The sequence below is a fragment of the Pinus tabuliformis genome, chromosome 6 (assembly GCF_031772625.1).
Source record: "Pinus tabuliformis cultivar Carrire ecotype Pingquan chromosome 6, CPIR1, whole genome shotgun sequence".
Taxonomy (NCBI): Eukaryota; Viridiplantae; Streptophyta; class Pinopsida; order Pinales; family Pinaceae; genus Pinus; species Pinus tabuliformis.
Genome location: NC_142292.1, coordinates 519527186 through 519599274, shown reverse-complemented (window position 1 = coordinate 519599274; position 72089 = coordinate 519527186). Strand labels below are relative to the sequence as shown.

At 38.2% G+C, this 72089-nt stretch overlaps 1 pseudogene; it reads left to right on the top strand.

Annotated features, from left to right (window-relative positions):
• Nucleotides 1–51103: 51103 nt before the first annotated feature.
• On the top strand, nucleotides 51104–52561 carry LOC149259588 (cysteine proteinase COT44 pseudogene; annotated as a pseudogene).
• The last annotated feature ends 19528 nt before the right edge of the window (nucleotides 52562–72089 follow it).

Below are 72089 nucleotides of genomic sequence, written 5' to 3'. Positions count from 1 at the left end.
ATGATTGACTTTTTTGGTTGGCTTTCGAGCTTTGAACTTACCAGGAGTACACTAATATGCAGGTGAGGACTTTGACCAAAGGATAATGGAATATTTCATCAAATTGATCAAGAAAAAGCACGGATAGGATATTAGTAAGGATAGCAGAAATGAAATAAGACATTCAATGTGTTCCTTGTAATATAGATATAAACAAAACATCTAAAGAAAAGTAATTGCACAATGATCCAGTGCAAGAAAACAAGGTTTTCCACAAATCAATTAACTCTTCTAGAAAAATTCAAAAATTCCAATTAAATAATCCTATCGACCTCTCTTTGTACCTTTTGGGACAAATGCTAGTAATAATTAACTTTGGTTGTATCTGGTCCACACCGTAATGGACATCATAAACGAAAGTGGGCCACTAATAGTCTCCCCAGTCACCTTGCAAGGCGTGGTCTTGGTGTGCTGAGATGTGGCCTCATAATTAACTTTGGATGTATCCCAGTGACTTTATTTGAGAGGGTAAATCTTCAATCGTCGTTGATCAATCTTATCCACACCTTTACTATGTTCTTCTATACATTTTCTACTTTGTGAGGACTTTTTCAAATGTTCTATATTCAGTCTTGTTTTACACCTTTACTATGTTCTGTACAACTTCTCTATGTCCAATGGAACCCCACTCAGTGAACGGTTGGATATTTGAAGGGGTTACATCAAGCACGTTTTTGGTCAGAGATTCTTTGTGCCATTTCGCACTTAAATAAGTGGAGTCATGTCTTGCAATTGTCATATCGTGAACAAAGTCAAGTCTTTCTTAAAGTCCCGCGAGGAAGAACAAGCTCAGACGCATCGTTAATATACAAGTAATGCTGAGCAGAGAAAAATAAAATGGTCACGCGTCAGGCCGCTGAGATCAACACAGATGTATGTTAAATGACTTAACCATCAGGTCTTGAAAACTAATCAAGGTTATGTCGACGTTCTCTATTTTGTTTTCTTGTGAAAGGAATTTTTATGGACATTTTCGCCATTTTTCCTTTATCATTATAAACAGTGAGCATGTACGTAAGCATTACTATTTTCCATACGTATGTAAAGGTGAGTTCGAAATTCACTATTTTGTTTTCTTGTCAAGAAATCTCTATGCACTTTTTCGCCAGTTTCCATTTATCATTATGAGCATGTTTAATACACGACAGCGAAAACACTTTGAATGTTTGTCTTAAAATTATATAAATTATACTGGCAACTAATATTGAGCATGTTATATTATAGGTTAACTATTTGATTTTACCAAATCAAAATCAAACAATAAGCATATACAGCCGGCGCACCATTAATACCCTATGACATGTTATTTATTTTCAGCCAACCATACGTAAAAAGAGATTGACGTTGAAAATTATGAGATTGAAATGTAATAATTTAATAAGAAAAAAGAATTTAGCCATCCAAGCTAATAGTTTTAACGTACCTTTCGCTAATCTGGATGTATCATTAACTTCGGATGTATATGGTCCTCACTATACTGGACATCACAAACGAAAGTGGGCGAGTAATAGTCTCCTCCAATCATCTTCCGAGGCGTGGTCTTGGCGTGCGGAGAAGTGACATTATAATAATTAATTTTGAATGTATCTCGGTGACTTAAGTTGAGAGGGTCAATGTTCAATAGTCGTTGATCAATCATATCCACACTTTTACTATGTTCTTCTATACATTTTCTCCTTTTTGAGGACTTTTCAAATGTCCATGTTCAATCTTGCTTTACGCCTTTACTATGTTCTATATATTTTCTCCTTTGTCACGACTTTTTCAAATGTCCATGTTCAAACTTCCTTTAGTATTTGAACACGCTTTTTTATTTTATTTTGTTATTACATTTTTTTAGAATTAAATAAATATAACTTCAAGTTCAAGTTGATTTAAATATTTTGAATTTTAAATTTATATCTAATTAAACTTAATTAAATCATAGCCAATACGTGAATCTTTTCTTAAATGAATGTGCTAGCAAGCCTCTCCATGCTCGTGCATTTGTTGCAGTAAATTTCAACGCGCACATTTCTTACTGGGTGCTCTCTACTTAATTTTTCGAAGATGGGGAATATCGGTTAAGTGGGTGTGCTTGCATCATTATACTTTTTCTGTTACTCTCAATGGATGTTTGCAGGACGATTCAGAGAAAAAAATGTCGGGTTCCAGGAGGATTTCTGGTTCTCAGCACTCTTTCTCTCCCATTCATAAGTTATGTTGATTATTCGACCAGCAATGGAATTTCAGATATAGGAAGATAAGGATGTGGTAAAGTGCCCGACAATTCAGCTAGTAATTGATAGCAGAAGACTTGTTGTAAGATTTTTTAGATACACAGATCTAGATCTGCAAAACAATAAACAAGCTTGCAAGAGAAGGAAGGAAGCTAGCAAGAATTGAGAAAAGAATAATAATTGATTCTACAATATTAGTTTTAGAATAAATACATAAAAGCAACTAAGTTAAGCTTAGTTGTACATGCAATAACTAAAGCTAAGTGTGCTTTATCTTATGTTAATGTGTACATGTGCCACATGCAAGCAATAAGTTAATTGGAGCTAATCTAGGTGCATGTACACCAACACAGCTAGTCTAAGTGCATGTACACCAACAACTGGAGCTAATCTAGGTGCATGTACACCAACACCCCCCCTTAAGCATAACTTAGGTGAGTGTGATGCAAAATGAATGAGTCCCGGCAACACGGCCATTTTAGGTACCCATATACAATGCATAAAAAGGAGGAAAGAGGGAAAACCCAGTGGGAAGAAAACCCCCCTCAAAATATAATGCAAAAGTAGAGAAAAGACAACTGCTAGGCAGTCGTGTCCTTCACCCCGAGACGATCTCCCAGGAATCGAAACTTCTACTCAGTGAAAGTCTTGGTGAAGACGTCAGCACTCTGCTTGGAACTAGGACAGTACTGAAGATCGATGATCCCATCATGAATGAGTTCTCTAATGAAGTGCATGTGGATCTCGATGTGTTTGGTACGCTGCCGCTGCACTGGATCTCTGCAAAACTTTAGCGTGCTTTGATTATTGCACCAGATGACAGTTGGATGATGGACACTAATCCCAAGCTCAAATAGGAAATGTTGTAGCCAAATTGCCTGAATAGTGGCATTGACTGCTCCTCTATACTCGACCTCTACTGATGATAAAGCAATGGCAGCCTGCTTCTTACTTGACCAAAAAATTGGGCCGGATCCCAAACTAAGTACATAACCGGAAGTAGACTTGCGATCAATGGTGTCGCCAGCCCAGTTTGAATCTGTGAACCCGATGAGATTCAAAGAACAATTGGCTGCATAATGAATCCCATAGGTGATTGTTCCCTGGACATATCGAAGGATGCACTTTGCAGCATTCCAGTGTAACTCATGTGGCTCCTTCATGTATCTGGAAACTGCTCCGACAGCATAGGAGAGATCAAGACAGGAGTCAGTGAGATAAAGAAGACTTCCCACAAGCTGCCGATACAATGTGCAATCAACCAATGGTGTGTCTTTGCTATTCTCAAGATTTATCCCTGATAAGAAAGGTGTGGCTGCTGGCTTGCAATCACTCATGTGAAATCGTGCCAAAAGATCTCTGGCATATTTTGGTTGAGAAATGGTAATGCTAGAATCACGCTGATGGATCTCTAGTCTAAGGAAGAAATTTAGCAAGCCCATGTCTGTCATAGAAAACCGCTTATGCAATGCAGTTTTGATGTTAGTAATGACAGAAGCTGAACTACCCGTTATCAAAAGATCATCTACGTAGAGTACTATGATCAACAAGGAGTCAATTTTCTTCAGAAAATAAACATTGGAATCAGATTTGCAGCATACAAAATTTTGAGATAACAAATAAGAATCCATCTTTGCATACCATGCTCTAGGTGCCTGCTTGAGGCCATAGAGAGACTTCTTTAGTTTGCATACTAGAGATGAATTCTGCATGTATCTCGGTGGCTGCTCCATGTAGATTTCCTCCTCGAGATCACCATGAAGAAAGGCATTCTTCACATCCATATGATGCACCTCCCATCCTCTTGCTGCTGCAATGGAGAGAGCTAGCCAAATGGAATCCATTTTTGCCACTGGAGCAAAAGTCTCATCATAGTCAACACCATGTACTTGCTGAAAACCTTTTGCTACCAATCGTGCCTTATATCGACTAACTTGGCCATTTGATGCTTTCTTGGTCTGGTAAACCCACTTGCATCTCACAAGTTTGCGATTTGAAGGTAGCGGAACCAAATCCCAAGTCTGGTTCTCAATGAGAGAGTTATATTCCTCATCCATGGCGACTTCCCATTCAGGATGCCCATTTACTTCTGCATAAGTTTTTGGATCAGATCCATGCATCATATAAGCATGCATGGGCATGGATGGCTCCATAGCTAAGAGTGCTTGCGGATCTTCCTCAAACAGAGGGATAGAGGCAGGATCATCAAGGATATCACTCATGTTGCGCCATTTTTGTGTTGAAGGTGGTCGAGAATCTTCCGAACTACATGCAGAAGTATGATCTCGATGTTCAACAACTGGTGGTCTAACAGGGGTCACAGGAAAAGACTCATCTTCATCAGAATGCTGGTCTGAAGTTTCATCTGCATAAATTTGGTAACAAGTTCATCTACTGGTGCATGCGAAATATTTTCGTCAAACTTTACACTCCTTTCCATAAAGAGCTCTTCAGTGTGGATATTAAGCAATCTGTACCCTTTGACTTCATCAGAATATCCAACAAACATGCATGCTTTGCTTTGAGGCTCCAAAGCCTTTCTCTTCTCTGGAGGAATGCGGGCCCATGCTCGAGATCCAAAAATGCGGAAATGACTAACTTTAGGTTGCATGCCAGTCCAAGCCTCAAAAGGTGTTTTTCCAGTAACAGATTTATGAGGAGATCTATTCTGGATGTATGAGGCACAATTAATAGCTTCGGCCCACAATTTCGACGGAAGAGATCTTGCATGCAACATGCAATTAGCCATCTCTTTCAAAGATCGATTTTTCCTTTCAGCCACGCCATTTTGCTGTGGAGTGTAAGGAACTGTATGCCTGCTTCATCACAAAGATTCTTGATATCTTTGTTGACATATTCCGTCCCATTATCTATGCGGAGTATTTTGATGCGTTTTCCAGACTGATTTTCCGCATGCGCTTTGAAAATCTTTAGATGTTGAAAAACTTCAGACTTGAGTTTCAAGAAGTAAACCCAAGTGAATCTCGTGTAATCATCCATAAATGACAACACATATCTTGCTTTGCTCATTGAAAGCACCGGAAATGGACCCATGAGATCACTGTGTACAAGTTCCAAAGGTGAAGAGGCTCTCCATGCATGCCCCTTCTCGAATTTTTCTTGTGGATGCTTTCTAAGAGCACATCCATTACAAACACCATCTGAAAATTCAATGGTTGGCAATCCTTTGACCATCCCTTGCTTACTAAGTTGTTGCATATATCTGAAATTTAAGTGCCCAAATCTCTCGTGCCAAATCCTACTTTCTTCATTTGCATGCGTAAGTAGCAAAATAGAATCTGATTGAGGAACAAAATCAGAAAATGTATACAGATGAGATTGATCATTTACCTTGCCAGATGCAATCTTCAAATTGGTTTGCATGTCATAAATGCTCACGGAATCTGGGGTAAATTCCACTTTCCTTCCGCTGCCTGTGTGTGTCATCTGATACACTGAGAGAAGATTCACAGAAAGCCTTGGAATATGCAAGACATTTTCAAAACTTCCATCTTCGAATTGCACTCTTCCTTGTCCAGTTGCTGCAACTGCAGAATTATCCCCCGTGAGAATGGGAGGACCTGAGTATGCATGTAGAGAAGAAAAGGATTCCTTTGAAGAAGCCATATGATGTGAAGCTCCTGAATCGATGATCCATTCTTGTGGTGCAGAATGAAGAGCAATCAAAGCATGCCGTTACCTCTTGGATCTGGTGCTTTTTCTCCAGACTTCTTCTTAGCATTCTCAGGAATGTGGTCTCCAAGATTGTGTTGCTGGAGTGTCTGCCCCATAAGATCTATAGTCTTCTTCATGCATGCAGATTCAGGATGAAAACCACGGTGGCAATAATTGCAAATTGATTGCCCTTTCGTTCCTTTCCTTTCCTTTGAGCCAGATGATCCATCAGGGGGTTTGGGATGTCCTCCCTTTCTTGGATCAGGATTCTTCTTCCCTTTTCCTTTCTGATGGTCTTTGGAATTTGCCTTTCCTTTTGCATGCACAGTAAGTGCATGCGCTTTGGAATTTTTAAGTGTGCCCATTTTGATGAGCTTATCTTGCTCATGCATCAAAGACTGAATAAAAGAATCCAGTGAGGGCATATTCCAATCTGCACCAGTTGCAGATCTGACTGTGTGGAATGTAGAGACGAATACTGCATACTCTGGACCAAGTTTTGATAAAATGGAAAGAATCAACTGATTTTCTTGCTTGGATTTGTCGATCCCGCATCCTTTCAGCTGAACCAACAAGGATTTATACCTTGTGAAAAAATCTTGAATGTTCTCAAAGTTTCTCGGATCTAATGAGTTTAACTCATTTTCGAGAATGTGACCTTGCATTTCATCCTGTTTTCCAAACAATCCTTCCAATTTTTTCCACACTTCAATTGGAGTTGAACATGATTCAACATGAAATAGCAGTTCCGGAGAAATAGATAAACATAGGATGCCGAAGGCCTCGTCCATGCGATTGAAGTATCTTGTTTTCTCCATTGCCGATGTTGGTTCAACTTCCGTTTCCATGGTTATTCGAAATAAGCCTCTACTTCTGAGATGAAGTTGAATCTTTGGCTTCCATTCGAAATAATTATATGGAGTGAGAATTGCCGCTTGTGGAAACTCCAATTTAGACTCCATTCTTTGTTGTTGCTTCAATCTTCTGAACCTGCAAATAAAATTGCTTGTGCACTGATTACAAATCCCTATGCTCTGATACCATGTAAGATTTTTGAGATACACAGATCTAGATCTGCAAAACAATAAACAAGCTTGCAAGAGAAGGAAGGAAGCGAGCAAGAATTGAGAAAAGAATAATAATTGATTCTACAATATTAGTTTTAGAATAAATACATAAAAGCAACTAAGTTAAGCTTAGTTGTACATGCAATAACTAAAGCTAACTAAAGCTAAGTGTGCTTTATCTTATGTTAATGTGTACATGTGCCACATGCAAGCAATAAGTTAACTGGAGCTAATCTAGGTGCATGTACACCAACACAGCTAGTCTAAGTGCATGTACACCAACAAATTCGACGCCCTTCAAAACATTTGGAATAAGCATCTTAAGAACAAGTCCACTCAATCCGAACCGGTGCGGACTATCCGGGACACAGTGATAGAGGATATATAATCCAAACTTCAGATCAATCCCACTCAATCCGACCCAAAGCTGACTAGGAGGAACCGTATGATACAACATATAAAATCCAGGATTTGCATGGGAGAAACACATGCAAAGAGGGATAATACGCAGGATTCCATGGACTGGATGATGGCCGCTGCAAACTTTGGCTTGAACTAAACATGTAGAGTGATCGAATCGAAAGCGATCGATCTTCGTTCTCCTAACGCTATCCATAATTTATGCTTCTTACTGGCCAATGTTATTGTTGATTGCTTGACAAATGAGCTAAATAACGCACTGACACAAAAGTGCAATAAATGGGCAGTGGATGGTGAGGAACAAGAGATATATCATGCTGCCTTTATAGCAGAGAAAGCCATGGGTGTCTCTAATAACTTTCAGGAACAATTACTTCTGCTCTCTCCACTGTAGATCAGGGTATAAATGAAAGCACTTTTTTTTTTTTAAATGATAAACGTGTTTTTAAAATTGTCCGTATGATGTTAGATTTTTATTTATTATTTATTATTTAAATATCATGTATTATGTTCTTGTGGCAATTAAACATTTTTTTATTCATTAGTACAGGTATTTTTGTTTAATTTTAACCTTTCAAAAAATAATAACAGGAAAGAAATAACAATATGAATGGATGGATATTGAAGAAATTCATAATTTCTTAACTAGTAAGAAGAATAGAGAATATCTAGCATATCTAGAGACAACCTAAAAACTAAAAAGCACAAAGCTAATTATGTTTAGCTTCAAGTCTCAACATATCTAAAGTATCATGGTCTTGGTAACAAGACATTTGTAATTTCAATATCCAACCATAAAATAGATTTGTTTCCTCATCAAACAAATAAATATACTCATTTTATAAAAACTCAGAGCTATCATGTTTTATGCTTAAGTGTGTATAATGTAGGATCCTACATGGTGTGACTAAAGACATAAATGAGTTTTTTTTCTAATAAATCCAAAGATCTATTCTGGATGAATGGCATCTTGAAATTAAAACATAGATGAGTTTTTTCTAGTAAGTCCAAAGATCCACTCTGAATGAATAACATCTTGAAGTCTCATCGTAAAGTCTTAGTATTGTGAATGTTACATCTTAAGACACTTATCTTGGGCTTTCAAATTCACTTCATTTGTTTTGTATAATTTATATATATATATATATATATAACTAAATGTATTATTAACAGAATTCTATAGGTTAAATCATCAATTCTAAATTTATTATATATATATATATATATATATATATATATATATTCATCCTATTTTAAGAAAATGAAATAACCATGGCCGATAAAACCGGTAGTATCTAAAAGTTAAATGAAGAGGAGGATACTCGTCAAATTTAACCCCTAGCGATGGTTAACTCATCTGCAATTTACCTAAAGTCAAAATACCAATTTGAAACCTTCTTGTACGGAGATGATAAATAAATAAATAACATTGTCATTTCATTTATTGTGCAGGCTAGCCCCGGCAACAAAGCAATGCCTCCGGCAGCTGTACCGGAAGGAGGGCAGCAACGCATGTGGAGGCAGTGTTGTAGTACGTGATGCCAAAGAAAACGAGTCGTGTGGCATCGGTGTTGAAGCTGTAGACGCCACCTTTGACGTTGTAGCGCCACCGCCGTTGTAGTTGTAGACGCCAACATGATGTAGTAAGAGACGCAGAAGATGATGCCACCATGATGTAGTAAGAGACGCAGAAGATGATGCAGGACGTGGGGACGATAACATCTATTAAGCTTATTCAAGTATAGAGTCATGTTTGTATTTGTGTGGCATGTTTAGAGCCTTGTTTGTATTCGTGTGGGCATATTTGGACGTTGTGATTGCAGTTTATTTTCTTTTGCTCATAGTAATCTCCCTATCAAGTTTTGTACAGCTTTGGTCATGTTTTTCTTTGTTTTATTAGTTAGTGTAATTACGTTGATGAAATAAGGTTTTTAGAATTTTCCGGCATTATGAGAGTATAATTTGTTGTATACATTATTTAACAAAAGAAATCAAGGATATCTATATAGTTTTTCTATTTCTAACTTCTATTTTTATGGTAGTTTTATAAATTTTCAAGCACATAAGTATTTTGATAGGCATAACTAGTTATATCGGTATTAAATAATAGATAAGTTAAAAAAGCAAAAAAATAACAGATGGATTAGCATTCCGTTTATGTGTAAGATGAATGTTATATTATATTATTTTCAAATATTTTTTTGAATGGAATTAATTTTTATAACAGAATAAGTATATGTGTTTTGTTAAATGGGTCACTGGTAACATCAAATATTCAGGAAATGCGTACATTCTTGTGCTTTCTCGCTCCCGTCCCTTTATTTATTTGATAATGATTACCCCATTTGTGAGGAACTACAGGTTTTCTCAATATTCATTATATTCCTGTATGTATATAGCCTACATAAACTTCATAACAAAAGGTAAAATTTGGAACACTGCATATATTACTTTATTACTTGAGATAGTTAGAGGCAGCTCCATAATCTGTCTATGAAGGGCCTCTGATTCATCCCATTGCCAGCTGACTTTCCTTTCAGATTTGCTACCTCCTCCAACAGTACATTTGTTTCATCTGTTTCTTCAATCTCGGATTCATCACCATCAAGTCAAGTTGTAATTTCTCCATTTGTTTCACTGATTGAGAGACCCATCCTTCCACTTGCATCTAGTTTGTTTGACTCGGATGCTGGTACTTGAGTCTTTTGCTTTGTCTGTTGTCATTGTGAGCCAAACGCTCCCGAAGAGCTTGCTTCCACACAAAATTAGAACCTGAATCCCCTCCTCTAGAAGCCTAGTATACTTGCAGCGAGGGAGGCCTTCGATCTCAACTGCACACGGTGTCCTCTTACGAGGAGTATGGTCCACCCGATGCTTGTAACTGTTTTTCGAGTTATTCCTTTTGAGAGACACACCACTCCTTTGCCTCCATGTAGACCTACAAGAGATAGAAGGTGATGCAGAATGTGAGGCTCTTAAGCTTATTGAAGTCTAGAGTCATGTTTGCATTCGTGTGGCATGTTTAGACTTTGTGATTGTAGTTTAGTAGCTTCTGCATATAATGCTTTTGAAATATAGTGAATAAATAGTTTTGTACAACCTTTCATCATGGTCAATTTTTTTTTGGTTTTCTTTATTCGTGTGGCATGTTTGGAAATTGTGGTGGTAGTTTAGTAGCTTATGTTTTGGAAATCTAGTGAATAAATAGTTTTGTACAACCTTTCATCATGGTGTGTTTTTTGTTGTATTTTTTTCTTTTTATTATTAGCTTTTAATTTAGAAAATAGTTTAGCTATTTAGATGTTTTTGGAGTTAGAGAAATTTCATTTTTTAAAAAACAAAAAATTATGGATGATTTAAAGAGATGTCTGTAAGGGAGGTGAGTCAGCTTTTGAGATTTGATTAGTGTCTTCCCTCTGATAGTTCTTGATTCCACTTAGAGATTGATGATTTCTTTACTCATCCTTGGTCGAATTCAGAGAGGCAAGTGTCACAGGAGAGGTTTCTGGAAGATTCCATGCTCCTCCACCTTGCGGATTGACCCTGCCATTTGTCCCTTCTCGCCCACTGCACCCCATAGAAGGGAATTTTGACATGCATCGCACCTACTGTGTGTATTCAAGTGGGATGCAACGCACTTTGCCTATGGAGCAGGTGAAATGGTCCAATTTTGACCAGTTCTGAGTAGTTTTTCATGGAGAAGTTTTGGGAGATGTTGTAATCAGTTGACTTTGCTCTTTTAGGGGTTGGAACAACACCTTTAGGGACTTAGGAGCCCTTGGTTTATGGACATTTATGCTTGGGTTTGCAGTGCCCAAAAATGTCTATAACAGTTGCCCCCTAAAGCAGGAGGTCATTAATCTTTTGATGTCGGGTGAAATTCTTTATCATGAGGATCCGAAGTTTTTTCGAGCTGGAAGGCGACATGTAATAAGATACAATACAATACATTATCTTCATATTAGTTTCATGATCTAGCTGAGGCGGGAATTCCCATGTTCAGCTTTATAAATTCATTTTCATGTACATAGGACAGACAATCATCTGAGTGTAGACTGATGATTCTAGTAGAGCCATCATCCCTTAGATTAGATGATTATCTGTGCAGCAATGATGTACATTTGATGTCTTTATTTTCCTAAATATATATCGTAGCCCGGATGGATGAAACTAGATCCGGGGTCTTCAATCTCGTTCGATCTTCACTCAAAAGTACAAGTCGATCCATGTGAGAGATGTTCTGGAGTCGAACATGGAAGGACATCGCCTGATTACCAGCCAATGATGTAAGTTGTTAATAGGCGTGAGAGGAATCACCGATAATGATAATGACCCTCAAGGTACTGCAGTACAATTCACATGGTGTGAATAAGGGACTTGGCGTCGAACACCACGCAAAATCTTTCGATCGAAGGCCATTGATGTAAACATGTCGCCAGAAGTGAGAAACTTGCCATTGAGGCATGCAAGCTTCAAAGTACTGAAAGGGTTGTTCTTAGATAGACTTCTTGGATAATGAGCTGATGTCGACAAGAAGCGATCTATCATAGGAGGGCCTTAGTGAATCCCACATCAATGACACGGAACGGAGAAAATTATTTTAATGGAGGTGAAAACGATCTGGTGATATACGGTTCAGGGTGGCGGTCATGAAAGAATGGAGCGAAAATGTATTATAGTGGGTGAGACACAGGTGAATTCTCTAAGCAACTTCTCTTGAACATATCGGCGACACTGACATGATGGATTGGTAGCATTAACCCCAAATGTGGATGGTGTGATGGAACCATGGTGATGTGACCAGTGAATGGAACAACCCAACCCGACTCAGATGCAGAGTGAAAGTGTCATGTTCAAGAGCGACTTGCTACCAACAAAGTTTCTTCAAGTTTTCTTCCCAATTTTTCCCCAGTCATTGCTGACCAGTACCTCTTTATTTTTTGTAAAGCTTGAGGAGGATAACATTTGCTTGTTCTATAATTTTCCCTTCGGGCAAACCCATCGCTATGTTTTAATGAGCTTAGCGATAGTGAAACTCGTTCTTGTCTGTTATGGACAAGTTTGTCGCTATTTAGTTTTAACGAGTTTAACGACAAAGATAACTCGGTCCTTTTCAATTTTAGAGAGTCTGAAAAGGGACGTAAAGGGAACTCCAAAAATCCTTTTTCGTCATCTAATCCCTTAAGTCTGAAAAAGTATAAAATAATACAAAACTGATGAATTTTCGGAAATTTTAACGAGCCAAACAAAACAAGCGCTTGATATTTTTGTGTAATAATCCCTCAGGTCCAAAAAGATTAAATCTAAAGGAGGGGGAGCACTTCCGGTCACTTTAACGAGCTGGAGAGGCCAATGGCTCGGTAATATTTTCATATTTTACGAGTCAGTTGAAAAGAGCTTAAAGGAGACTCGTTTTTTGAGGAACGAGTGATAGATTCAGGTAGCAGCTGATTCCAGGTAAGGTTTGGAATTTTCCAATCACGGCAGTGTCACAAGGATGGCTAACAAGATCACTCTTCGCAGCTATTCCTCAAAAGGGGTAAACAATCAAGTGGAGGTGAATGATCGGCCAATATAGAGTGGAGGTGATGATGAGAACACAACCAAGGCTTCAAAGGTTGAAGTACTACATTCATGATGGTTATTTACCAGAAATTGGTTCATTTTTTATTTTAAAATGAGCTTAAACTCTGGAGGAACATTTTCTCATTGCTTATGTTTACTTTTTAACGAGCTTGAAGTCCGTGTTAAAACTGTTCGATGCGGGTTTATTTTTTAACGAGCTTGAACCCTGCGGTAACACTGCTCATGATAAGTTTGCATGCCCCCAGCATACTAACGCAAATCGAGGTGCATGCCCCCCAAGCTTCATTGCATTCAACTTGGTGGTTGGAATGAAGGTTTACCTTTGAGATTTTGAAAGGGATTTGTTTCATTTTTTAATGAGGTTGAGATAGTAAAAGAACTATCCTCATGACTCCTTGTTTCATTTTTTAACGAGGTCGACACGAGATAAGAATCGTCCTCGGAATCCACCGTATTTACAGTATCTGATAGAAAATAAAAAACTAATGGATGATTAAGGTCATTGGAATAATCTTCGTTGTAATCCAGGACATGGGAACGATGGTGGTAATCTTCCCATGGTGCCTCTTCTGTCATCATTGATTGAATGATTCCTTCGCCTGTAGAATGTACATGCGACCAAGGATCTGAAGAGGTGCCATATTCCTTAGACCTATCTATCCAAACACTTGATGAGAGTTGATTTGGGTTTGCCCCCCAGGCCAAGAAAATTGATTGCTACAATATTTCTAAAATGGCGATGATCCATGCTAAAAAAATGTTTAGGAATCTTCCGAATCCATTAGATATAGAAGATTTCATATTGCAGGTTTCCATTGTGGCCACTTCTACCAGATTACTCTGAGGCAGTAGGGAAAAAGTACCCATTAAGGCAGGGTCTTTTAGGAGACCTACTCCGATATTTTGAAGCGAATGATTGCTTCCATGGATCATTGGAATGTTTCCCGTAACTTGTGAACTGTTGGGGAGAAATGTTTGTTGGTCGACGATTGTAATTCCTCCTTGGAAGGGAAATGCAATCTTCCTGAAGTAGGTCGACACAACTGCGGCCATGGCATATATCCAGGGCCTTCCCAGTAGGATGTTGTAATCGAGGTTTCCGTCGATTACTTCAACATCAATTTCTATTGTTTTGCCCCCTAGTTCAACTTGCAAGTTACTTAAAATCCCGTATGGAGTGTATGATCGTCCATCAAATGATTTTAACATTGTTGACGGTCACGACAAGGGTGGTGAGCCTAAATTTTTCCAACAACTCATCGAAATAATACATGTAGATGCCCCCTCATTAATAATTGTTCGATGAACAATTTTGTTGAGGGTTTTCACTTGAATAAGGAAAGCTAGTTGAGTTGGTAACTGAGGGTCATATCCTTTGTGATTAAAGGATACAAGTTTGGAATCCGTTGGGTCAATCCCACCTATTACTGATAATAGATCCTACTTTTCGGAGAGGCCAATTTTGTGGTACCTCAAGTGGCAACATAGCGGACGACGATTGGGCCAGGTCCTCTACTATATTATAATTCTGTGCTACTTTGGCACGAGGATTAAATATCTATTTGTGTACTACTCCCTTTGGCGGCTTTATCATTGGTTCAGGAATGATGGGTGGCACAACTTCGGTCAAAGTTGTTGTCGAACTACTAGGTTGTTCATTAACCTTGTTATTCGACAGTTGTGGATTCCTGTAATCTTTATTCCTTGTCAAAGCATCATCTTTCTGCTTTGAGATAGACAACATAAGCACTTGGGATCGGGAAGCATTTTGATTAGCAACCAGTTTGGTTCCCGGGTTTGGAAACAGATCAGTCAATACTGCTGAGGTTTTTGAACTCTTAAAGAGTTTCTTAACTTCAGCTTTATGTGGACAATCTCTCGTCCGATGACCCTCATCGCATATCTGACACCCCGCAGGGGGTTTCCTTTGCCCAGAAGGGTTTGCAGAAGGTTTTTCAAGAGATGACTCATCCTGCTTCTTTTTCCTCCCTTTCATTTTCTTCTTGCCCCCTTGTTGCTTCAGTTGTTTTCCCTTGTCGGTCGACACGGCATTTATCTCCGAGGCGAGAAGTTATTCATTTGCGTTTTGATCAGAAATCTTACGGGCTTTCTTAGATGTAGCCTTTGTCGATTTCATGCTTGTCGTACCTATCACGCCATCGCTAGCATGAGAGTTTTTGTTTGATTTAGGAGGGGGAGAAACAGAAAATTCCGATATAGGAGCATCAGGTATTTTATCATAGAGCGTGCCAGACTGAGTATAAATCAAGTCTAAATATTGCGCACGAGCAATAACTTGCTCTTCAGTGACGACTCCTCCTTTTGCCACATTTTCTGTAATGGAAGGTAATAAAGACTTAATAAACCATTCAGCTAAAATCTGATCAGGAACATACGTTTTTACCATTCTACGATGACGCCGCCACTCATGAATATGATCGGATATGTGAGTGGCCGTTGTTTGCTTGAAATTGGTAAGAAGTTCTGTTCCCGTTTCGTACCTTATCGGTAATTGAAAATGGGTTAAAAAGGTTGTGGCTAGGGTACTAAAGTTGTCAAACGAAGCTCTAGGTAACTTGATATACCATTTTGCTGCCAGACTAGTTAACGTTCACTGAAAAAGGCGAAGCATAATGGAATCATCGTTTAGAGTGTTAGATGAACACCACAGATGAAAGGTCATCACATGATTCGACGGGTCTTCACCCGGATTTCCATTAAATTTAGGAATATCTGACGGAAGTTTAAGCGGAATCGCCGGCCACCAAGGGGCATAAGCAATTGGATCATTCATTAGCCGGTTTAAATCTGGTAATTCTAGAGTTGCTACAAAGGGCAACTGTTGATTCAGGCTAGGTGAATCATACCCAGGATAAGATGGAATCGCTTGAACAGTGGGTCTTTGCATACCAGCATAATGTATTTGATGCTGGTAACTTTGATAAGGTTGATGGGCATAACCATTATAGTATGGTTGTTGATAACCGCTTTGGAAATGCGGTTGCCCATTACTTACAAAGACTTGTTGCTCAGGTCCTTGATATGATTGCTGGAATTGCGGTTGTTGAAATTGAACCAGCCATGGTTGTTGGACCATTTATTGTTGTCCAATACTAGATGATTGACCAAGATGAGGAGTCATAGTACTTGTTTGAGCTTGAGTCACTCCAGATACAGAGGCACAAACCTAAGGTTCTGATTGAATCGCTGAGACGAGAAGCTATTGTATTGCAACCTGAGAAGCTTGAGGTTGACATACAACAGGTAGCGCTTGTACTTGCGATGTAGTCACCATAGCAGGTATAGTGGGAATATTCGACACAGGGTGGACTGGTTGCATTGAATATACAACCCTTGGTTGCTGAGGCAGTATTGGTACCCAACCACCAGATGTAATTCCAGTTTGACCTGAACTTTGTTGTCAACTCTCATATGGTTGTTCTCCGGGAGGAAATAATGAAAAGGCATACTGCCCTCCATATGGTGGAAATCCAGTATTTAAAGGGTAGATTGGCCTTTGAAGACACATTGGATCAATTTGTTGAGTTTCAACATAAGAAATACCAGATGATAATTCAGATGAAGAAATAGGAACTGACCATGTCGTCAAAACAGTCCCTGATTTGACTCCGGTTTGTTATTGATAACTTGTCGGGATAGATGGTATATCGGTGAACATCGTTGGAGTAGCAGCAGGAAGCTCTACCTCTGCTGCGTCAGATGACACAGTCCTGGATGTTGACGGTTGTTTAGACATATCTAGTCTATCCAAAAGATTTCCTAGTGATTCTACAAGAACTTGCGATGAAGGGAGACTGACTTCTAAGACCAACGATGACTCTAGTCGCCTTCGATTTTTAAGAGTCGAGAAAAAACAAAAGATGACTCTAGTCGCCTTCGATTTTTAATGAGCCTGAAGTGACAAGTGCTCAGATGGACCTTTTCCTTTAAGGAGTCTGAAAAGGAACGAAAGGGACTGCTCTGGAAATCTAGACAGAGGGATTACCAAACCAATTGCAAAACTGCAGAATAATTTTTACGGTACGGCAGTCAATCTTCCCGAATGTTGTGTTCAGATTGCGATCGATAGGGTGGCAGACACGGCTTCCTATGGATAAAGGATAAAGATTATTGTGGTCTCCCAAAATATACTCAACAGTACGTGGGAGAACAAGTCCGTAATGGCACTTATCGTCTCAAAGTGGAGGAATCACCCAACCAATAGTGAAAACAACAGTTACCAGGCTTTACGACGCCGGAATACGTCTCTAGCCTAGACTTCTAGATGTTGTGTGTTAGGTTCCACAGCGTTTTTAGATTCATTAAATTTATTTTATGGTTGATCTTGCTTAAGAAATTTTCCTTTTAGGTTCACCGCGTGATGTAGATGTACAATTCCTAAAATGCAATCTAGGATGATAAACATTCGTTTAATCTTCTTTTTGCAATGAAATCCTAGCTACTAAGGAAAGAGAGATGGGGCTCTTTCAACAAAGAGCAGAGAGCACACACTATATGCACTGTCCTAAATCAAACCAACAAATAGTCTAAATGCAAATGCACATGCATGTATTTGTTTTCAGCCTTCTTAATGTGTGAATGATAAAAAAGAAAGCTAAGCACAAATCTGAATTATTTTTCCAAAGCGACAATTACTAACAATTTTCTTTTCAAAACAAAATGAGGAAAACGACGACACTTTGTTATGTGGAATTGAAAACTTGCTTTCGACTCTTGAAAAACTACTAACTCAAATCAAATACAAGAGTAACAGTGTAATCGACTATCAAGAACAATCATATTCTCTTCTATGACTGAAAACGACACTTGCGACACTTTCAAATCAAGAAACGACAGTACAATTACGCTACTTCTTTGTAAAGGAGAACTGAAAATGACTCAAAAATACATAAAAACATTTACAGTTCTTTGCACAATGGAGGTGGAATAACAGCAAGGAAAGGGGTTTCAAACAGAGGTGTACTGACTACAGGTAGCAAAACTCCTTAATAGAGCTGAAAAGAGTGAACACATAAACCAAAATTTAGCAACAAGGCCTTGTCTGATCAGCGCACCTGTAACACAGTGAAACTAAAATGCAAAGCACCTACTACACTCAAGAAGTGCGATGCATTTGAAGTTCACAGAACAAACAGTGCGCTGGACCAGGGACAAGACTTTGATTGGATTCCGGGTCACAGTTTGCAGTTCAGTTCAGGTATTTAGGCCGAGCAAGTGGTAATCAGTAAATCAATCATAGGGGTAGATCTAAGGAGGTTACTAGAGCCACCACAAGGGCAATTAGAAAGCTTGTAAATCAATCGTTTAATTCATAAACAAAACCCGGAGATTGATTGAATCATCGTTGATCTACTTTGCACTTGCATAGAAAATGCAGTTCAAAGGCTAGCTGGCTTGACTTCAGGCTCCGTCTGTAAGTTTATAAAGTAAACAAATGTAGATGAACAAACAATCTACTCGCTCCCCAGTGGAGTCGCCATTTTTTTATCGGGAAAACTAGTGTCTATACAGAGCTGCTAGTCCCACTAAGGCTGGTAGCTACCTTAGAAACAAACACACTAAAAACTACTTTCGTTTTCCTTTATGAGGAATAGATAAGAGAAGAATAAGGAGACCAACCTCTGTCTTGCGCTTGGTTCCTTGCTCGATTCCTCTCTCTTCTGGTAGGTCTTTGCCACTCGCTTCCTTGTCTACCCAGCTTCAAAGAGTACCTGTAGAATCAAAGCAGCATAACACTATCCAAGAACATAGATCTATTATCATAAACAATATAGGATCAGATGTACATTGACCACACAAATGCATAAATCATCAATCATACAAGAATGTGGAGGAAAATTTGAATAGCTTTATTGATAATCAAGAAAGAGCAAAGAGGATTACAACCAATTGTTCTGACCCAGCATCATCCTCTCAGCAAGAAAGCCCTTCTTCACCTCATGAAAAGCTTAGATCACCCAACACTATGATATTGCACCAAGAAACCAACAACACTTCCTTACAAGATACAAAATTCCAGCCCCCTGGATCTCTGGGATGAGGGATCCATATATAGATGTCTGTAAGGGAGGTGAGTCAGCTTTTGAGATTTGATTAGTGTCTTCCCTCTGATAGTTCTTGGTTCCACTTAGAGATTGATGATCTCTTTACTCATTCCTGGTCGAATTCAGAGAGGCAAGTGTCACAAGAGAGGTTTCTAGAAGATTCCATGATCCTCCACCTTGCGGATTGACCCTGCCATTTGTCCCTTCTCTCCCATCGCACCCCATAGAAGGGAATTTTGACATGCATTGCACCTACTGTGTGTATTCAGGTGGGATGCAATGCAATTTTCCTATGGAGCAGGTGAAATGGTCCAGTTTTGACCAGTTCTGAGTAGTTTTTCATGGAGAACTTCTGGGAGATGTTGTAATCAGTTGACCTTCTTCTTTTAGGGGTTGGAACAACACCTTTAGGGATTTAGGAGCCCTTGGTTTATGGACATTTATGCTTGGGGTTGCAGTGCCCAAAAATGTCTATAACAACAAGAGCATACCAAATCTTGCAGGGATATTGACTGCTATGATGTCCATTACTACACTTTTTACTAGGATCTGAGCCAAGTTCACCACTAAGTCCTTTATCATTCCCAATCATTTTACTCTCTTAGAGTCGAAAGAGTATAGATATTTGTACAGTTTAGTTATTTGCAGGCTGAGTTTCTCCATTATTGTTAATGGAATCAAATTGTGAGAGGAAATCGATACCAACATGAAGTTGTGAAGTAGGAGGTCATGTACTACAAGAGTAACATAGAAAGGTGCAGTGGAGGGATCTTGCTCTTCAACATGAGGTCCAAAGACTACCATTGGCCTTTCTTCTTGGAGATTTAAACTGTCATGTGATGGGGCTGAAGTGGATGGAAGAATAAAATGGGAGACTTGGGCTTTATAAGTGGGCTATTTCGGGAGTTCATTCAAAGGAACCAAGTTTTTGACTTTCTTAAGTTCCTTTTGAATATTGAAGATAGTTGGACCTTTCTTTGCCAGGCCAATCTCTACCAGTTCTCTTTCTTTCACACAGGCCATATTAGGGGTGCAAGGTGCCTTCTCATCTTTAAGGACTTTGGGTTTATAGTAGTTTTGATTTAAGGAATCCTTATTTTTCTCAATATTTGGAGCTAAGGGTCGCTTCACCTTGCTAGATGGTATGGGAGTCTCTTGGGAAGAATCACCTTCATTATGGTCTTGTTCTCTTGATGTTCTCCTAGAGGACTGAACATCATATTTCCTATGCAGTTGGGCCTGCATGAAATTAGAAAAATTCTTGTAGTAATCACCAATCTCTCAATCATTCAATGATGCATCTAAATCGTGCCCTTCTTCTTCATAATTTTTTATTTCTTTCTCCTCATCCGAGAAAGAGAAATACAAGCTCCCATGAATTTCATGGGTGTCAAGAATCTTCTCATTCGGCGTGTCCTATATGTATAATGGGGGATGGATATGGTCTTGATGTTCCTTCCTTTCTCTTTACAATATCTATAATGGTGGTCTTATGTACTAGGTATTAAAACCTCGATTAGGAACTTGAGAATTCTGTCTTGGGAGAATTTTATTTTCTAGTTCCAACTTAACCAATTTATTTGATAATTTTTTTATTAACTTGTCCATTTCCTGCAACTTTTGTTCTTGGGACTCTTTTCCATGACTAGAGGAGGCTTCTTCCTCTTTTCCTTTCTTCTTTTATCCAGCATCAATTTTTCTTCTCGACTTCCCCGTGGATGTGAAGTTGGCTTCTAACTCAAGAGCATCAATTTGGATTTGATCCAAAGTATGAGACTTCCTTTCTCTCAGTGTGAAACCAAACTCAGATTCAAAACCCCCAACAAAAACTACTCGAGCAGCAGTCTGGGGAGGTTTAATTTCAATAGGTAGGTTTTTGTATTGCTTATTAAACCTTTTTATAAGTTCTAAAATATCTTCACCAGGTTTCTTCTTCATGGCTTTGAAATCAGTGAGTATGTACCCATTATCTCTCTTCTCTCCCCACTTCTGCATAAAGGAGTTCTCCATCTCCTCCCAAGTGGAAATGGAAGGATATAGTAAGGATTTAAACCACTTCCTGGCTTCCCTATCAAGAGATTGGACAAAGAGCCTTAACACCACATCTAAGTGCTCGACATTTAAATTCTCTGTAAATGCACAAAATATTTCTATATGTCTTTGTGTGGAAATATCATCTTCTTCATTGAACTTGGGCAGGAGTTTGAGGTAGTCTTGTGGCATGGCACTTAAAGGTTGGGGCAGGTCTAATGGAGCATATTTGTTTAGTAGGAAGCCCAAGACAACCATCCGGAGTAACGGAGGTGGTGCTAAATTTATCAAGGATCTTTGTACTATGACAAATTGTCGGAGAGTAGATGAACTGTGACTTTTGGAATAGTTTATACTATGAGTAGGATGACTATTGAAGATACCTTTCACCTCTTTGACTTCAGGGGGAGGATGGAATGAGAAGGAAGGAGTGTTGGTTGAAACTTCCTCTTCTTTGACTTCTGAGGCAATGGTACTGTGTATCAGACCACTTTTGAAAGGATATATTAGGACTCTAGGAGTAAAGTCTGAGTAATGAATTATGGCATGATAAGAGTTGTATGAATATGTTTCAAGAAATGAGGAGACAGTAGCATCGGTGGTAGGGATTTTTTCCTTCCAAGCTTAGATTAGTTTTTCTGGATCATACATATGGTGTTTTGGTTGAGAGGTATCTAAGCGGGTGTGAGGCCTTCTAAAAGCCAAGATGATATTCTTATGAGTTGGATAGTGGAGTCATGAAGGTGATGAATCTACAACCCATACGTCATTTCTCACCTTAAAAAAGAGTGTACAAATTTTGTACCCAAGGGAAAATTTTCTCTAATCCATCCCTGGCAGCGATGCCAAAAGATGTTTTCGATCCTAGACATAGTCTCTCGATTGCAAGGAGACTAGTGCCTAGGACAACCAGATTTGGTGCATTCTTATTTATCTCTAAATAATTTAGAGAACCATTTGATCTCATTTGTAATTTGAGTTTAGCTAGTTCAAGATAACTTCAAAAATATACAACTCATGAATTCTTATACATGAGAGATGCACAGTAATATAAACTATAACTCAATGGTGGTCAATATCATTCGAGGACTTACAACTAATTTTATTTGATATAGATAAGGTAGTAAAAGAAATAAGAGGTGAAATCCATCACATAGAGCTTGAGAAATCAAGAATTCTACACATATCTAGATTTAGAAATAAATGATAACAAAGAAATACTGGTGGATGCTCATACACATGGAGTGCATTTAGATATCTGAATTCCACAATTCATACAAGTATTCTTTATTAATAGTTTGATTTAAATGAATATGCATTTAAGAGGAAACACATCTAGCAGCTTCTTAACATAAAATTTGAGATGAAAATGAAACATTTATGAAAACACTAAGGAGAATATACATATTGAAATCCAAAAATGAAGGAATCACCATAGGTATTTCATTAATATTCTGTTAAACATACATGTAGAAAGAACCAGAACATTGCCAAAACAATACGAAGTTCCTTTCCGAAATTCTAAACCTTTATTTTGTCTCTCAAAATTGAATATATAATCCTTTTAGATAGAGATAGGCCATTTTTGAGATATTCCTTTCTTGATATAGTTCATTATGAAAAAACATCTCAAAACTCTAGCGTGTGAAAAAACACAACTATGATTAATTAGAATGTACTCATGCAACAGAACAAAGTAAAAAAATTAAGTGAAAATTACATAAGAGTAATTGAAATGCCAATGTTGGCATGATTTGGAGGATCTTCAAGAGTGGTGAAATGATTCAGTCTGTTGTGGAGTGTGTTGTGTTTGTGGATCATGAAATTGTATGAGTGGATTATTAAAAAACTGTTCACACCATTTCCATAAGACTGGAGGAGGGTGAGGAGCAGAACTGAAACGTTTGTAATTGTTCTTCAAATCAATTATACTCAAGTAGTCCGACTTGTGATGAAAGAGAGTTCTAACCATCCTGAGTAATTGAAAATATATCTTTAACCAATTCATCACCATTTTACGCTTAAGAGTGGAATTTTTCTCATGGGATGAACCTACCCTGCTTTTAGCTTCTATCATTTTCTAATTGTACTATTCTTGAGGTAGTAACTCCCCATGAGGCCCCCGATAGTTAGGTATCCCAGTCTGTATGATTCTATCAAACTCTTCGTTGAATGAAGTCACTTCCTTTTTTACCTTGACGAGGTTCTATACTTCTCTAGCTCTGACTTCTTCTTTCAAAACTATTTTGGATATCTCCATTAGAGCACTGACTCTGTCTACTACGTCCATAGGTCTCAACTCCTCGGATGGCCTTTCATTCAAGAAATGAATAAACTACTAGGAAATCTGGGAGATGTTTATACTTATTTCTTTGGTGTTCATTATTGATGATTCATAATCCCTACTAATGACCATTTGTTCTTGTATTACAATCACACATTCCTAGCTATGATTCATTTCCTCAATAATCTCATCCCACAACAATTGCCTAGATTCGAGGAGAGACATATTTCCCTTCAATTTGGTCTTCAACTCATTTATCTCATGTGTTGTAGCCTGTAGGTTCTTATTAGCATGTTCAACGTTGGTAACTATAACCTGCAACTTTTTTCCTTTTGAGCTAACTTAGATTTTGCAGTATCTAAGTCCCTTTGTGTCTTCTTCAGTTCACTTTCAGAAAGTTGAAGCTTAGTCAAGGCCTGGGTGAGGCGCTCAGTGGGGTTCTAGGGGTCTTCAGGCACTACTACCACACATACATGAGTGTCGATCTTCTTCTACAATTTGGTCATCATTTTTTATAGAGCCAATATTTCATCTCAACTCATTCATTAGCTTCTCTTTCTCTGTCTCGACCTATGCTACCTCCTTTGTCTAGACATGTTCACAGCCAAGAATTTTTATCCTATCCTTAATTCTTGATTTTATTTCTACGTTGATTGGAGAATGGCTTTCACAACTATTTTGTCATCTGAGTTTACACCCAGCTTAATTATAAACTCTTTATATGATTCATTCTAGAGAAATAAATCTCTTGGGTTGGCCTTCTCCATTTTTACTCTATTGGAGACCCTTCCTATAAATGTCTCAGATTTAATGATGGTCATGAGGTTCTTACCGAGATAATTATATGACATCTCCCCGACCTACTTATGTAAGTTGACCTTATTTGACAAAGGGATGTTGATTAATTTCAGAGAGACATCCAGGGTTTTGAAATGGTGTTATCAGGAAAACTAGTGCCCATTTAGAGCTGCTAGTCCCACTAAGACGAGTAATTATCTTAGAAACAAACAAACTAAAGTTACTTGTGTTTTCCTTTATGAGAGATAGATGAGAGAGAAGCAGAGAGTACCAACCTCAGTTTTTCGCTTGGCTCCTTGCTTGTTCCCCCCCCCCCCCTTTGACAGAGCTTCGCCACTCTTTCCTCACTTGTCCTGCTTCAAAGGACACCTGTAGAGTCAAAGCAGCATAATACCATCAAAGCATAGAGATCAACCATAAACAATATAGTATCATATGTATATTAACCATACAAATGCATACACCAATACAAGATTCAGAAATGTACAAGAATATGGAGGAAAACTCAAATAGCTTTATTGATAGAAGTAGTATAAGGGAGGATTACAACCCAGCGGTCTGACCCAGCGCCATCCTCACAGCATGAAAGCCCTCTTCACCTCATGAAAAGCTAGATCACCCAACACTACAATGTTTCACAGAGAAACCAACAACACTTCCTTACAAAAATACAAAATTGCAACCTTCGGATCTCTAGGATGAGGGATCCATATATAGATATTTGCAAGTGGGTGAGTTAGCTTCTGGGATTTTGATTAGTGTCATTTCAGTAATATTTCTTGGTTCCACTTGGAGATTTCATGATCTCTTACTCATCCCTGGGTGAATTCAAAGAGGCAAGTGTCAAATGAGCAGTTTCTAGAAGATTCTCTGGGTTTCCACCTAGCAAACTACCTCTACCATTTGTCTTCTCTCACTCATCACACCCTACAGAAGGGATTTTCAATATGCATCGCACCCTTTTAAGGTGATAGGTGAGAGGCATCGCACCCTCAGCATGGAGCAGTCTGTATGGTCCAGTTTTGACCAGTTCTGAGCAGTTTTTCAGGGAGAACTTCTGGGAAATGATGTAATCAGCTGACCTTGTTCCTTTAGGGTATGAAAAAACACTTTTAGGGGTTTAAAAGCCCTTGGTTTATGGACATATGTGATTGGGGTTTTAGTTCCCAAATATGTCTATAACAGTTGCCCCCTAAAGCATGAGGTCGTAAATCTTCTGATGTCGGGTGAAATGCTTTATCATGAGGATCCAAGGTTTCTTGAACTGGAAGGTGACCTGTAATAAGATATAATACAATACATTATCTTCATAATATTTTCATGATCTAGCTGAGGTGGGCATTCCCATGCTCAGCTTTATAAATTCATTTTCATGTACATATGATAGACAACAGTCTATGTGGCAGACTGATGATTCTACTAGAGCCATCATCCCATGGCTTGGATGATTATCTGTGCAGCTATGATGTACATTTGATGTCTTTATTTTTCCTGAATATATCGCAGCCCAGATGGATGAAACTAGATCTAGGGTCTTCAAACTCATTCAATCTTCACCCGAAGTATAAGTCAATCCATGTGAAAAGATGTTATGATGTCGAACATGGAAAGACATCGCCTGATTACCAGCCAATGATGTAAGTTGTTAACAGCCGTGAGAGGAATCACTGATAATGATGATGACCCTCAAGGTACTGCAGTACAATTCACGTGGTGTGAATACATTAGTCGATGTCGAACACCACGCAAAATCTTTCAATTGAAGGCCATTGACGTAAACCTATCGCTAGAAGTGAGAAACTTGCCATTGAGGCATGCAAGCTTCAAAGTACTGAAAGGGTTGTTCCTAAGTCGCCTTCTTGGATAATGAGCTGATGTCGACAAGAAGTGACCCATCGTAGGAGTGCCTTAATGAATCCCACATCTACGACACGGAACGGAGCAAATGATTTTGTGGAGGTGAAAACGATCTGATGATACAAGGTTTAGGGTGGCAGTCATGATGTTGGAAATAATACTGAGAGGGGGGGTGAATCAGTATTATCAAGCAATTTACCAAATCTTCCTTATTTGATCTTTTGAATTATTCTTGCATATCAGTACCATAAAATAATGAGCATGAATAAAGAAAATAGACAGTCACACCAAAGAACACAAGATGTAAGGTGGAAACCCAATGCGGGAGAAAACCACCTGCTGCAATATGTCTCTATCTTCTTTCAAGAAATTCTTTTTACAATGATTTTGTACTGGTGCAGTCCTTTACCAGCACGCAGGCTGCAACCTGCAGAGAGCTACAACTCTCTCTCGTTTTCCAGTCTCTCCTGGAAGGGAGCTACAACCCCCTACTTCTTTTCATGAAGAATCAAAAGATCAGCAAGTATACAACAGATACAGTCCACTACAGATATCAGATCAGTAATTACAGAAATAACCCAGAACACCTTATGAACGGAAATATACAGTCAACAGATCATCTTAAGACAGGGACGCATATTTTCTTTCTGTGACCTGCGACTGGACGCAGTCTACCTTCCACTGTTCTGCGTGCCGACGCACTGTTCCTCTATGCTTTGCTGCGACCGGCGCACCCAAAAACACTATCGCGCCGTGTCTTTTGCTTCAGAGACGCACCCAATAACACAGTCGCGCCGCGTCCTTTGCCTCAGAGATGCACCTGAGCCTTTACTGTACTGCGTCCCGGCGCACTTTCCCTTCACTGAACCTGCGTCCCTTCAGATATAAAAGATATGAGGACTTCAGAACCAACCCAAACACTCAGATCCACAGATCTGATCATGCGCCATAGAGATCACAGTCCATTAGAAGATTCGCCTTCATAGATCTGGACTAGATCTCACCAAAAGATATTCAACCAAGATGATGCATAATCCAAATGAACTCCTTTGCTTTATATAGGCAAGCTTCTCCCCAAAACATGGAACAAAACCACGAGCTGACACCATAGAAACACAAAACCGTCGGCTAGATACCACACAAGAAACCCCCACGTGCTTTTCTCTGCCTTGAAATGTGTGCACTGGGCGGACGCACCTCCTGAACAGCTGGCCTGCGTCCCTGGACGCGGGTTCTGTATGGTATACCTGCGAGGACGCACTTGCTGAACATATTTCCTGCGTCCTTCTTGATTTATCACCTGAATGGGTTTGCCATCAAGGACAACACCTGAATCATAATGCCAACAATCTCCCCCTTTGGACTTGATGGCAACCACATAATCTTCAGCTTCATTCTCCCCCTTTGACATCAAGGGCAAAGGGTATGCTCCCCCTATGCTCATGCATCTCCAGATCTGTAACCAGAAATCCATCATGAAGGAGATAGAGACATATTGCAGCTATTTCCAAGATCTCCTTCTCCATAATGCCAACAATGCATTATGTGCTCCCCCTGAGCCTATACCACCAATAGGAAGATGATCAACAGTAAGATGATGCATCAACAACCCCCAGCTTTTGCCTGAGGTATTCAAAAGTGTCCCTGGGCAACGGTTTGGTGAAAATATCAGCAACTTGTTCCTTAGAAGGAACATACTCCAACTTGACCTTCTGTTCAAGTACTTGTTCCCGGAGAAAATGGTACTTGATTGGTATGTGCTTGGTTTTTGAATGCATAACCGGATTCTTTGAGATGCTGATTGCACTTGTGTTGTCACATAAGATAGGGATTGGAGGAGTACAAGTGATTTGATAATCCTGCAAATTCTGCATCATCCAAAGGAGTTGGGTGCAACAAGATGCAGCAGCAACATATTCTGCTTCAGCTGTAGACAAGGCAATTGAACTCTGTTTCTTGCTGAACCAAGAGACCAGTCTGGGACCCATAAAGAACGCACCACCACTTGTGCTTTTCCTGTCATCCACGCTTCCGGCCCAATCTGCATCTGTATAGGCATGAAGAGTAAGATCTGTATTTCTAGGATACCATAAGCCATAATTTTGAGTCCCTTGAAGATATTTGAAAATTCTCTTCACTGCTTGAAGATGAGTCTCCTTCGGATTTGCCTGAAATCTTCCAACTATTCCAACTGCATGCATGATGTCTGGTCGGGTACCTGTCAAATATAGTAAACTTCCAATCATAGATCTGTAGGTTGGTTGATGTACTGCTGCAGATTCATCATTTGCACTGAGACTACATCCTGTGACCATGGGTGTACATACTGGTTTTGCATCTTCCATGCCATATTTCTTCAAAATCTGCTTGAGATACTTGGTTTGAGATAAAAAGATTCCTCCTTCCTTCTGTTGGATTTGCAAACCAAGGAAATATGTCAGTTCTCCTAGCAAGGACATTTCAAATTCTTTCTGCATGACTGAGGCAAAGCTTTGACTCATAGCTTCTTCATTGCTGCCAAAAATAATGTCATCTACATACACAACAAGTATTAGCAATTTGTCATTTTCAACTTTTATATACAGATTGCTATCTGCTGAACCTTTTAAGAAACCTTGTTGATGAAGATATTTGTCCAACCGGTAGTACCAAGCCCTTGGAGCTTGTTTGAGACCATAGAGAGCCTTTTTCAATCAGCATACAAGATTTGGATCATTTCCAAGAATGAACCCATCTGGCTGTTCAATGTACACTTCTTCTTCCAAGTCTCCATTCAAAAAGGCTGATTTCACATCCATTTGAAATACTTTGAAGTTCTGAAAACTTGAGAGAGCAAGGAACATTCGGATGGCCTCAAGTCTTGCAACAGGAGCAAAAGTTTCTTCAAAGTCTATTCCTTCTTGCTGCGCATACCCTTTACAAACGAGTCTGGCTTTGTTTCTAATTACTTCTCCATTTTCATTCAATTTATTTTTGAAGACCCATTTTGTTCCAATAACATTCTTATCTTTTGGTCTAGGAACCAGCTCCCAAGTGTTGTTCTTTTCGATTTGCTCAAGTTCTTCATCCATTGCTTTCACCCAACATTCATCTTTGCATGCCTCTTTCACATTTTGTGGTTCGGTGGAGGAAAGTAATGCCAAATAGCTTGAAGCTTCTGCAACTGTTCTTCTAGTTTGTATACCTGCTTCTTTTTGTCCCATGATTTGAGATTCTGGATGGTTCTTCTGAACATATCTGGATGGAGTCTTTTCTTCTATTCTTGTCCGTTCTTCTGCTTCTTCGTGAGGTTCTTCTTGAGATTCTTCTTGAGGTTCTTCTTCTTCATCATTCTGTCTTTGAGGGTAGCTCTCATCTTCTTCGATGTCTTCACGATGTATTTGCCTAGGAATATATCCCTTTTCATCAACCACTACATCAATGCTGTCAACAATTCTGCCAAGTCTTTTATTGTAGCATTTGTATGCTTTGCTATGTGGAGAATAGCCAAGAAGAATGCCTTCATCTGCTCTAGGATCAAGTTTGCCAAGCTGCTCCTCAGTATTCTTGATATAGCATTTGCTCCCAAATATTTTGAAGTGCTTTACCGAAGGAGTTTTACCACTCCAGAGCTCATGAGGGGTTTGAGTGCTATTCACCCGGACATTTGTCTTGTTGAGAATAATAACCGCAGTATGTGCAGCCTCACCCCAGAAGGTTGCGGGGGTTCCTGATTCATCAAGCATAGCACGAGCCATTTGTTGGATTGTTCTGTTCATTCTTTCAACAACTCCATTTTGCTGAGGCGTTCTAGCTGTAGAGAATTCTCTCCTTATCCCATGTTCATCACAGAAATCGAAAAATTCATTTGAAGTAAATTCCCCACCTCTGTCAGATCTGAGGCACTTAATTTTGTGACCTGATTCATTTTCAGCCAAGGCTTTGAAGGTTTTGAATTTTTCGAATGCTTCATCTTTGTGCTTCATAAGTCCTAACCAAACAAACCTGGAGAAATCGTCAATAAATAATATCAAGTATTCCTCTCCTCTAGGTGTTCTTTTTCTGAATGGTCCACATACATCTGTATGTACTAGCTCAAGAGGCATGCTGGCTGATCCTTCTTTCTCTGGAAAGTTAGTTCTGGTTTGTTTTCCAAACTGACATGATCTGCATATGGTGTTGTCAGGAATTTTGATATCTGGAAGATCGCGAACTGCCTGATATTTGCAAGCTTTCCTTATTTGTGAGAAGCTTAGATGTCCCAACCTTCGATGCCATAACCAGTGCTCTTCATTCTTGCTTAGATAGCATTGTTGTTGTCCTTCATCAAATATGTATAGATTATTTGGAGTTCTCTTTCCTTTGAGAACTGTTTTACCTGTATCAAGATCACGAACAAGGCATCCATTTGATATGAATATAACCTCGGTTCTTTGATCACACATCTGGCTGACACTTAGTAGATTATGCTTCAATCCATCAACAAACAAAACATTTCCAGCCTTAACATCTTCTTTTAAAGGAGCAATACCTTTTCCTTTTATAGTTGCAGGAGTATCATTTCCAAAAGAGACTTTCTTTCCCTTTTCTAAATTAGAATAAGACTCAAGTTTTTCTTTATCACCTGTCATATGCTTCGAACATCCACTGTCAATGTACCATAGATTTTCTTGTCCTTCTGCATAAAATGCTATCCCACATCTTTCTGTTTGAGGTTCCTTTATTCTCCATGTTTTGGCGCCTGAGGCTTGTTCCTTTTTCTGCTCTTGTACCTTTCTTTCCGGAAACCTGCTTCTGCATTCCAAGTCTTTATGTCCAAAATTATTGCAAATAGAACATTCAACTTCATTTTCAAGAGCTGAAAAGTTGTTATAGGTCCTTTTTGTAATCCCTGTCATACTTCTTTGTTTTTGAGCTTCTCTAGTCATGATTGTTTTATACGCAACACATTGAGCTGCTTTGTGACCAAAGTTATGGCAAGAAAAGCATTGTCCATTGAAGAAGCTTCTGCGATTATTGGATCTACCAGCCAACTGATTGTAATTTCTATTTTCATCTATTCTTGAACCAAATTGAGAAGATTTTACCTGTGGCTGGTTGTGGCTTTTGTTCACCCTGAAGCTGGATTGCCCCTGATAGTTTCTGCTTGACATTTGTCCCTGCTTTACCTGATGATCTTCCTTGTGCTCTTGCTCATTTCTTCTTGCTGCATCAAGATAACTTTTTGAAGTGGATGCTTGAGAAGTTTCTCCATTATAGCCCAAACCTGTCTTATTTAGTGGAGACCGCTGCACACTGATAATCTCATCCAAAGTTTCAGATCCTTTGACAAACTTGAGATTAATAGTTTTTGTTTTCTCAATTTCTTTTCTAAGACCAACAATTTCACCTTCTAATTTTTCAAGATGTTTTTCCTTTTCATCAATTTGGAATTGTAGAGTATCAATAATCATGTTCTTTTCTTCTATGCATCTCTTGAGTCTAGTAATTTCATCATAAAGGTTATCCACATCTACAGCATCCTCATAATCATCATCTTCAAATGCCATTAACAACCTATATTTATTACCTTGTTCATCTTCATCACTGTTTGATAAGCCATCACTATCTTCATGGGTGTAGTAGCTTTTCTTATTTGCGCTTTGTTTCTTGTTCCATCTAACTGGTTCCTTTCCTTTATCCTTATAAGAGCATTTTGCAGCATAATGACCTACTCTTCCACAAGCAAAGCATTTGAAAGGTAGCTTACCTCTGAACCTTCCAGAACCTCTTTGAAGATTTCTGACAAAATTTGATTCTTCTTCCTCTTCTTCTGGATCATGGCTTGCTTCATAGTAATCTTTTTTGCCTGATGCTTTAAAAGCAGCCTCCCTTCTGTCTGATGGTCCTCCCTTTCTCATTTCATAAGCAGTTAGAATTCCATGTAGCTGAGACATAGTAAGAACACGGAGATTTTCTTTTTCTTCTATTGCAGATACTTTGGATTCAAACTTGGGGGATAATGATCTTAGAATCTTTTGAACTACTAGAGACTCCTTTACTTCTTCACCCAAATTTTTCATACAATTTACAATCTCATCTACCCGAAGAAAATAATTAGCCACACTTTCATCATTATACATCTTGAGAGTCTCATATTGAATTCTGAGAGTTTGAAGTTTGGCTTGTTTTACCTGTTCATCTCCTTCATAGCTTGTGATCATTTTGTCCCATATTTCTTTTGCTGATTTGAAGTGCATTACCTTCATGAATTCTGTTTGGGATATACTTCCTAATAGAGTACTGACTGCTTTTGCATTTGTTTCATACTTCTTTTTCTCAGCTGGATCTGTAGGAGTAGCTGAAGGAAAAGCATAGCCTGTTTCTACAATGTCCCAAACTTCAGTACCAAGAGATTGAAGATATGCAGTAACTCTTACCTTCCAATAATTGAAGTTTGTCCCATCAAAAACTGGTGGCCTGATTGATGCTTCTCTCTCGTAGTTGCTCATGATGAACGATCTACCTTCAAGCGATCAAGCTTTTCTGAAGGACCGGCTCTGATACCAATTGTTGGAAATAATACTGAGAGGGGGGGTGAATCAGTATTATCAAGCAATTTACCAAATCTTCCTTATTTGATCTTTTGAATTATTCTTGCATATCAGTACCATAAAATAATGAGCATGAATAAAGAAAATAGACAGCCACACCAAAGAACACAAGATGTAAGGTGGAAACCCAATGCGGGAGAAAACCACCTGCTGCAATATGTCTCTATCTTCTTTCAAGAAATTCTTTTTACAATGATTTTGTACTGGTGCAGTCCTTTACCAGCACGCAGGCTGCAACCTGCAGAGAGCTACAACTCTCTCTCGTTTTCCAGTCTCTCCTGGAAGGGAGCTACAACCCCCTACTTCTTTTCATGAAGAATCAAAAGATCAGCAAGTATACAACAGATACAGTCCACTACAGATATCAGATCAGTAATTACAGAAATAACCCAGAACACCTTATGAACAGAAATATACAGTCAACAGATCATCTTAAGACAGGGACGCATATTTTCTTTCTGTGACCTGTGACTGGACGCAGTCTACCTTCCACTGTTCTGCGTGCCGACGCACTGTTCCTCTATGCTTTGCTGCGACCGGCGCACCCAAAAACACTATCGCGCCGCGTCTTTTGCTTCAGAGACGCACCCAATAACACAGTCGCGCCGCGTCCTTTGCCTCAGAGACGCACCTGAGCCTTTACTGTACTGCGTCCCGACGCACTTTCCCTTCACTGAACCTGCGTCCCTTCAGATATAAAAGATATGAGGACTTCAGAACCAACCCAAACACTCAGATCCACAGATCTGATCATGCGCCATAGAGATCACAGTCCATTAGAAGATTCGCCTTCATAGATCTGGACTAGATCTCACCAAAAGATATTCAACCAAGATGATGCATAATCCAAATGAACTCCTTTGCTTTATATAGGCAAGCTTCTCCCCAAAACATGGAACAAAACCACGAGCCGACACCATAGAAACACAAAACCGTCGGCTAGATACCACACAAGAAACCCCCACGTGCTTTTCTCTGCCTTGAAATGTGTGCACTGGGCGGACGCACCTCCTGAACGGCTGGCCTGCGTCCCTGGACGCGGGTTCTGTATGGTATACCTGCGGGGACGCACTTGCTGAACATATTTCCTGCGTCCTTCTTGATTTATCACCTGAATGGGTTTGCCATCAAGGACAACACCTGAATCATAATGCCAACACATGAAAGAATGGAGCGTGAAGGTATTGCAGCGGATGAGGCATAAGCTGGGTTGGTGAATTCTCTAAGCAACGTCTCTTGAACATATCGGCGACATTGAAAATGGATTGGTAGCGTTAACCCCAAAAATGGATGGTATAGAGGACCAATGTTGATATGACCGGTGAACGGAATAACCCAACCTGACTCAATCATGGTGATGGAGTGAAAGTTTTATGTTCAAGAGTGACCTGCTACCAATAAAGTTCTTCAAGTTTTCTTCCCAATTTTCCCCCAGTCCTTGCTGACCAGTACCTCTTTATTTTTGTCAAGCTTAAGGAGGAGCTAAAAAGTGGAGGTGATGATAAGAACACGACCAAGGCTCAAAAGCTGATAGTAATGCGATCACAAAGGTTATTTACCGAAAGTGGGTTCATTTTTTAATGAGCTTGAACTCTGGGGGAACATATGCTCATAACTAGGTTTATTTTTTAACGAGCTTGAACTTTGCGGAAACATTGCTCGTGCTAGTTGTATAATAAGGATGTCTCTCATTAGTAGGTTCATTTTTTAGGGAGCTTGCCCCATGCGCAACTTTGCTCCAGAGCCTTTTATATGTAAGCTAGGAACGACCAACTACTGTCCTAGGGGTTAAAGAACTACTAAGGTTAGGTAGGATAGCTTCTCGACGGGAAAACTTTCCTTTAATTTTCCATTTCTGTCGGTCCCGGCAAAGGTGAATGGTTGACTAGACCAATCACCTAACTTAAGTAGTTCAAGTTAGTAGAAAAACTACGGGGTTAGAGTTACGCTGGTTATTTTTCACTTGCGTACAAAAGGTTTGTATGCCCCCAAGTATAAAGAGAAGTAGAGTTTCCAGGTTACCATATGGAAGTTCTTGCATTAAAGCAAGGTTGTTTCGTCTGCATTTGCAGACAAAACACTTCCTTGGCTCTGCCCATTGAAATAGAAAAAGGTGAATGGTGGGAGCTTCCACTCACATAACGTTTGACGAGGGAATCCTTTTCCAGTCTAATCCCATTTTCCTAAACGGACGGGTGTGTCAGACTAGCCATATATCCTATCTGGAAACCTACCTTATATCTAGGGTTTTCCTGCTGAATCAGACCAGGGCGCATGCCCCCTAGGTTTAGTCACATTCACTGAAACACTCGCACTCATCAGGTGGACGGATTGGAGGTTGATGAGACATTCCTTGTGCAAAAAGACAGGTTAGGGATGGCATTTGACTAGTAGTCATGTTTGAACTAGGAAATGAAAGCTGGTCAACGAGCTGGACCATTCTGCCTTCATACGAGAAACACATCACTCGAAAGAGTGAGGAAACAATAGCTCCCATGCTATAAATGTAGTCACGCCCAAGGAGTAGATTGTAATCTAGAGGCCCTTGGACTACCATCACGTTTAGATGAACGGTTTTCCTTCTCAAAGTTATAGGAAAATTTGGAAGGATCCCTAACGGTCGACTGGTTCCTTTGTTAAAGCCTAACAGATTTCGAATCTTAGGCAGAAGCGATGGTGAACCAAGCGCTTTCCAAGCAATTGAGGAAAGGATACTCACGGAAGCCCCTTCATCTATGATAGTACCAGCCATGATCATTGTGTAAGCTTGCACTATGATTTAGAATGGTACATTAGATAGTAAGCGGGATCTCCCTAGTAGATTCCAATGGAAGGAAACGACTAGATGCTTGGAGGAGGGACCGAATAAACGGACGGATGAATCTCTGACGAACTTCCTTCCTGCAGTAAAGCAATGGGTAGATTTCCCCCATGTTCATCGGACTCTGTGTTAACAAAAATAATTTGAACGGTGTCGTTCTCATTCTCTTTGGTGACTGTATCATCTGAAGGTGGACCTTATGAAGACAAGACTGGGTCGACTGCCATCTCGACCTGTTCAATTTGGTCTTGTGCGGACTCAGAGGGTTTATCTTCAATGATAGGTGCTTCGACCGACAACAAAAGTGTGTTAGTTGGATTTTCAACTAGCGATGGACTTGGCAAGAGTTTTTTGTATCCAAGAGTAAGTCGTTGTGGTGAAGCAGGATGGTTATCCAAGACTCTTTTAGCTTTGTCTAAGAACAGACAACGGTGGACGGCATGATCGCCTTCACACAATCTACAAGGAAATTTAGATCTTCCTTTCTGTCCATTGACTTCGTTTTCACTAGTTGATGGTGTGCTCTCAACATGATCGTCAGAGGTTGAAGACACCGGATTGTGCAAGCGGGGAGACCAGTCCCTTAAGATCCGTGAGATGCAAGGACAATCTCAATGATAGTGGTGTCCTTTGCAAATGACACATGGAGATTTAGGTTTGGATGGTGCAGTGTGTGGATTTTTGCCAGATGATGCATGGTTTCCCCCTTTCATCATTAGCTTCTTCTTCTCTTTCTTCTTCTTCTCAGTTACTTGGTTTTTAGTGTTACTAGCTTCACCAAGTGAAGTGAAGAGGAAGAAGGAGAGAGATAAACAAACGAAGTAGAAGGTGGGGGAGCGACTTCAGTATCATCTGGTTGCTGATTTGATTGCTGAGGAATTACAGTGTTTTGAACGACATAGGTCAATAAAAGCCATATTGGCAGGCCAATTGTGAGTCCTGGAAGGGACAATGTAACCATACGTGGAGCACCAACATCTCCCCAAGAAGAGAAAGGACTATGATTCCCCCCAAGGGGAAATCCTTGATTGGTGGACTCTATTTTCTCAACCTAAGACCAATGAGGGAATAGTGATGTTATTCAAATTAAAATAAATTTTATGACGCTTTGACCCAACTTGTTTTTTCAATTTTTAAGAGTCGAGAAAAAGCTAAAGATGACTCTAGTCGCCTTCAATTTTTCATGAGCCTGAAGTGACAAGTGCTCAAATGGACCTATTTCTTTTAAGGAGTCTGAAAAGGAGTGAAAGTGACTACTCTAGAAATCTAGACAAAGGGATTACCAAACCAACCGCAAAACTGCAGAATACTTTTTACGTACGTCAGTCAATCTTCCCGAATGCTGTGTTCAGTGCCTTGCGATCGATAGGGCGACAGACATGGCTTCCTAAGGATAAAGGATATAGCTTATTGTGGTCTCCCAATATATACTTGACGGTACATGGGAGCACAAGTCCGTACTGGAACCTGTTGTATCAAAGAGGAGGAATCACCCAACCTACGATGAAAACGATAGTTACCAGGATTTATGATGCCAAAATACGTCTCTAGCCTAGAATTCTAGATGTTGTGTGTTAGGTTCCAAAGAGTTTTTATGTTCATTGAGGTTTATTTTACAGTTGATCTTTCTTAAGAAGTTTGCCTTTAAGGTTCACCACGTGATGTAGATATACAATTCCTAAATATGCAAACTAAGATGATAAACAGTCGTTTACTTTATTTTAGCAATGAAAATCCTAGCTATTAAGGAAAGAGAAGTAAAATTGTTTCAACATAGAGCAGAGAGCACACACTAAGATGCACTGTCCTAAATCAATTTCCATATGCAGTTTAAATGCAAATGCACATGCATGTATTTGTTTTTCAGTTTCCTTAATGTGAGAATGAAAAAAAGAAAACTAAGTACAGATCTGAACTATCTTTCCTCAAAGCGACACTTTAACAATTTCTTTTCAAAAATGAAAGGAAGATTTAGACAACATTTTCAATTTCGACTTGAAAACTAATTTTGACACTTCAAAGAATTGATGATTCAAATCAAATACAATGGAAAAAGTGTAACCAACTATCTAAAATAGGAAGACTTTACGACACTCTTTTCTTTGACTGAAAACGACACTTGTGACAATTTCAAATCAAAATACGACAGTTCGATTAAGCTATTGTTTGCAAAGGAGAACTGTAAATGATGAAAAATACATAAAAAACATTCACAATTCTTTATTAATTGAGGTTGAATAATGCAAAGGAAGAGAGTTTCAACAGTGATATACTGATCATAGACAACAAAACTACTGAATAAAGCTGAAGACAATGAAGAAAAAACCAAAATCTGGAGGCAGAAACACTCTCACTCAATCATCGCACCTGTAACACAGGGAAACAGGGATGCATCTCACCTGCAACACACGGGAGGTGCAATGCATATAGGTTGCCAATGAGAGATAGTGCGATGGTCCAAGGATGAGACTGAGCTTCATTTTCACTCACAGTTTGCAGCTAAGTTCCGGGATTTAAGCTGAGCTAATGATAGACAGTAAACACAAAGTATAGGGGCTGATCTAATGAGGTTATTTGAGCTACCACCAGGGAACTTAGGATGTTTGCAAGTCAGATGTTCAGTTCATAAACTAACCTAGAGATTGATTGAAGCAGCGTAGATCTACTTTGCAGTTGCATAGCAAAAGCAGTTCGAAGGCTAGCTGGCTTAACTTCAAGCTCCGTCTATCATTTATAAAGCAAACAACAGTAACTAACAATCAAACTATTCATTCCCCAGCGGAGTCACCATTTTGTTAGCGGGAAAACTAGTGTCCATTCAGAGCTGCTAGTCCCACTAAGACGGGTAGCTATCTTAGAAACAAACAAACTAAAGTTACTTGTGTTTTCCTTTATGAGAGATAGATGAGAGAGAATCAGAGAGTACCAACCTTAGTTTTTCGCTTGGCTCCTTGCTTGTTCCCCCCCCCCCCCCCCCCCTTTGATAGAGCTTCGCCACTCTTTCCTCACTTGTTCCACTTCAAAGGACACTTGTAGAGTCAAAGCTGAACAATACCATCAAAGCATAGATATTTAACCATAAACAATATAGAATCAGATGCATATTAACCATACAAATGCATACACCAATACAAGATTCAGAAATGTACAAGAATGTGGAGGAAAACTCAAATAGCTTTATTGATAGAAGTAGTAGAAGAGAGGATTACAACCTAGTGGTGTGACCCAGCGCCATCCTCCCAGCATGAAAGCCCTCTTCACCTCATGAAAAGCTAGATCACCCAACACTACAACGTTTCACAGAGAAACCAATAACACTTCCTTACAAAAATACAAAATTCTAGCCTTCGGATCTCTAGGATGAGGGATCCATATATAGATATTTGTAGGTGGGTGAGTCAGCTTCTGGGATTTTGATTAGTGTCATTTCACTGATAGTTCTTGGTTCCACTTGGAGATTTCATGATCTATTACTCATCCCTGGGCGAATTCAGAGAGGCAAGTGTCAAATGAGTAGTTTCTAGAAGATTCTCTAGGTTTCCACCTAGCAAACTACCTCTACCATTTGTCTGCTCTCACTCATCGCACCCTACAGAAGGGATTTTCAGTATGCATCGCATCCTTTTCATGTGATAGGTGAGATGCATCGCACCCTCAACATGGAGCAGTCTGTATGGTCCAGTTTTGACCAGTTTTTCAGGGAGAACTTCTGGGAAATGATATAATCAACTGACCTTGTTCCTTTAGGCTATGAAACAACACTTTTAGGGGTTTAGAAGCCCTTGGTTTATGGACATATGTGATTGGGGTTGCAGTGCCCAAATATGTTTATAACAACTGGGATCTTGTAGGAAAAGATTGCACTAATGGATGTTGTAGTGAAATTCTAATCTCATCCCTCTCTAGGTTCATAATAGTCAACAATCGAATGTGACAACGTACTGATTGGGAAGCCATCACTCTAAATTCTCTCCTTGACCTTTATTTTTCTTTCCTCGGTATTTTTTCCTATAGTCCAACTAGATCCAATAATACCGACACTGTCCTAAGGGTTTGGGATGACTGCTTCGGCGGTGGATGAAGTTGTGACTGGTGGTGGATTTTCCAGACTAATTTGAAAGCCTGGATGATTCGGCATTGGTTCCTCTAGTTGTATACCCACTCCTTCTTCTTCCTCCTCTTCTAGGCCTTAACTCCTAGCCATTTTATTTATATGGGCCTCCTCTATCTAAATATCCCCAGCTGAGTTAGAAGTCCTCTTTGATGCTTTGCCCATGTTTACTGGGGATTCATCCTCCATTTATGTATTAAAAGGCCATGAATCAAAGTTAGATTTCCATTCAATTTCGAGCTTAGGGTCATCTACGTAAGTTGATTCTTTAATATTTTCTCTCCTTCGAGAAATGATGCCTTGGGGATCATAATGCCAAGTGTCTCCCTTTTCAAGCTCTATGGACTCAAGTAAGGTATCAACTATTTTAAAAGCATGCCTTTTGTTTACTGCAAAAGGACATACAAGTTGTCCCATTTTAAAAATGTAACCTTTCTTTGTTGGTACAAAATGAAACAAGTCTACACAGAGGATCTGTCGAATAAATTCAAGGGTAGAAATCCTCATAGGAATGAATACTGATAAGCGTTATGGATGAAGTTCACAACCATAAAGCCGAATCTCTGTCTAATCCTCATAGAGTTACCACTATCCTATCATAGCATCATTGCTAAGTTGGAGGAACTCTTTTTGTTGCGGGATGATACTCGGTGGCAGGGACCCATGGATGGTCGTGTATACAATAAACATGAAGGTCAAGATGATTTGGGAACACCAGCTTAGGCCAGATCTTCTTCTTACAGACATATTCCAGTCAAACACATAATTTCATTGTTTGTTGGGAGAAAACACATGGAGGTACAAACATTGGAATTATTCAATATGGGTAATATAGGAATAGGTAGAACAAAAGGGAATAGTATCAAAAGTAATAACTGGTGGGGAAGTAATGAAGCTGAAAACATATGGTTGCTAATAGGTAGAGTGGGATGTTGAGCTAGAAACAAGGTTGTTTCATTTTATGAAAACACCCCAGGATGGCCTTATTTATCATGTGCGAGCTATCTTTGCCCATCAGACAGGAAATTACAGACAAAATGGGTTGAACGGACTCGTGGAAGAGTGTTATTGGGAAAAATTATTCTAGGGGAAGGGATTTAAGTTCAGGGGAAAATATTTGATATAGGAAGGATTGTTGTTCAGCGGGAGGGAGAGTAACGAAGTGAAGAACTAGGGTAGCATCGGTGAATGGTTGCATTATGGAAGAAATAGGGAAGATTAAAACTCTTTGGATTAAGGAAGGGGTTACTTCTAGAATTTTATTCCCTGAGGTAGAAACAAATAATTTCTTTCCTTTTTGGTATGCTGCAACAAGCTAGGGTATAAATTTAGGGAAATGATGAACTGAAGGTGAATTATGAAAATACAGACTAGAGTTGAAAACCCTAAAAGTTTCTTCTTCCCTCACATGGCTATAAAATAGTTCAAAGAGGAGGTCAGCGAGATGATAAGAACAAGCAGGATCCGTAATTTGACTCTTGGAATCCATTAAGGGGTTAAGACCAAAAGACTTGACTTCACAGGTTTTATAGGTTGTGGGAGAAGTTTTCTTCATTTTATTGAGTGAATCAAAGTAAAAATATAGGTGGCCAGGGTGTTGGGTTACCTGGAGCCCATAGGAGTATTTGAAAGCAACGTTGAGAGTTGTCCTTATATGGTTCTCGTACGCAAAGTGGGAGGTCCTGTGCAGGTGACCAGGCAGGGATATTCTTGTTGGGACTGTACAACAGCTATCGGGAAAGGTAGGTTTTAACAACAAGTTAATATAATAAGGAGAGAACAATTGTCCAAGTGGTGAGCTTAGAGATCATAAAAAAGGTATGTGGCAACATAGGGTTTGTTAGGAGAAAGGGAAGTGAAGAATATGAGTGGGAGAGGACAGTTATGATTTTACCTTTACCTTTACCTTTGGGCCCCGTGGCGCTGGTCGTGAGGAGCCAATGGGAGGAGCCCATCTGGAAGTTGGCTCCCACCACGCTACCACAAATAGAACCATGAGCGGAGTGAACTCTCTTCTTGCCCCTGGAACCAATCAAAATCGTCAGAATGGTGTTGAATTTTCAACGTCGGCGTTGTTCCTCCCATTAATTCTCATGCAAGTTATACCCCCAAAGTTGTTTAGGAGTGTCGGAGGGTGGTTAAGGATGGAGGTCTTGGTGAAATAAACACGGCCTTTACCCTCTGCTCCAAATATCGTCAAGTCCCTTGATCATTTTGTTCGCGATTAAGTCTGAGCACCTAATTTGCAATACATGCTGCACTATGAATTCTATACTGAAAGAGGTTGGTCCTTATGATTTCTCTTGAGAGAAATTATTCCCTTTAACTTACATAATCACAGTCCTACTGAAATATTTGGAGAAGCATACCAGGGCTGGAGATAAGAGTTCCCAAGAATTGATAATTTGTAATGGAATTAATAAGTGGCTAACCTCAATCTAGATGACTTGTATTCATGGGCTTGGAAGTAGTGTTGTGGTATATGCAATATTCTAATATCCTTTTTCTTAACCATATTGTAAATTTTGACCTCCTAAATGACCACGAGCCTGATTTTGACCATATACCTCTAACATTAACTCTAAAAATTGAAATTCACACCAGCTACATGCAAGAGAATTATGAGAGTCAAACACACATTCGTTTTAATAGAAGTAAAATGGATCACTTATCAAAGGATTTAAATAGGGATTTAGATTTCTTAAAATATAACGATAACATTGATTATATCTACCACAATTTTACTACAACCATTTCCACTACCATTAACAAGTTCTCTACCGAGGCTCCTTATAAAATGAATAATAGAAATTCTAACCCTCAGTATGGTAATGATTGTAAAATTGTTATGAAAGTAGAATACGGATGTTTTTGACAAAACCATAAAGCTTGAAAAAATAAATATGTACAACTATCTCATCAAAGAAAGGAAAGATCCTATATAAATAGGAGCCAAGATCATCTTCTTCACCTTTCTAAAGTTGATCCTTGGAAATTTTGGAGGAAAATTCTTGTTCCAAAAAATTAAAGAAAATAATTTGATCCCCTTAAAGAACTCGGATATCTTCTCTTTGGGATACCTTGAGTTTAGGATTAAGCAACTCGATAATGGGAAATATAGGAATATTGAAGGATACCAAGCTGAAGTTATCAAAATGAGAAGGCTTGTCCTTATCCTTCATATACACAAACTCCTCAATCTGGCAGTGAAACAAGGTTTCCCTAAGCCTTGGATGCAAAGCCTTATTCTGCCTATCTTTAAAAGGGGATAAAATGATTCCCTCTAACTATAGGACCATTATGATTAGCCACATTTTAGCCATGTTGTATGGGGTAATTTTGGAAAAAACGATTAGCCTTTGGCTTGAAAGCCATGGTAAATGAGATGAGGGGAAAGTTGGATTTAGGAGACATTACTCAACTATAGACCATCTTGTTATTCTTAGGATCATTGTAGAGGAATGTCACAATAATAAGATTGATCTCTTATGTTGTTTTGTTGACTTTAGAAAAACTTTTGACATTGTTCCTTAGGATAAGCTATGGAAGAGGCTAGAAGAGATCATGGTTCCTATTGATTTGGGGGTTGTTGTGACTAGGATATACGAGAATGTTATTTCCAAGTTCAAGAGCACTGAGCGTTGGTCATAAGAAATTACATGCAATATTAAAGTTAAGCAAGGATGTCCCTTATCCAATGACGCGTTAGTATCAATGCCAGTTGTACCATTTTGTCTAAACCCCAAAAGGGGACACTTGAATTCCATATTTATGTATTATTTTATTCAATTTATTTTTATAAACTAGAGGTACAAAGATTTTTATTGTAATGACAATTGTCCCGATTCTGAGGAATCTGGACTGTCAAGCTGTTAAGATATTTTGGGGTGAGTCTTTGTGAATTTCGACAAGCATTAACCTAGCTGTTGGGTAGGTTTTAGATAGGTGTCTATTTTCTTGTTATGGATAGATATTATCCCGTCAATGGGAGTTGTATTTGTACAATTAGATAGCATATGAGTTTCGAGTAGAAGAGGAGAGGAGCTTGAGAATCGAGTCACTACACTCCCTTTATAAATATTTTTTGTTTATCGAATTGATAGGGTTGTTTTTTATGTCTTGTCTGAAATGTGCATTGAGCCTGTTAGAAGAGTATGTGCCTTTGGTTTAGTCAAATGATGCATACAACAAAGGAGGATATGTGAAAATTATAAAACTTTGATAACTACAGGGTCAACGTTATTAATGATCATTGGCAGATCGATTGAGAATATAACATTTCATTTGGACCATAAATAATTGTGTTGGAATAGGGTTGTAAGAGTCCGATGGAGACAAATTATTCTTGGTAAGTGAAAAAGGAGCTCGTATACCCAGTATAACAGACAATGATTAGTTTTGGGAGGGTCGCCATATGTTTTATTTCCGTGCATTGCTCAACTTTGGGAAAAGATAAATGAGGGTGCGTGAGACAAAGTTTTGATAGCAAATATCCCTAGCAAGTCGTTGGACTATTGGTATGTCTTGTATAAACCGATAGGTTTGTATGCGAGAAATTGAGCAAAGTCTTGTAGGCTCCAATCATTTGGTTCAAGGTCCATGTTACAACAGTTGAATGTATTATTAATGCAAAGTGATCCAACACAAATCGAGGATAGCAGAGATAACCAACAGTCAAAGGTCGGCTCTGCTTCCTCTTCTGTGCCACAATAAGTTTGTAAATTCAATCTAAATCTGACCTTGCATCGTGGGCCCAATGGCTAGTTAGAAGTTGGAGGATGCGAGTGTGCATATTTTGTGATAGGAGAAAGGCCAACTCCCCATCACAGGTAAGGTCTGACCTCCCCGACTTGCTTGGGTAAGAATTCGTACTCCTCATAAATTTAAATTAGTGCTAATTTTTTAAAAAGAAGGTCTCAATTGAATCCATTGGGACCATTAGAATGGAGGTTCAAAAGAGCCACAAATACCGTATATGAAATCCCAATTGAACTCTATAAGAAAGTAATATTTCCTTCACAAGTAAAATAAAATGACGACGAGGGACGACATTGGATAGTAATTTCACCAGAGTATGAGGGGTTTCAAATTCATTGAAAATTACTGCCCCACCTACTAGGGAACCAAGGTAAAAGCCATGAAGTATTATCTAGGTCTTCTTTTTTCGAGAAATATGGTCAGTTCACACAACAAAAGGAAGAAGGCTTGTATGGAAGTAAAGGGACCCCTCGTGTGAAAGGAAATAAGGTTTTTGGTTTAATAAGCATAAAATGAAAACACCGCTTAGAGAAGTGTGAGTAGAAGAAACACGATTGGATTGGATTGGTGCAGAGAAAAAAAAAGAGAGATTCTGGGAAAATATAACATGCCAAGAAGGGGCCTGCTATCATTCCATATTTTTATTAGCATTTACATTGATAATCTAGAAGAGTGTTTAGAAATTGCAAGATGTGATGGCCCCAAGCTCATTGGTATGGTCATTACTCTTCTCCTTTATGCTGATGATATCATTCTTTTAGCTAGGAGTCATGACGATCTCGATAGGCAACATAGAATCCTCCAAGATTACTTCTCCAATATGAGTATGATTTGTTAAAACTGACAAGGCTAAAGTCATGATAATTAAATCCAAAAAGATCAACTATGATAATTTCATTTATGATAATAACTACTTGGAGAAAGTTTCTTCATACAAATATCTGGGAATCAACATTCATCATCAGCTCAATTGGAATTATAGCATTGAGAAAAGGATAATTGGAGGCTGGAAAGCTCATTACGGGTTTGAAAACAATTATGAGTTGAAATATCTTTAGGCATGGAGTAAAAGAAAATCCTCTTCGAGACTCTCGTTGACCCTGTTATTTTATATGGATGTGAGATTTGGGGTTGCAGTATATCTAGAGAATTGTGGAAGAAGATTGAGCTAATCCAAAAGAAATTCATAACGTACAACCTCAAGATTAAAGGAAATACTCACTACTCTATCCTCCTGATTGAATCTGACCTTTCCCCCATTGAAAGAATGGCTATGACTAGGTATCTCATGTATAAGAAGAAGCTATACAACATGGAATCCTAGAGGTATCCTAAAATTGCTTCTAACTCTAGCCAAAACCCCCGCCTCTGGCTCAAGCGAGGAAGTGACAAGGATCCCTAGTCTTAGGTAGACCATTGGGGGTAAAGGAGGAGATGACCTTGAAGAATAAGGATAACATTAAAACTATTATTACTTCCAAACTTGAGGATAAGATACGGGACGATAAGAACTTTGAGGGGAAAATGAAGCTAAGGTATTATAAGGAGGTGATGAGCTCCAATTTCCAAAACCATAATTATCTTTTTCTCTTAACTAGTGCTAAGAAGAAAATGAACATTGCTAAGATAAAAACTAATGCTCATGAGCTTCAAAGTGAAACATGAACATTGTCAATATAAGAACTAATTTTCATGAGCTTCAAAGTGAAACTAGGGGTTGGTTTATTCCTAAAACACCTTGGGACAAATGAGTTTATCACATATGTGATATTGGTAGGGTTGAAGATGAAAAAGTCTTTCTCTTGGATTGCCCAATGCTTACTCACTCACATCCGTTCTAATTTTCAAAATCTTTTCCACACTATCAACCTTCTTCACATGTTAAGTCATCAAAACTACAAAGATATGAACACTTCTCTCCCTTCTTTTCGATCAAAGAATAAAATGTTAAAAAATATGAATTAATATCTTACTCTCATAAGGTCTCATAAACCATATTAGTCTTAATAGACATTAATAATCATCAACATTATCATGGTCAATATACTTATAAGCAATATTTGATAAGTTTTCTTATTAATTTCATACTTTTTATATAAACAAAATGATATTGCTCTACTTTTGATTTGGTTTTCCCAGTGAAAAACCAATAAACATAACAAAACCATCTTATATTAATTTTTTAAAATATAATATATTATAAATTACCTAAACACCTAAAAAAATTCTAAACATTATTATTATTATTATTTTAAAATCTTAAAATTTACTATAATCTAGTTGATTTTTATTGATATAATTAAGTCATTTATTATTATTTTAAAATCTTAAAATTTACTATAATTTAGTTGATTTTTATTGATATAATTAAGTCATTTACTTTTTGTATGTAAAAAAAATATATTTTAATTAATTATAAATAACTGTAGATAATATTTTAAAATAAAATAATTAATTTTAACCTAAAATAAATAAAATATTTTTAACCAAAATAGTGCTCAGGAATTTTTTACTAAACATCACTGGTTACCACAAAAAAAAATTCAAAGAACAAAAAAACACCATCTTTACCCGTGTCTCATAAAATTATTACTAAACATCACTGTTTTAGCATTAAAAGAAAAAACCCTTTACCAATAACATTTACCTTTAAAATTGTAGATAACATTTAATACGAATCTAATTATAATTTTTTTTGCGTTAATTTCATTAAACAATTACAAAATAATTTTACCCTACATTAGAATTTTATGTTTTTGCCATTCATTACACTCCAAATTCCACGCTTAAAATACTCGAGTTAACTCCGAATTAAAAAATCCATTTCCCCATATTTGGACTTATTTTGTAGACCATAAATAAAAACATTTTGACTAAACCACAAATCTCAAACTCTAAACACGCCACACGAGGAGAATACAAATATTCCAGGTCGCATCACACAGCACCCACAACTTCGACAGCGATGCCACTCGAATCGTTTTCTTCGCCTTCGGCTACAGCCGCTGGAGGCATTGCATTGTTGTCTTGGCCAGTCTGCATTATAAATAAAATCACAATGTTATACATATTTGTCACATATATTGCATATTTGGTATTTTGACATCAACTGCATTTTGGACATTAGTTAATCGCCTTAATATTTACAGTGAAGCACTCACTAAATTGTACCTGAAACAAAACCGCCAGACCCATGGATGCATGATACATCTTTTCTTCCTCACCGTCCACTGCCCATTTACTGCTCTTTTGTATCAGTGCCTTATTTAGCTCAATTGCCAAGCAATTAACAATAACTTTGGCCAACAAACACCCTAAAATATGGACTGCCTTAGGTGAAGTATGATCGATCCCTTTCAATTCAATCACTTTCGAAGTTTTGCTCAAGCTAAAGTCTGCGGCCGCCGTCATCCAGTCCATGGAGTCGTGCATATTTTCCACCCTTTCCTGACTTTCTCCTTTGCGAATCCGGGATTTTATATCATTTTGCATTCGGTTCCTGATGTCCAGCTTCTCGTCGGATGGAATGGCCTTCACGTTGAGATTCTGCTTCCAAATGTTTTTAAGAGTGCTGAATTCCTTGTCGGCTGGAAGACTTACTAAATTGGCTTCCGTGTCTGAAGTTTCAACAAAGTCCAGCAGAGGCCATGCCTCGGAACAAGCTTTAAAAGCATCACCAACAACTTCATAGTTAGTATCGTTGTAAGAGCACAACATAAAATGGATCAATGACACTGCTCTCACCTTCCAGGACGTTTTGCTAAAGTACTTCAAATATTTTTCCTCTTCGCCGTATATTTCTTCACCTTCATCTGTAACAGGAGCCTCTACTTTCAGGCTCCTTATCATTTCTATCATCTTTAGTACTACCCCTGCCTTGTTCCATATGTTTTTATGTTGACTAAAAGGCCAATTCATTATCAATTAACATGTTCTTGGCATTTTCTCCGGGCATTGCTATGCTCTCCAAAACTTCTCTGTACTTGGAAAATTCCAACTTTGTACTTGGAAAATTTGAGCCACGCAACAACATAATCTTTTCAATGGCCATTTCTAATGGCCAGAATGGAAGCCAAGAGAGAAGCAAAGAGACTTTGCTGAGTAAGACCACGGACTTTTGCACAAAAATGCACATGGAAAATACTAAAGCACGTAGCCGAATTGCTATGATTGAATCCACCATGATTGAAGTTCTGTTACGATCTTTTTTCTCCCACAACAGGCCATTTAACTGCCTACATTTTACTCAATAATACTTCTGGTCCAAAAATCCTCCACTTGAAAATATTCAGGACTGCCTATATATTACAGCTTTTAACGATGTCATTAAAACAACAATCCATCCTATTAAGATGAATGCGGACTGAACGAAAAAGTTTGCTCCATTCAGAACAACATATTGTTCAATACCATCGTACCATACTATCCCTTTATGGGCAATCTGTAATTTGTAGAACACAATCTTGTTGGAATATTAATTCCTACTTGTCTTAGTTGTGACTTTCTATGTAAAGAGTCTGTTCCTATTCTATAAGAGTGGTTTCCCTAGTTTGGTGTGTGGTTGAGATATTCTCTCAACCAACAGATTGTGTGTCCAAGATAGTTTTCCTATCTTGAGACATGTAATATCATATCTCATTAATGGAATATAGAGATTTTCCTTATGTAAATTTAACATGGTATCAGAGCCCTTGAGGGCCTGGCCCCTCCTGGGCTCGGCCCATGGAAGATTGGCCTGTCCTAGGCTGAGGAAAATAAAAGAGTGTATTGGTATTGCTTTAGTTTTTTGGTTAGTCCATCATAGTTCAATCATAGCGGTGACAATAGACCCCTGTCTACAAGCTTGGTCGTGACCTAGAGAACCTGGTCTTACGATTCCGTTACCCGATCTGTGTTGAAATGTAATTTCAACTACAGCGATAGTTGAACAGCGGCAGCGTACTGCTTCCAGGAAATCGCCAGAACTTCCATCGCACCGCTTTTTCACGAACTGTGGTATTCTCCGGAGGGGCAACGATACTGTACACTAGCTGACGCGTGTCCACAAGCAGATTTCCGAAATAACCTTTTCCTGGAGCGTAATGTTCGTTTGGTTTGACTGAGCGATAGCCGTTCAATTGAGGTTAGTGCTGTCCACCGTCCCATTGAAACTAAAGTTGTTGCGTACAGGTCTGCACCATGACGTGACATGAAGTGAAATTCTCCATTGACGGCCATCCTTTATTAGTACAGTAATTAATGAAATTTTTACTCCGGTTGTTGAAAGTAGATGAAGAATTTATGTCATGTTTTTGTGTTAGTTGCATATGTGAAATGCAATATACGCAGCAGTGCGTATTGTAATTGTTTTTTGTTGAGAAAACAAACAGGGTATGCGCAACAGCGCAAGGGTAATGCCTTTTGTTGAGAGATTGAAATGAAACACGCAACAGCGTGAATGTTTTAGTTTTGTTGAGAGCACGAAATGCAAGAGAGGGACAACAGCGCGATAGCAAGAAGGAGAAGCACAGTAATGCAAATGTAAGCAGTGTGAAGGTAAGTGTTCATTTGAGAAATGAGTTGGAACACGCAACAACGTGAAGAAATGTTTTGTGTTGTTCGTTGAGAATATGAAATGTGGAATGCGCAGCAGCGCATATGCAAGAGTTTTTTGTTTTGTTAACGCACAGCAGTGCAGAGTTTGTAAGGAAATGTAATGTGCAGCAGCGCATATGTAATGTGTTTTGTTTTCATTGAAAATGAACTGTAATGTGAAACTCACCGCAGTGTGAATGAAGAAGTCATACACACAGCAGTGTGGATGTAATGCAAAGAATACACAGCAGCGTGAAGTCTTTGCAGTTGTTCGTTGAGAGAACGAAAGGGAACTCGCAGCAGAGCGAATGTAAGAAGTTTATTTTTACACACAGCAGTGTGAATGTTCTGTTTGTTGTTGAACATGAAATGTAATACGCAACAGCGTAGAATAGCAATGTAATGGGAATGCACAGCAGTGCAGAGAAAGTTTTTGGTTGTTGAATATGCAAAGGGTAATACGCAGAAGCGTAAATGTAAGTTTTTTTTTACAGCAGTGAATGTAAGAAATTTTACACACAGCAGTGTAAAATTTCAAAGCAGAGACAGAGTAAATTTATTTGTGTGGAACTGAAGCGTTCCCTGGTTGTAATCCCTCTGTTAAGAGGAAGATGTTTTTCTAACAGCAGTTGTGAAATCCCTGATGATTTATGTAACAGTTGGTATCCTGTTAATGAATAGAAGTTTTTTTGTGTTGCTGAAACTCTGTCCTCAGCAAAACAATTTTAGCTTCTCTGTGTAGTTTCCGCTGTGTTGAAAAACAGAGCATTGTTCTCTATTCAAGCTTCCCTGTGTTAAAATCCTGTGGTAAAATAGAGCATTTTTATTTTCTATTCAAGTTACTTTTGTTTTGGAATTAAACAGAAAATTCCCAACAATCTGGAGCCGATGATTCACGGCTTCTTCCAGGACGAGGCCGACGTGCTAGATTTCGATGGAGTGATTAGTTTTTCAACTTGGGTTTTTAGTTACATGACCAAAAATTGATCCCGTTGCTGTAGTCGACTAGCCTAATACCTTAAACCCTTTGGCTTTTCTGTTGATGCTGATCTCTAATGTCTGGAAATTACTTTCTGTTGGACTTACGAGTTCCTTTGAGACTATTCAGCATGGAGCGCGACAGATGGAGGGCACCACCAAGGGTTACCAATGTGGAATTCGGTATTGTTTTTGCAATTATATCTGATGCCCTTCTCTGATCATAGTTTTTTTTTTTGCACGGACATATGGATGGTGGCTTTGAGTTTTTCTTCCGGCGGAACCATGTGTATATGTTGGATAAGGTTATGGAGCACCTGAGTTATCAGTTTCCTGACGGTGGTAGGTTTGGGCCTCCGCCTGCCTCCTTGAGTGTCGTTGATGCATAGTTTACATCTGCATAATAGAATTTTGTCCTGCAAGCCCGATCTGTGGCTCCACTGATCAGGTCGATCAGCGGTGAGGACAGTTGGTGGCAGATCTGTGTGTCTACAGATCTGGGGGTCTGTTGATCGAGGTTATGGAAACCGTCATGGTGAAAGACCTATGGACCTATTGTGGTGTGGACCAATTGTGCCTGTTCATGGTGGCCGTCGAGCGGTTGTTGGATCGGGCTTCTGGGCACTGTTGATTTTTGTGACATGGTTGCTTCTCAAAAAGGTTTGGCGACTGGTGAGGTTCTGGATCGGGGGGAGTAGGCTACCAGGACCTCCTTTGACCGCCTTTATGCATAGGACCTTTTTTGTTTTGAGCGATGGCATCTTGTTGCTCGTCCATAGTGTCGAAGGGTTCCTGATCCGCTTTGATGGGTTGAACTTGTGTGCTCTTCACTCCGCCAAATGAGCACACTTTTAACATGGGTATGATAGCAAAGATCTAAGGGAAGATGATTCGATCATGGAGGTTTATGAACTATGGCTTGCTCAGCATAGGAAAGCCTAGTATGGCCTTGACGAGAAACATAAGAGGTTCTCTATATTTAAAGACAATTTTCTGTATATTCATCAACACAACAACCAAGGGAATCCACCCTACAAATTGGGGCTGAACCAGTTTGCAGATCTAAGTCATAGGGAATTCAAGGCCACATATTTGGTTGCCAAGTTGGATAACAAGAAACTCTTGTCCAAGTCTTTCAACCCTCGATACCAGTATTCGAAAGGAAAGAATTTGCGAGAGTCCATTGATTAGAGAGAAAAGGGAGTCGTGACTACTGTTGAGGACCAAGCCTCCTGCAGAAGTTGTTGGGCATTCTCGACCGTGGCTGCTATTGAGGGCATCAATGAAATCGTGACTGGGAATTTGACTTCCTGTCTGGGCAGGAACTGGTGGACTGTGATGCTTCTTGCAACCAAGGATGCAATGGCGGTCTCATGGATTATGCTTTCCAGTTTATTATAGACAATGGTGGGCTTGACAGTGAGGATGATTACCCTTACACAACCAACGATGGCAACTGTGATGCTTACAGAAAAAATTCCCATGTGGTGACGATCGATGGCTACGAAGATGTGCCTGAGAACGATGAGAAGTCGTTGAAGAAGGCCACAGCTCATCAGCTGATTTGCCGCCGAGATCAGAGAACTCTGGATAGTGTCTTGCTCATGCAACTGGAGGTTTACCGCCTTCTTCTTTCTCTTCGGGTCAACTTGACAGAATTGGAGTTTGGGAAGGTAAACACATTGAGCCTGATCAACTCAATGTAAAAGTGCAATTTGTTAGAATTGCATACTTAAAAAAAAATTCCAATGAGAAACAAATTAATGTGGTATTTATAAATGTTTTGGAATTAGAAGCATTGAGCTTAGCTAACTCAATGGAGTGGTTTTGTTAGAATTAGCTACTCTAACAAATCATGCAGGTGAATCCAAGACAATTAAATCAAAAATAGAAAGAAGAGACCAAAGGCGCTCGGTGGTCAAGGTTGAAGTGCAACAAATATTGATTTTGTGCAAAGCAAGTGAAAATTTGGGATGATGGACAACTAGTTGAATGTTTGTGTGAGTTAGTGTGAGTTTGCGGGATAGACTCACTAGCATGTTGTATTATGAGTCACACATTTTATTAGTAAGCAAGTCTAGGATGTTTTGTAGTGGTCTTTGTAATGTATGTACCTAGTAACTCCAAAAGTTGGAGTTGTGTTGTAAGTCTTGTAAGGCATGTGTACCCCCATACAGTTCGTGGTAATCTAAAAACCACTTTCTATTTGAATTGTTGATTTGTGGTAAGCCAGAAACCACATGTAAGAGTGAAGTGGGACACAGATTCCTGTTGGCATGGTTTAGCGTTAGACGAGAAAACCCTCAGCCTGGTTGAGTTGGGTATTTGGTGAGCCTTAGTCGCTGGAGTGCCCTAGTGGTAGGATTGTGGCCGAGAGTGGTTGGAGTGCCTTAGTGGCAGATTTAGGGCCCAGAGTGGCTCGAGAGCCTTCGTAGTTGTGTTGAGCCTTCATGGTTGAGTTGAGCCTTGGTGGATGTGTTTAGCCTTGGTGGCTGAGAGAACTTCAAGGCATGGTTGAGGTTGATCCGATAAAACCCAGAGCATGGTTACGGTAATTTGATAAAACCCATAATGATGGAGGGGTATTTATAGGTACGGATACATGTATGCAGTTATAATGATTGAAATAACCATGTATGCAAAGGACATCCTACAAGACTGGCAGTTGCAGCGATTGGAACCCATGCACTCTAGTGGATGGTTGCTCCTTTATATGGACATCAACATATTCTTTTATGTTTGACCACAACTAGACTTTGCAAATTGGTATTGAGACAAGTACTCTTTAAGGGGGTGTGTTGGAATATTAATTCCTATTTGTCTAAGTTGTGACTTTCAATGTAAAAAGTATGTTCCTATTCTATAGGAGTGGTTTCCCTAGTTTGATGTGTGGTTGAAATATTCTCTCAACCAACAGATTGTGTGTCCAAGATATTTTTCCTATCTTGAGACAATATTCCTATATATATGTAATATCATAATTCATTAATGGAATATAGAGATTTCCCTTATGTAAATTTAACAAAGTTGTGACCATCACACCCGCTAATAAACTTAAAATAGACCTCGCCATAATATATTCTGGTTGGCTACAACGAACCACAATCCAAAATTTGAGGACATGATCCCCAATGTTTCCACAATCTCTACATGACTTAGAACAACACAAGAGAAGTGAAGGAACCTTTTGATTCATAATGAGCCGAATGATTTTACCAGCTAAGACAGAGCAGATACAGAGCATAACCAATAATACATTGATTGGGAAAAGAATATAATTGTCCAGATAATCGAACCAATCCCAACCCAATACCAAAATCTCAGAAAGCATATGTGCTAGTACGCTTAATGCCAATGCTCCAATATCACCCCAAACACTTCTAAAGCTAGAAATTATCAATCCTGGAAGCAAATAAGCAATGAACACATAGACCTTAACTCTTCCACTATCAATTACAAGCTAGAAAGGGTCATCAGAGGTATCATTATGTGCTTGTGCAGTCAAAGTTACTTTGACGGTCGTATAATTAACATAGTTTATGAATTGGAGAGTAAAATCGTTGATGGCATTCCACACATCCAGTGATAGGAAGAGAGTAAATATGACCGCACAAGCGCACCCACGTAACAGATCTATAGGTTGAGGAGCATTCATAGCCACCATTTTTGAAAGATAATCTGAGAGAGTCCTAGATATCACCGCCTTCACTACTATGTAACAAATGCATTGCAGGTTAAAGCAACAAACCCTAATTTTAAGGTCGCAACTTTTTCGTTACTACAAATTTGGAAAGAATGATTCCACGAAATTGGGAGGTCACTTGTGCATGCTTAATTGATAAGGCTTAAAAACTAGTAGCTTCATTATCAATAACCAATATTATTCCCCCTCGTGAAATAAGGTGAAAGGGTGAAAATATTTCCACAAAGCTCACATGGATGAAGATACAAAACTATGATCGTCCATATGGAAAACTCAACTTGGGCTTCATTAGAAAAAAACACTATTTTTAAATTATCATTATTAGGTTGTTTCATGCCAATAAAGTTGTCTCCTTATGGTCCATAAGCCCATGGATTCTTTTAGCTTCAAATATTCTATCGTCGATAGTGTGCTTATCCTAAATAAATCCATATGCAACAAAAGGGTCTCCAAAGACCACAAGCCCAAAACCCAAAATCAAGTGGTCTCCATAGATGGAAATGACTTTTCTAGGGAAACAAGGTTTTGTGTGCATCATTTAAACCCATAATAACATGAATGTATCATTAAGTTTACATTTGGATCCAAAGTAAATCATTTGGTTACCTATCTGAGGTATTTGGATGTCTAGATATCTATATGGATTTAATGTATCCAAATGATAATATGAGATTTCCATGTTAATTTCTTGGCCAAAGGTTGAATGGTCTATATAGGATCATCATATCATTTTTCATCCATCTCAATTATGTTAGAGTGGAAAAATTAGAGGAATCAACTTACTAAGCCATTTTTACTAGCGTGTCTTAGTTTGGAGAATTGGTGTTTGAAACCTCCTTGAGGTATTTTAAGGCATTAAATGAAGTGTTTTGTGGTCCAAAAATTCTCACTTGCAACCACCTTGTATTTACATTATACAACATATACCTTTCCAATGGTGCAATAAATATGTCAAACATAATTATGCCACCCAAAAGTTGACCTTCTTGTTTTTTACACTATGTCTCAAGAGGGTGTCATGTTAGATAAATTATTCATGGAAAAAGGGGCTAGCCACATGGATACTATGAAGAAAACTCTATAAGGGTCAAATTTATAACTCAATTAAGAGTTGAAGGAGTATAGCTTAAGCCCTAATTTGTTATTGGGTTGTGTTATAATTAAGGCAATAGGAGGAAAAGGGGTTCCATAATTCAATTTACTTACATTTTTCTCCATAGTAGGTCAGACAACTAGGAGTGGAGAGAGAGAGAGAGAGAGAGAGAGAGAGAGAGAGAGATAAGGAGAGGAACAAGGGGTGTTTGTATTTTATAGTAGCCCATGGCCCATGTGTCTTAGGTAACTCCATAGAGTGCCTTCTACTTTCTATCTGCACCATTTCCATCTAGAAAAAAGAGAGCAAAGAAAGTTCACCTTTGAGTTGGGATTTATCTTGTAAGTGCTTCCTAAAGCATATCTTCGTATTCAATGTGGTTTTCAAGTGATTTTAGTTACCTAATCCATTTTCTTCGTTTTATATATCACATGCTTATAGAGAAAAATAAGTAATAACAAATCTAGAATCTAAAGGAATTAGCCCTCCATAATAGTTTTTAAATTATTTTAATAAATTTGTTGTGAGGAAATGTCTAGTTCGTAGTTGATGACATGTATGTGCTAACATGGAATACAAGCTCACATGTTTTATATGTAGATTAGAGATGTAATTAAGGAAAAAATAATGATAAGTATGCCACTAACTACATTATGTGTCATAATTACACACAAATTACACTATCTCGAGATATTATTTTAAACAATCCATTTTTACTTTTCCCAACCAATATGGTATAAACCATCATGACTACAATAAGTAAAAATGACAAATCACATGCCAAACCAATCCCACATTTTCCATGCAACCATATGAATTTAGATCCTTGTTTTGCGAATTAAATTGAGCTAAACTAATTTTTAAAGGATAAATCATTGACTAATAATAATTTTAATCATGCTTATTATAAATTCTTGGCACAAATTAAAAGTCTAAGTGTGCGCTTCTTAGGATTAACCTTTAAATATACATGATCTACCACATTAAATTCCTTTTGAGTCCTTTTTAATTCTGACAACCTTGAGTTATTTTCAGATTCTGTTTAACTTGTTTTAATTTCTCTTCCATTTATTTTAACATGTCTGGTCCTAGTACCAATTTGTCTTTTGGATAGTCCCATGTTAGGGGTACTTTGGATCTTCTCCTATACATGAATTTGAAAGGGCCCATTTTCAAAGAGGTTTGATATCCATTGTTATAGGAAAACTTTTCTTAGTGTAGGTAATCCTCCCATTTGTTGGGTGTGTGTTATATTCTTTTCATGACTAGTCAAACACACAGGGGGGTCATGGGAGGGTGATAGGCTCCCTTGTTAGTTACACCGTGTGCAACAAAGGGGTCTCGGGGTATGGGTTCTGGGGAAACACTCTGGATTTTTTTTTTTTGACCTTATATTAGGTGGATTGACCTACCTATGGTTTTGTGCATGGGTTTCACACATGGTTTTGGAGTTGATGGTTTTCTGCCCATAGTATTTTGTAGATCCGGTTAAGAGAACTACAGTTATGTTCTAATCCAGAGTTAGTGTTGGGTGTGGAGCCTGATTATCTTCTGTATTCAAAGGTTTCAGCCGGATGTATACCCCAGGAAGACTGTACATCCCTCCACATAGGGGGGTGCGGGGAGGACTTGTCCCCCCCCGCGAGGGTCCCGGGGGGTAAATCGCGCCCGGCTGGGGGGTCCGAGGGCCAACGGTCCCCTAGCGGGGGCTCGGGGGCAGCACCCCCGAAGCTAAGAATAGATGTAAAATTACCTTGTAAAAGTCTAGTAATTTCTAATCAATCTGGGCCGTTCATTAGGCAGATGATCTGACGATAGAAGTTATCTTTAATTTAGGGTTTTTTTCCCTAGAAGGCAACCCCTCACTATATATGAGGGAATCGTATTGCATCTATATAAATCTGTATTTTGAGTGAGGAAGAGAGAGGAGATTGAGAGCGAATAGGGTGTTACAGTGGATCTGCTGTAGGTTATATCTCCTCAGTTTGTTGGACAATATAATAAAAGAAGGACTAGTTGTTTCTCCGTGGATGTAGCCCAAACTGGATGAACCACGTATATTTGTGTCTCTCTTGTTTTATGCGTTTTTTGTGTTTATATTTCTGTAATATTTTATGTGTTCCATTGCTCGGTAATATATAATTTTATAACAACTAGTATCAGAGCCGAAGTTCTATTTGGCTGACAAACTCGCAGGAGAGAAGGGTTACTGGTTCGAGTGGGAGTAATGGCGGAAGATGGTAAGTTTAGGGTCGAGAAATTTAACGGCCAAAACTTCTCGCTGTGGAAGATGCAAATGGAAGATTATCTGTATCAGAGAGATCTGTACCTACCATTGAGCGAAAAGACAAAGAAGCCGACGAGTATGATAGACACAGAATGGGATATTCTGGACAAAAAGGCACTTGGAACAATATGGTTGTGCCTAGCGGCGTCGATAGCGTTTAATATTTCAAAGGAAATGATAACACAGGGTTTAATGTCGGCATTGGCCAAACTATATGAAAAACCATTGGCCTCAAATAAGGTATTTCTTATGAAGTGTTTATTTATTATGAAGATGTCAGAAGGTGGATCTGTTGTAGATAAATTAAATGATTTTAATCTACTTACAAGTCAGTTAAGTTCTGTAGGGGTAAACTTTGATGATGAAGTCAGAGCTCTATTATTCTTGTGCTTATTGCCATAAAGTTGGAATGGTTTAGTAATGGCCATTAGTAACTCTGTTTCTGGATCTAGTACTTTAAAGTTTGATGATGTTGTCGGTGCAATCCTTAGTGAGGAAATGCGACGGAAAAGCTCCGGTGAGACATCAGTAATGCTTTGGCTGCAAAGACTAGGGGAAGAAAAATAGAAAGAGGAAAGAGCTCAGGATATCATAGTAAGTCAAGAAAGGCAGATCCAAGTCCAGATCAGGGATAGTGTGCTGGAAATGCAGGAAGAAAGGACACCTAAAGAAAGACTGCAAGTCTCAGAAGGGAAAAGAAGGAGACCTGTAGCAAGAAACTAATCATGAAGTGAATGTAATAGGTGATGTGTTGCAAGATGTTTTGATTCCTTCTTTAGAAAATATTATTGATGCCTAGGTGGTAGATTAAGGGGCCTCATTCCATGCCACACCTGATAAGAAACATTTTCATGATTATGTTCAAGGAGATTTTGGACAAGTCCGTTTGGGTGATGATAAACCCTATAAAATTGTTGGAATGGGTAAGGTTCTTGTAAAACAGCAGAATGGAAACCAATGGCTACTAAAGGAGGTAAGGCATGTTCCATATTTGAAGAAAAATCTAATTTCAATAGGGCAGTTAGGTGGTGAAGGTTGTGTGACAACTTTCACAAATAAAGCTTGGAAGGTCACCAAAGGAGCCTTGGTAATAGCAAAAGGCGAAAAGGTTGGTACATTGTATTTATGCAATGGTATTTCTAACTTTGTTAATGCTTTAACTTCCAAAGGAGCAGATGCAACATTATGGAATCATAGGCTCGAACACATGAGTGAGAAGGGGATGAAGATCTTTCACTCAAGGAATTTGTTGCTGGGTTTGAAGAATGTTGATTTGGACTTCTGTGAAAATTGTGTTTATGGAAAACAGAAGAGAGTCCGATTTCTTAGAGTTGGGAAAGGGAAGAAGAGCAAAAAATTAGAGCTTGTGCATACAGATGTATCAGGATCTGCTTAGGTATCATTTCTTGGTGGCTCTCGTTATTATGTTACTTTTATTGATGATGCAACCAAAAAAACCTCGATTTATTGTATTCGAAATAAATCTGATGTATTTGATACTTTCAAGAAATGGAAAGCTTTGGTTGAAAATGAGACAGGGAAAAGGTTGAAGTGTTTCAGATCAAATAATGGAGGTGAATATTGCAACAAAGAGTTTGATAGTTACTGTTCAGAGAATGGAATTCGCAGAGAGAAGACAGTTCCAGGAACACCACAAGAAAATGGTGTGTCAGAAAGGATGAACAGGACAATCATGGAGTGTGCAAGGTGCATGAGATTGCATATAGGATTGCCTTTACAAATTTGGGCAGATGTTGTAGATACTGTTGTTTATCTAATAAATAGAGGGCCTTCAAATTCCTTGGATGGTGGTGTTCCAGAGGAAGCATGGACAGGTAAAAAGGTAAACTACTCTTTTTTAAAGCCTTTTGGTTATGAAGCCTTTGTCCACATTAACAAATAAAATAGAACAAAGCTTGAGGCAAAATCAAAGAAATGTACCTTTATTGGATATGGTGTTAATGATTTTGGTTATCTCTTATATGATTATGAAAATCACAAAATCATTAGGAGCAGAGATTTAATATTCAATGAAAAGGTATTGTATAAGAATCAGTTGCAGGAAAAGAAACAAGAAAAAGAAAACAAGGAATACATAGTTCTTGATGAGATCACTGAAAAAGTAAAGGTGCTTGAAAATAATAATAATCAATAACCGCAACAACAACAACCAGCATAACAGCAACAGACACCCCAAACACCTGAAAGTGGTGTTAGAAGATCTACCAGGATAAGTAGACCCCCTGAATGATACTCTCCTTCATTATATTATGTATTGTTGACTGATTCTGGTGAACCAGAATGTTATGAAGAAGCAGTGCAGGTAGAAACCAGGAAGAAGTGGGAGCAAGCCATGGAAGAAGAGATGGACTCCTTAATGCATAACTAGACTTGGGACTTAGTCAGGTTGCCTGTAGGTAAAACTACATTGCAAAATAAATGGGTTTATAGGCTGAAGGAAGAAGATGGAGGAAAACAGAGGTGCAAAGCTAAACTTGTGGTGAAGAGGTTTGCACAAAAGAAAGGTATTGATTTTGATGAAATATTTTCTCCTGTTGTTAAAATGACTTCAATCAAAACTATTCTAAGTCTAGTAGCAGCTGAAGACTTGCATCTTGAGAAGTTAGATGTAAAGATAGCCTTTCTCCATGGGGATTTGGAGGAAGAGATATATATGCAGCACCCACAAGGATATGAGGTAAAAGGGAAGGAGAAACTAGTGTGCAAGTTGAAGAAGAGCTTGTATGGCTTAAAACGGGCTCCAAGGCAATGGTATCTAAAATTTGACAAGTTTATGTCTGAACAAGGTTATACTAGATGTCACTCTGATCATTGTGTTTATCTCAAAAGGAAAAATGATGGCAGCTATATTATATTGTTATTGTATGTAGATGACATGCTTGTTGCAGGTTCTAACATGCAGGAAATAAATGTGCTCAAAAGAAAATTGGCAAACCTATTTGCAATGAAGGATTTGGGTGCTGCAAAAAAAATCCTTGGTATGAGAATAACTAGAGAAAGGAAGAATCGTAAATTAACATTGTCTCAAAGTGAGCACATAGAAAAGGTGTTGAAAACGTTTAATATGCAAAATGCAAAACCAGTTAGTATACCTTTTGCTAGCCATTTTAAAATTAGTAATAAAATGTGCCCAAAGACCCAAGAAGACATGGATTATATGTCTAAAGTTCCATATGCATCAGCAGTTGGAAGCTTAATGTATGCAATGGTCTACACAAGGCCTGATATTGCACAAGCAGTGGGAGTTGTAAGCAGGTACATGAACAATCCAGGAAAAGAACATTGGATGGCAGTGAAGCAGATTCTCAGGTATTTGAGAGGTACCACAAATCAAGCATTATGCTTTGGTGGTTCAAACATTGCTCTAAAGGGATATGTTGATGCAGATATGGCAGGTGACAGAGATAAGAGGAGGAGCACTACAGGATATGTATTTACTGTAGGTGGAATAGCTGTCAGTTGGGTTTCAAAAATTCAAAGTGTTGTTGCACTTTCAACAACAGAAGCAGAGTATGTTGCTGCTACAGAAGCTAGTAAAGAAATGATTTGGTTACAAAGGTTTATGGGTGAATTGGGTAAGGAACATGATATGGGCACGTTATACAGTGATAGCCAAAGTGCCATTCATCTTGTAAAGAACTTAGCATTTCATTCCAAGACTAAACATATACAGCTCAAGTACCATTTCATATGGTTAGCATTGGAAGATGGACAGTTGAATCTGGAAAAGATACACACTAGATAGAATCTTGTAGATATGCTAACAAAAGTTGTAACCAGGGAGAAACTGAGAATCTACTCAGTTTCAATTGGTCTTCAAGTATTATGAAGAAGATGAGAAACAACTAGGTCCAAAGTGGAGTCATTGTCTAGTAAATGAAGCAACGGTGGAGTTGCTATAATCAGTCTCCAAGTGGGAGATTGTTGGGTGTGGAGCCTGATTATCTTCTATATTCAAAGGTTTTAGCCAGATGTATACCCCAGGAAGACTGTACACCCCTCCACGTAGGGGGGTGCGGGGGGTACTTGTACCCCCCGCAGGGGTCTGGGGGGTAAATCCCCCCCGACTGGGGGGTCCAGGGGCCAGTGATCCCCTAGCGGGGGCTCGGGGACAGCGCCCTCGAAGCTAAGGATAGATGTAAAATTACCTTGTAAATGTCTAGTAATTTCTAGTCAATCTGGGTCGTTCATTAGGCAGATGATCTGACAGTAGAAGTTATGTTTAATTTAGGGTTTTTTTTCCCTAGAAGGCAACCCCTCACTATATATGAGGGAATTGTATTGCATCTATATATATCTGTATCTTGAGTGAGGAAGAGAGAGGAGGTTGAGAGAGAAGAGGGTGTTACAACGGATCTGCTGTAGGTTGTATCTCTTCAGTTTGTTGGATAATATAATAAAAGAAGGACTAACTATTTCTCCGTGGATGTAGCCCAAACTGGGTGAACCACGTATATTTGTGTCTCTCTTGTTTTATGCATTTTCTGTGTTTATATTTTTGCAATATTTTATGTGTTCCATTTCTTGGTAATATATAATTTTCTAACAGTTAATGGATTAGGGTTTATGAATGCTTCAACGTGTATATATATGTATTATAACATTGAAAGGAACATAACGAAAATTCAATCTAATAGTCTTGATTTTGGGATCCAGGGAAAATATATGTGTATTTGTTTTATATTCTTGTCATTGTTTATTTTCTATTTTTATAATATGTCTACAGGTAATTTCTATACAGGGTTAAAACTTACATTTGGTATCAGAGTTGTTTCAGCTTCAAGGGGATGCCTTTTTTGCTGAGGGGTTTTTCTCAGGGCTGTGGTAGACCATGTTAAGTGGGAGATCTGTGAGATCGATTCTTGTGGTGAAAGAAGATGGCGAGCAGTGGAAAGATAGAGATCAAGAAATTTAATGGTTAGAATTTTGAGTTATGGAAACTCAAGATGGAGGATCTGATGGTGGATAAATATCAGTGGATCATGGTACATCCAGGTACTAAAATAATGGTGATGTCAGTTGAAGACTGGGAAAAGTTGGATCGGAAAGAAAAGAGCACAATACGGTTGTGTATATCAGATTCAATATTGTTGAATGTATCAAGGGAATCTACAATGAAGGATTTGTGGGGAAGGCTAGGGACTTTGTACCAATCTAAGTCTCTAGTGAACAAATTATTCCTACAGAAAAATATTTATAACTTGAGGATGAAAGATGGAGACTCGCTGACAGAGCATCTGAACGTATTTAATATTGTGGTAAGACAATTGTTATCTATTGATATTAAAATTTCTGATTAAGATAAGTGCATCGGTTTGCTTTGTTCTCTACAAAACTCATGGGATACTCTGGTTGTTGTAATAGGTAAAAATATAGTTACCTTGAAGTTTGATGAAATAGTCTCTTCCTTGGTGTCAGAGGAGATGATACAGAAAAATATGGAGGGCTAGAATGGATATGCCTTATCTGTACAAGGACGGTCCAAGAACAGAAACAAAAATAAGTCCTCGAGTGGGAGATCTAAATCTCTAGGGAAACTTGTAAAGGTATGTTCAAAATACATAAAGGAAGGGCACTACAAAAGGGAATGTAGATCTAAAGCTCCTGAGAAAGTAAAGGGATCTGATGATGCTCCTTCTACATAGGCAAAACCCACCTCAGATGAAGGTGGAGATGTGTACTTGGATTCTTCTTCAAGTACACATCTAGATCATGAGACATTGTTGAATGAATCAGGTGCATCATTTCACTTCACTCCGCATATGGAGTGGTTCTTTAAGTATGAGAAATATGATGGTGGTGATGTCTTCTTAGGGGATGATAGGAAGGCTAGAATCATCAGATGAAGAAAAGTCAAGCTGAAGTTGCAAGGTGGAAATATTAGAACACTTACGAGTTTTTTGGATATTCTTGCATTGGTCATAAATCTTATTTATGTAAGAAATATGGATGGTGGAGGTGTAAAAACAGTGTTTGAGAAAGACACCTACAAGATGGTTCAGGGAGCACTGGTATTGATGCAGGGATTTCGGATTGGAACTTTGTACAATCTTTTGGGTAGTACTGTTATTGATAGGTGTAACAGTTTTTCGGTTCCTGAAAGTGGAGTAGAAAATATAGTGGTCTATGAAGAAAAGACTATGCTATGGAATCAAAGGCTTGGACATATTGGAGAGAAGGGCCTTCAAATATTTCATGGTAATGGTATGGTAGAAGGTATGTTTAATTGTTCTCTGGATTTTAATTTATGTGAACATTGTGTATGTGGTAAGCAGAATCGAGTGAGTTTCCCCTCTGGTGGTAAGAGGGTGAAACATATATTAGACCTTGTGCACAGTGATGTGTTTGGACTTGTGTCAGTTCCATCAATGGGTAAGTCTATGTACTATGTATCATTTATAGATGAATTCTCAAGGAATACATGGATATATTTCCTCACGAAGAAATATCAAGTCCTTGACAGGTTTAAAGAATTTAAGGCTCTAGTGGAAAACCAGATAGAGAAAAACATAAAGGTGTTGACGATAGATAACAGTGGATAGTTCTGCAAGAAATAATTTAAAGAGTTCTGTAAGAAGTGTGGTATAGCACGGAAAAATACTACTCCATACACACCTCAAAAAATGGAGTTGCAAAAAGAATGAACAGGATGTTGATGGAAAAGGAGATAAGCATGCAGAGTCGTGTTGGGTTAGGACAAGAATTTTGGGCAGAGGCGATCAACACTGCATGTTACCTGTTCAACAGATCATCTTCATCAACGTTGGAGGATAAGACTCCACATGAGGTATGGACTAGTAAGAAACAATCTCTTTCACATATGAGGGTATTTGGTTATGATGCATATGTACGTGTTCCAAAGGAGAAAATAACCAAGTTGGATAGTAAATCTGAAAGGTGAATCTTTATTGGGTATAAAGATGGTTTAAAAGGTTATAATATTTGGAACCCAAAAACAAGGAAACTTGTGTACAACCAAGATGTGGTGTTAAGAGAGGTGAAAGATGTTATTAAACATGAATTCCTACCAAAGGAACTTGAGAAGATAGAGTTTGTGCTAAAGGAGGAAGAATCAAACTCTACAATAGAACAAGAATTAGAATATGAAGAGCCACGAACTCGAGTTGTAGGAAGATCATTTCGAGAAAGAAGGCACCCAAAAAGGTATAGTCCATAATTCTTTCTATTTAATTTTTTCTTTATCTATTACTGATGATGATCCCATAACTTTCAAGGAGGCAGTAGGTTCAGAGGATGAAAAATTATGGAAAGAGACCATGGTTGATGAAATGACATCTTTGGACAAAAATGAGGCTTGGGATCTAGTGGAGTTGTTGACTCGAAGGAAACCCATTGGAAGAAAATGGGTGTTTAAGAAGAAGATGAATGCAGATGGCAAGGTGGAGAAATATAAAGCTCGATTGGTAGAAAAAGGCTATTCCCAGGTGTCAAGAATTAATTTTGGTGATATTTTTTCTCTTGTTTCCAATGTAGCTTCTATTAGATTATTTTTATATGTTGTTGTTGCTGTTGATTTTGAGATAGAACAGATGGATGCGAAGACAACATTTCTTCATGGGGATCTAAAAGAAGAGATCTAAATGAAGCAACCTGAAGGATCCGCAGTGAAGGGATAGAAAGAACTTGTATGGAGGCTAAAAAAGTCTCGGTATGGATTAAAACAGTCACCAAGGATGTGGTATCAAAAATTTGATACATTTATACGGGGATTTGGCTTTACTAGAAGAAAAGCGGATCACTGTGTATATTTTAAATTAATTGGTGACTGTGTTATTTATCTGGTCTTGTATGTGGATGATATGTTTCTGATTGGAAATGACAAAGATTATATCTAGGATTTGAAGACCCTTTTGTCCTCCAAATTTGATATGAAGGATATTGGTGTTGCAAACTATATTTTGGTCATGGAAATTAAACAAAATTGGAAAAGAGGAAGCTCTGGTTAAACCAGAGGAAGTATCTCGATACAATACTGTAGATGTTTAATATTCAGGATAGTAAACTAATGAAGTTTCCTATTCTTGTAGGTGTAAAGTTATCTACTGAACAATGTACCAAGACACAAGAAGAGGAAGAGGACATGTCTCGTGTTCCATACACAAGTGTAGTTGTAGCCTGATGTATGCAATGGTCTGTACTAGACCAGACATTGCACATGCAATGAAAGTATTGAGAAGGTTTATGCCAAAACCAGGGAAGGAGAATTGGACAACAGTGAAGTGGGTTTTCAAGCATTTGTGTGGCACTAGTGATTATGGTTTGTGCTACCAAGGAAGACTAGGATTGGAGAGAGTTTTAGACATCCATGTCTTTCTTCATGCAGACTGGGTTAAAGATCTGAATCGGATAAGATCTACAAGTGGGTATGTGTTTAACCTATTTGGACGTGCAGTCAATTGGATGAGCATGGGATAGTCTGTAGTGGAACTTTCAACTACAAAGGAAAAATACATGGCAGCCACTCATGCAAGCAAGGAAGCAGTTTAGTTGCAGAGATTGTGTTCAAGTATGGGGTTAGTACAATGAGCTATAAGGATTGATTGTGATAGCCAAAGTGAATTTTTCTTGGAAAAGAATCCTACTTATAATTCAAAGACAAAGCACATTTATGTTCAATATCACTTGTTGAGGGATATGGTTGAGGACAAAAGGGTGTTTTTGGTAAAGGTGGACAATTTGAAGAATGTTGCAAATGCATTGACGAAGTCTATGAGCACTGAGAATTTTTCTTGCTGTAGAGAAATGATGGGTGTTACAGGGCTAGACCAATGAATAAGCTCTCCTATGTGGAAAATAAAGCAAGAAGTGGGCGAATGTTAGGTGTGTGTTATATTCTTTCCATGACTAGTTGCACGTATGAGGGAGCAATATTTGTCCCTGTTCATTGCGTCAAGCGTAGCAGGGGGTGGTATCCCCCCTGTATAGGGTCCGGGGAGCCATGGACCCTATATTAAGTGGGCAGACCTACCTATTATTTTGTGCATGGGTTTTGCACATGGTTTTGGGCATGGTGGTTTTCTGCCCATGGTATCTTGTAGATTTTGTCAAGGGAACTACAATTATGTTCTAATTCAGGGTTAATGGATTGATATTTATGAATGATTCAACATGTATATATATGTATTGTAACATCGAAAGGAACATAATTAAAAATCAATCTGGTAGTCCTAGTTTTGGGATCCAGGGGAAATATTTGTGTATTTGTTTTCTATTCTCGTCATTGTTTATCTTCTATTTTTTAGAATTTGTATGCATGTAATTTATGTATGGGGCTAAAAACTACAAGGATATTATAATCTCCAACACTACCAATCCAAATACCACAACAAAATACTTTGCACAGTGGAATATAAACAACGGTAAATCAACACTTGCACAAAATAGACAACTTTTTTACAATTTTCAATAATCCAACATTGTTATATTAACAATTGTAATACAATAGTCTAGGGCTTCAACCCCAAGGGTTAGCTCAACTGGTCAAATTAGTGCCTCGCCAATCGGGAGGTCACAAGGTCAATTCTCCCAGAAAGCCCTTGGGGTCCGGTCTAGCTATTGGCCGAGGGGCTTTATCCCCTTCAGGGTCGATCAACCCAGCTCTTACCATGGAAGTAATAGCCACCCAGTGACCAGGTGTCCATGAACCACACAAAAAAAGAATTAACAAACAAAAAAAACAAACAAAAAACAAAAATAACAAAAAAAAAACAAAAAACAAAAAAAATAGTCTAGGGCTTCCGCACCAAGGATAATGACCCTTATACAACCACTAATACAAAGAACACCAGTAGGGTTTGGTGCCAGTCTTTCAACAACCAATCTACCCTAAACAAGATACAATTTGACCTATATCAGAGAACTTTTGAGGTCTAAAATGGTCCTCCTAAGAAAAATGTAAAACCAAAATAAAATTTATAAGAACCAATAGGATTCAATATGATGATGTCAACCATCAGGGATGATTCACCATTTTTGGGGTAAAAAAGTAAAAATATTAAAAAATAATAACATAATAAAACTATTTTCTCAACTTGTATTTTCAACTTATGTCCCTAAGGTTTTACTCAAATTTCAAGCAAGAGTACTTGTTGGATGAAAAATTTAATTCCTCATCCAAGGATTACCCATGTTGCATACTTTGAATGGACCATACTACATGAAAAAATGAGAAATACATGGAAAACTGTGATTGCAATCACGTTTTTCATGTATTTCTCATTTTTCGTGTAGCGGAGTCCATCGAAAGTATGCAACATTGGTACTATTTGGATGAGGAATCAAATTCTGCATCCAATGAGTGTTCTCGCTCGAAATTTGAGTAAACCCATAGGGAGATAAGTTGAAAATACGAGTTGAAAAAGTAGTTTTTTCTTTTTTCCCTCTAAAATTTGATGATGTAATCTAATCTTATTTTATTCTTTCCACTATTATTTTATAATTTCCTTAGGAGTCCCATTTTAGACCTCAAAATTCCTCTAATGCTTGTTAATCTAGTGCACTTCACAACTTCACTGGTAGTACCGAGAACACATCTGCATGGTCCTCTGGCTCCCGATCTGCAACAACACCATTGTGCCTCTTTCAATGATCCATCTCCTTTATGTCATTGAACACAACACCAATCTACCCTCTAGCTGGCCATTCATCCATCAATGCATCAACACATAGGGTCTTCTTGCGAGTTGTTCACAACTCCATTTGTGAACAACTCTAGATTGCCCATTATTGCTTCTCAGCTCCTTTAGGACTTATTTCCCATTAGCTCCTCCTTAGTCCTTCAAGGACACAACTCGTAGGGAATTCTTCTCTATATTACCTTCTTGTTTTACCAAATGAAGACAAATTTAGGCCATGGAGGGCTACCCAATTTTTCTATATATGTCCTTCTCTAACCAACAATAGAGGGCTAGTCAGCTGCTCTTCTTGACCTCCTTCCTTTGTCCTTCAAGGAATAGTCCATAATTGTAAGTCAATATTTCTATGGCATGCCATAATTAATGTTTCTATGGCATGCAACAACACCATTGTGCCTCTATCAATGATCCACCTCCTTTATGTCATTGAACAAAAGACCAATCTACCCTCTAGCTGGCCATTCGTCCATCAATGCATCAACACATAGGGTCTTCTTGCGAGTTGTTCACAACTCCATTTGTGAACAACTCTAGACTGCCCATTATTGCTTCTCAGCTCCTTTAGGACTTATTTCCCACTAGATCCTCCTTAGTCCTTCAAGGACAGAACTCACAGGGAATTCTTCTCTATATTACCTTCTTGTTCTACCCAATGAAAACAAATTTAGGTCATGGAGGGCTACCCACTTTTGCTATATATGTCCTTCTCTAACCAACAATATAGGGCTAGTCAGCTGCTCTTCTTGACCTCTTTCCTTTGTCCTTCAAGGATTAGTCCATAATTATAAGTCAATATTTCTATGGCATGCCATAATTAATGTTTCTATGGCATGCCATAATGGAATAGGAAAAAGTGAATTTAATTAATGTTTCTATGGCATGCCATAATTGTAAGTCAATATTGCTAAATAACATACCCTAAATGGGGAAAGATAATGCGAAAAACATATTGGGTGAACATGTAAAAGATATATTCTAATTATATGCATCTATATGTAAACATAGAATTACCTTTATATATGAATGAATATTAAATATTATATCAAAATTACATAATTGGAAATTTTATAAATATTTAAATAAAATATTGTGAATCATTTATGTTTATTACCAATAGAAGAAAAGTGATGTAGATGATTTAGGATATTTATATTACATTATAGTTATTACATTTTTGTGTAGATTTTCTTTCGGATCCATTGCATTCAATTTCTTTTTAGATCGACGTTTCGAACCAGCAACGGTGGTTCATCTTCAGGATGTGAAAGAATTAATTGAAAGACTGGTCTTATTTGTCAAATATATATAGAGATGCAAGAGATGCTTAGCCGACAGATCTTTAAATTATTTTTAATTGTTCTATTTAATTGTATTATTGTTAATTTTATTAGTATTAATTATTTCATGTTTTAATTCTATCTATTTTAATTATATTTGCTTTAATTAATTTAATTATATTTGTTTTTAAATTAATTGTTTCTTTTAATTATTTTAATTTTAATTAATTTATTAATTAAAATTAAAATACATGTCTATGTATATTTATTAATTAACCCTTTAGTTTTTTTAAATGGGGGGGGGGGGAGGGGGAGAGCGCGCAGAAGAAGCTTTTATTATATATTACATATTGTACAGATATTTGTTACAAATGTTGCGTCATGTTGACCGCAACCCACCATATTACAATATACGATGCGCAACAGCATCCGGCAAATACAAGAAGGATCGATCACGGGCGGGGTGCGTGAAAACCGACTTCCCTAGCCACGTGAACTGTGCACTCATGTGCAGTTAACCCTTTAGTTATTATGTTTGATGAATTATTATTTAATTATTTTAATCCTAATTAATTTATTGAATAAAATTATTATAATTCTAATTAATTTATTAATTAAAATTAAAATACATATCCATGTTAATTTATTAATTAAAATTAAATATGTAGATGTACATATACATATTTATTTATTAATTAAAATTAAATATGTATATGTATTTTAGTTAATTTATTAATTAAAATTAAAATACATATGTAAGGGTTATATTTATATTTATTTCATTATATTTATTTATTTTATCATTTCAATTAATTATTAATTTTAATTGTTTATTAATTTTAATTGTTATGATTCTACTTGTTTTTGTTTTAATTTTTAATTTGTTTTAGGAGGTGATGTCCTATTCTAATTGTGTTAATTAACCCTTTGGTCATTCTATTTGATGAATAGTTATTATTGTAATTGTTTTTACTATGTTTATATCTTAATTTTATTACTTTTAATTATGTGTTTTGATTGTTTATTAAGGCTTCCTATATAATGTCCTAGGTTGTGGATTTATTATGGTTAAGATATTTACGATTGATGTTTATTGTTAAATTATATTTTAATATGGTCATAGTGTGTTAATTTAGTTAGAATGGATTAGATTTTTGGTTAATTGGAGGAGGATTATCATTGGGTAGGGGTAGATTTGGATGATAGGATTGGAATCCAGTTTTCACTTATGGTCCATCCATCATCTCTATTGAGGTTATTAGGGTGTTTGCTAATTTCTATGGCTTCTCTGAATTTCCTTATGAAGTAGTGATCACTCCTAGCTAAGATTCAGGTATCCTCTATGCATATTTGGTGCTTAGTTTTTTCAGAATGTTCAGCAAGAGCTAAGGATTTGGATCGATTGTGTTTAATGTCAGCTGAGTGTTCCTGGATTCTTGTGTTAAAGGATCTCCCAGTCTCACCTACATAGGGTTTGTCGCATGAGCAAGGAATTAAGTAGACACCTTTATGGTATTTAGGATCAATTTTGTCTTTGACTGGATTAAGGCAGTTGCGGATAGTGTTTAGGGGTTTGAAGGTGGTTAGGATTCCATTATTTTTCAGGATGCGGGAAATTTTGTCTGTAGTCCCTAATATGTAAGGGAGGTTGACTTTTCCATTTATATTATCAAAGTTTTTATTTTTGTTCGGACGAGTGTTAGCCCTATTTATGGCTTTGATCACTTGATGTTTCTTGTATCCATTTTTTAGGAAAACTTTAGTGAGGTGTTCTATTTCTTTTTCTAGGTGTTCCTTGTCAGAGATTCTGAGGGCTCTGTTTGCTAATGTGTTGAGGACTCCTAGTTTTTGGGTAGGGTGATGATGTGAGGAGGCATGTAAATATTGTTCGGTGTGAGTCTTTTTTCTATATACCTAGTGGGATATAGAGCCATCATCATTCCTAGTGATGAGGATATCAAGGAAGGGGAGGCTTTTGTTGATCTCAACTTCCATAGTGAATTTTATGGAAGGGGATAAACTATTTAGGTGTTGTTTGAAGGTTTCTAGGGTTTCCCTTCCATGTGGCCATATGATGAATGTGTCATCCACATATCTTTTCCATAGTTTAGGTTTTAGGGGTGCAGTCATAAGGGCCTTGTTTTCAAAGTCCTCCATAAATAAATTGGCAATAATATGGGACAGGGGCGACCCCATGG